General features: G+C 37.7%; 2 protein-coding genes, 7 non-coding genes and 1 pseudogene across 12 annotated transcripts; 1 reads left to right on the top strand and 9 right to left on the bottom strand.

Annotated features, from left to right (window-relative positions):
• Positions 1 to 634: 634 nt before the first annotated feature.
• On the bottom strand, positions 635 to 3,405 carry LOC121300479 (annotated as a pseudogene).
• A 25,429-nt stretch (positions 3,406 to 28,834) lies between these two features.
• LOC121300794 (guanine nucleotide-binding protein G(I)/G(S)/G(O) subunit gamma-13-like) lies at positions 28,835 to 33,676 on the bottom strand. The gene is made up of 3 exons (XM_041229670.1): positions 33,356 to 33,676; positions 29,391 to 29,531; positions 28,835 to 29,174 (listed from the first exon to the last, which is right to left on the bottom strand). Exons 2-3 carry the CDS (start codon positions 29,486 to 29,488, stop codon positions 29,069 to 29,071), a joined length of 204 nt encoding a protein of 67 aa, XP_041085604.1. The 5' UTR covers positions 29,489 to 29,531; positions 33,356 to 33,676; the 3' UTR covers positions 28,835 to 29,068.
• A 10,730-nt stretch (positions 33,677 to 44,406) lies between these two features.
• LOC121301110 lies at positions 44,407 to 44,491 on the bottom strand. The gene has a single exon (XR_005947595.1). It is a non-coding gene; the product is annotated as a small nucleolar RNA SNORD60 (small nucleolar RNA).
• A 673-nt stretch (positions 44,492 to 45,164) lies between these two features.
• LOC121301111 lies at positions 45,165 to 45,249 on the bottom strand. Its single transcript, XR_005947596.1, has one exon. It is a non-coding gene; the product is annotated as a small nucleolar RNA SNORD60 (small nucleolar RNA).
• A 280-nt stretch (positions 45,250 to 45,529) lies between these two features.
• Positions 45,530 to 45,609, bottom strand: LOC121301104. Its single transcript, XR_005947589.1, has one exon. It is a non-coding gene; the product is annotated as a small nucleolar RNA SNORD60 (small nucleolar RNA).
• Positions 45,610 to 45,791: 182 nt separating this feature from the next.
• LOC121301112 lies at positions 45,792 to 45,876 on the bottom strand. The gene has a single exon (XR_005947597.1). It is a non-coding gene; the product is annotated as a small nucleolar RNA SNORD60 (small nucleolar RNA).
• A 501-nt stretch (positions 45,877 to 46,377) lies between these two features.
• On the bottom strand, positions 46,378 to 46,456 carry LOC121301109. The gene has a single exon (XR_005947594.1). It is a non-coding gene; the product is annotated as a small nucleolar RNA SNORD34 (small nucleolar RNA).
• A 313-nt stretch (positions 46,457 to 46,769) lies between these two features.
• Positions 46,770 to 46,836, bottom strand: LOC121301105. Its single transcript, XR_005947590.1, has one exon. It is a non-coding gene; the product is annotated as a small nucleolar RNA SNORD50 (small nucleolar RNA).
• Positions 46,837 to 47,103: 267 nt separating this feature from the next.
• Positions 47,104 to 47,184, bottom strand: LOC121301103. The gene has a single exon (XR_005947588.1). It is a non-coding gene; the product is annotated as a small nucleolar RNA Z195/SNORD33/SNORD32 family (small nucleolar RNA).
• A 979-nt stretch (positions 47,185 to 48,163) lies between these two features.
• On the top strand, positions 48,164 to 70,696 carry LOC121300781 (E3 ubiquitin-protein ligase TRAF7). 4 transcript variants are annotated; one of them, XM_041229645.1, is made up of 21 exons: positions 48,164 to 48,270; positions 53,887 to 54,015; positions 55,078 to 55,135; positions 55,399 to 55,490; positions 58,870 to 58,986; positions 59,455 to 59,547; positions 60,783 to 60,816; positions 61,148 to 61,331; positions 61,599 to 61,733; positions 62,421 to 62,638; positions 62,946 to 63,019; positions 63,625 to 63,673; positions 64,041 to 64,168; positions 64,488 to 64,570; positions 64,934 to 64,973; positions 65,066 to 65,182; positions 66,485 to 66,607; positions 67,316 to 67,435; positions 67,902 to 68,033; positions 68,128 to 68,247; positions 68,412 to 70,696. In XM_041229645.1, exons 2-21 carry the CDS (start codon positions 53,926 to 53,928, stop codon positions 68,424 to 68,426), a joined length of 2,022 nt encoding a protein of 673 aa, XP_041085579.1. In that variant the 5' UTR covers positions 48,164 to 48,270; positions 53,887 to 53,925; the 3' UTR covers positions 68,427 to 70,696. The 4 variants fall into 4 exon arrangements, with proteins under 4 accessions (XP_041085579.1, XP_041085577.1, XP_041085578.1 ...); XM_041229643.1 differs by having other exon boundaries at positions 55,075 to 55,135; XM_041229644.1 differs by lacking the exon at positions 48,164 to 48,270 and adding an exon at positions 49,800 to 49,933 and having other exon boundaries at positions 55,075 to 55,135.
• The last annotated feature ends 1,393 nt before the right edge of the window (positions 70,697 to 72,089 follow it).

The following is a 72,089-nucleotide window of genomic DNA, read 5'->3' as shown; positions in this document are numbered from 1 at the left end:
CCTGTAGAAGCCACAGGTCATTTTGCTCTGTGAATATCAAACAATGCTTATGGTTGGCCCAAAACCAAAACCTACAAAAAGTCAGTAAAATATAGAAAGGTGTATGCAAAGTTTGGGTTAAATCTGAATTTGTAATGAAGATTCCTTAAAGACCTTAAAGAGTGGGGTCCTGAAAATGTTACACTCCCCCATGTGTTGCTACAACTGTTTAAACAACATAAAAACTTTCAAACTTTCTAAGTGGTTCTTAAAGCAGTTACTCAAATATTGTGTTTACAATGCATTTATTTTTGTACTTTTTTGCTGGTATGTTTCTATTGAAAGTTGTATATAACTGCTCATGGTCTTTTAAATATGGGTTTTTGGCTGTGGGAAAGTGTCTTTCTCCATTGCTTTCAGATCTTATTTTAACCTCCTGTAGGAAGAGAATACCTTATTGCATTGGTTTATGAAAAAATAAATAATAAATAAATAACCAAGAGACTCTAAGCAACAGGGTTACAAACCTTTTTTTTTTAATTTTAATTTAAAACAAATTACATGTATTGTGGGTGTCAATACAATTTACACTGAATTACTTGAAAAATAAAATAATTGATAAAATGTGGGTTGAAGCACTTTCTTCCACATTATTAAGGCATAAATAGAAAGTCTGAAAATATTAAATTGCCACATTAAAAAAAAAAATAGCTGCAAGGATTTATCAGTCAAAAGGACTGATAAATCTCCTGGACGAGTCTCCCCAGCTCCAGGACCCACTTGGGGTCGATGGAGGTCATAAAGGGGTCACCGGCCATGACCTCAATTGGCTCCGCCTCCATGGGGATGTGCAGGAAGTAGGTGTGCAGTATCATGTGGTATGGCGCACAGTCTTACTTCAGGCTGTAGGTGAAGTCATCCACAATGGGATGCCTGATGGAATTGCAATGCACTCTCAGCTGGTGGGTTCTGCCTATTATAAGGTCAAACCTTTAAGAAACTAAAGCCAAGTAGCCAATGGTTTCAGCTAGTGCCTTCATCAATACAATACAACCTACATATTTATCCTCTACATAATTTCCTTGACCCTGAATGATGTACCACTAGAGGGCAGCAAGGACTAATGCAGAGGGAAGAATGCAGAATTCTGCAGCATGTTTTGCTGAACTGCTCATGCTGACTGCGAACAGACAATTATAACATGAGAATGACATCAACACCAAAACAACCATTTGAAGAAATCGAATTTCACATCTACTGCAGTCTACAGGAGTAAACAATGAGGAATTGTGAATATACTCAATGTGAAAGGTTCATTTAAGCTTTGTCGTGTTTGTGCACCTTTCAGTACTGTATTACAGGGATCTTGTTTTTAAATCTTTTTTTTTTATTGGACCAACATGGTTGTTACAATGTGTATTGTGGGAAATCCTGCCATGCTCATACTTTGTACCTGTTAAGGGCTTCAGCAGAATTTTCGTCACTGGGTTTCCGTTGTAAGTTCCGTATTCCAAGACGATCAGCTCAGTTTGACATGGCTTGGGATTCTCACAACCTGGTCAAGCACAAGAAAGAATACAGGTTTGACTGTTGTGAAGCCTCAAGATGCATAACAATAATAAATAATAAAGGGAAGGCGGCTCACCGTGTGTTCCTTCAATACATATCATGTGTGTCATTCCCTCTGCAGTTCTTTTACCAATCTCATAATCAACAGTCATCCTGCTGCTTTTCACATGCCCCCTCACCTGTTCCAAAGACACGGAACAAAATGGCAGCAAGTTGGGCCTTACTTCTAAATACTTTATTATCAAAGAACTTTGTGTTTTTTTTTTTTAATTTATTTTAAACGACTATAGCTTTTGTAAAACCCAGTATAAATGATTATTGGACATTTTCTGTTCGTGTACAAATAATAGGGCGTTGTTACATACATGGGTCTTCACCGAATAACTTTCGCTCAGCACCCGTCTGCATGGCTATGGCCGTGCAGTAGCCTCGGACATTGGCACTGCTGCCTTCTTAAATAGGCGTAAGCTCTCCGGGCACGCCCCCCCCCCCCCCCCCCCCCCCCCCCCCCCCCCCCCCCCCCCCCCCCCAGCCAATCAAGATCATCAGCACTGGGCAAGCCTTTTTGTTTACCAAAGCAGCAGCGCAGCTGAACAAGCGACAGGGTCCTCCTTGTCACAGTGCGATATAAAGGATATGTAACTCACAGCATTTAGGGCTAATTATGTGTTGTGTTTCATTCCCTTCGGTTTTATTTGTGAATGCTAAAAAGCCAATTAAACCATGGCCATGTACCATCACCGAGAGCAACTGAGACCGTCATAACTCCCGAAGGTAATGGCAGAGTTAGGAATTGCTTTATCAATAGTGAGGTTTGTATTAAATGTTGTTGCTTGCCAGAGCAAGGTAGGCCTTGGTGACCAACTGTTCTTTAAAGCACCTGTAGGCCTTCCCAGCAGCGCTCTTATTCAGAGCATCACACAGTGCACCACTGATGGAGAAGTCCAGACGGTGGCAACATCTGGGGGAAGAATAAAGACATGAATAAATATGAAAGGTTTAGAAATACATCAGCAAGGACACTTGTGAATCTTACCAGAAAACATGTTTGTTTCTGGAACAGTTATGAACTAATATACGTGTAGCAACATATTCAGCTATGGCCAAACACTTTGCATCGCCTAGAATTTTAGGATTGAGACATTTGAAAATAATAATAAAAAAACTATATGAACATAATTTAGATATTGTATTTAACATCATGTAATTAAAAAATAAATAAATAAATAAAAATAAACCTTCAAAATTATATTGGAATAGTAGTACAGTACTTTATATTAAATTTCAAAATGTCACATTTTTCAACTTTTGTCAGTTTTTAATTAAGTATATGGCAAACTACAACGTGATATGTAATTCAATAGGTTCAAATAACATTATTCCGCAAGTTTCATTCACCTTTATGAAGCAAAATGAGTTAATTATATATACATACATGAAATGTAAATTCTGGTATTTGTTTATAACAAGCAAATGTGATTGGCATGGCTTATTTTATGTTATTCAAAGCTGCCCATATAATGGTATTTTGTACAAATATTACATACATTGGCAAATGATGGCATTGTTCCTTCACAAAGACAGGCCAATTTTATTGTTTTTATTGCACAGAAGTAAGAGGAAAGAAATGAGTAAAATCTACACGCAAAACCATCACCCACACTCAATAACACGTGTGTTACATTACAGTCACACACAGTGACAGACAGATGTTTTGCAGCATTACAGTTGCATGAATGTAGTCACCTGAACCAGTAGCACGTTGGCTCTGGACAGTCTGCTTCTCTTACCACATCTTGCTGTCGATGCAGAGCTCTGGTACAGAATACATAGGTTATCTATGTTGGCCGGTTCCATCAAATATCAATACGATTTTTTAGGACGTAAGGCAACTGCATATACAAAATCAAGAAATCATCATCGGAATACGTCTGCACAACACCAGTATTGTTTGGCTGAACTTCGGTTCCTCACACCATTTTCATTTTTAATGCAAACGCTATGACGTCTGAAAACAACCCAGACAATCCCCTTAACTAACATGACCATAGAGTCTCACCAAGTTATTGCTAAAACCAAAGATACAATGTACAGTCAGCACATATGTATTTAATTTCTAAATTTTTCATGCCAGCCGTATGTTGTCACTTAATTATTAATATTCTGCGGGTACTGTGTGCAGATAGTTTAATTTCGCCTTTAATAAATTATCTAAAACATATCGTTAGTAACGTAAAAATCTAAAAGTAAAATTGGTATAAATGTATTTATATTTATATTATTAAAGTGATATTTTCATGGGTATGTTGTTTTTAAAATGCTGTTTGTTTCTCTTTAGATTGGACCCCTGTTTTAGGAAGACCTCTAAATGCAGAGGCAGACTTTTGAAGAAGCTATTGAGGAGGGGGACTCCACTGGTAGAAACTCAAACCAAACCAGCTTCTCAGAAGAAAGACTCCTCTGGAAAAGCAAGGGATTATGATCCACCAAAAGAGGCAGAAGATGCACTTCCTCTGTCAGAGGATTAGGAGCTCCCTGGACAGCTACAGGATTATGAGCCTCCTCTGAGTATGTACATTTGCTTCATAAGTGCTTTTGTGGACAAATATTTCCTAACCAGTTTGCACAACTGCAGCGCAACACTCACAAAGTGTTGCTAGTGATTCTTGACAAAACAGAACCCATTTTAACTTATTAGCAGGACTTGTAATCAGTGATGTAGTCAAGACCAAACGTACCGAGACCAAGACCAAGACCAAACCTACCGAGACCGAGACCGAACGTACCGAGACCGAGACCGAGACCAAACGTACCGAGACCAAGACCAAATGTACCGAGACCGAGACCAAATGTACCAAGACCGAGACCACACGTACCGAGACTGAGACCAAACGTACCGAGACCGAGACCAAGACCAAGACCAAAAATGTACCGAGACCGAGACCAAATGTACCAAGACCGAGACCAAATGTACCGAGACAAAGACCAAATGGACCGAGACCAAGACCAAACGTACTGAGACCAAGACCAAACGTACCGAGACCGAGACCAAACCTACCGAGACCGAGACCAAACGTACCGAGACCGAGACCAAACCTACCGAGACCGAGACCAAACGTACCGAGACCGAGACCAAACCTACCGAGACTGAGACCAAACCTACCGAGACCAAGACCAAACGTACCGAGACCAAGACCAAACGTACCGAGACCGAGACCAAACCTACCGAGACTGAAACCGAGACCAAACGTACCGAGACCAAGACCAAGACCAAGACCAATATATTTTTGCTGTTACCAACCTTATAAACTAAATTAATTTTTGCCAGATGAACAACAACAGTGATAATAATAATAATTTCTTTTTTTAAAGCTATTTTTCTTTTAATAAACAAAATAATCACAACAAATGTAACAACTGAAAAACGTGTTCTGTTGACTTTTTCCAGTTCCAATCAATTCACTTAGGAATACACACCCTGAAAAGGTGTATAAAAACATTTAATGCAACAGATGGCTGTGACCTGGGATCAGAAGCTGCACTTAGCTTCGGAAACTTCCTATACTCAGCATGACTAGAAGGATGTTTTCACTTTAAATGCCTAGAAAACAAACAAAAAAAATGAATATGGAATTATCATAACAAATGTGGTCCTGTATTTACTGATCATTCTCATGTCAGTAAAACCATTTGGGGCATTAACATTAATGACCGTCACAATTAACATTTTATTACAACAATTAATTTTTTTGGCTACAAACTTAAAATTATGTTCCAAACATATATAATATATATATATATATATATATATGATATATTATATATATATATATGTTATTTCTATTTCTACAAATGATGTGATTTCTACACTGTAATGGAAACAATGTAAATGGTTGGTTTTCATCTACTTGCAATCTACATAGAAACTTAAGTAATATTCAATGTCTCATAGACCTCACAATTCTTCTAATTTTGTATTGCACATATATGCATATGCGCTTCTAAAATTCATCTTTCACATGAAACTTTTAGAAAGAAATTAAATTGTCTTAGCAAAACTTATTCTTCTTCTTAATTCTATAATAATAATAATAATAATAAATAATAATAATAATAATAATAATAATAATAATAAGCTGCCAAAGTTGGCCGGAATCTCCCGGGCTCCATATTTAAAGTGTGATGGTAGCTCCTTTTGTAATAGTACAACAATCTTCTTACACCTTCTGTATCTTGATCTTTGATTTATATAACATGACACACAGACTTTGGTTGTAATAGTAACTGACTTTTATTCATAAAAGAATAAACATAGAACTACATGGAACAGCTATACACACGTTAAAAAAATGGCTTACCTAGAAAAAGAAATTCCCCGCACTTCTGTCACCTTAGTGTTACAATGCTTGCACTTTGCCGTCCATTTATTATTATGTTCTTCAATTTAAAAATTGATGTAGGCAAAGTGAATGACGGCGGCTGCTGCGATGCCATTTCAGCTAGAGAACAGAAATTTAGGAGGTCTGAATTTGTTATGGAAACTGTCAGTAGCTATGTTTCCTTCCAATAAAAATAAAAATAAAAATGTGCTAAAACGTATGGGGAAAAAGCACGACGATAGAAACTGTAAAATTCGGTTATATATATATATATATATATATAGACAGACACACACACACACACACACACACACACACACTCGCAAACGCAAACATAAAATCACGTGGAAATAAGATCAAGTACATTATTCCTTGAATATACCAGCTGGTAGCTTAGTCATTTAAAATATACCTGTAATTTCATACGTTATTGCAGTGGGGGGTGGGGGCGATAATAATAATAATAATAATAATAATAATAATAATAATAATAATAATAATAATAATAAACAACTGTTACTTTATGTGGAGCCTAAATGCAAAGCATCTCAAAGCGCTGTGCAGTTTCAAACACCGCAGCAAAAAACGTAGCAAAACGCAAAATGCAGGTGCGCAGACATATTTCCTTTTAACAGTGATACGTAATTCCAAAATTATAAAACCCAAGCGTGCCAATAAATCAAGATGCGTTTTTGGTTGTTATATGTTATATAAATAAATAAGAGAAAAATAATATACTTAGCCTAATATACAAACCAGAAAATTCCTAGATTAAACGGGTCCCAGGAAGGGAGACTGTTTCTGACCAGGAGGGTCCTTATCAAGACTTGACAGATATGTACAGATAATACTATTTCTAGGCATTTGTGTTGCTGACACAATTTTGTTAAAGTAACTAATATATTACAGGAAATTTATTTGGTGGCAGGAGTAAAGTTTGCTTCATGGGAGAGGCTGAGAGACGCTGTAGCAGCATGAAGTCTGATGCCTTAAATTTAGTAATTTTGAATGCTGCTCTCTAGACTCGAGTATAATGGCTGCATTATTTTGTATTTAATTGCTGTCAATGTATAAAAGTGAGTGCGTTTTGAAGGATAAAAAAAGGATATATGATAATCGAGAAAATAAAATAAACTTGAGAATGTTTATGAATGAGACCAATCTACGTGCGGAGACCGAGACCCAGACCAACACCCGACGTGCCGACGAGACCCAGATCAAGAGCAGACTGCCCGAAACCAAGACCAAGACCTTAAAATGTGGTCTCGAGATTGATCTGGAGACCGAGACCGGGTCTCGAGATTCTATCTCTGCTTGTAATCACACAAAGGTAACAGATTGAATTGTGAACATTTTGGTTATAAATTGTTGAAATATTTTTAGAATCTGTTCAATTGGCTTAACTAGCATCCTAGAAAACCAAAGAGCCAGAGGCTTGAAGCCGTTAAGAAGCTTGACTTTGGATTGGTTAACATCATCTCACCCTGAGGACTTCTCAAGAAGGTCACAGATCAGGTTTCCTTATCTGAGTGTGAAAGGTGTCTTAAAGTGAGAAGTGCAGTACTTCGTTTCAGCATATTGCCCTTGACCATTGCCATTTACAACTTCATTTGTATTTCAGAAGTTCATAGGTAGTATGCCAAAACGGTATAATCATTTATGACAAGGTTGTTTCCTAAGCAGTATGAGAATATTTAGCCAAAATGCTCAATACACAAAAAAAACTGTTTTCTTGTCAGGAGTAAAAACGTCCCAGTCCAGAGAGTTTTTGATGGTGGTGAAATGGCCCTGCTACAAAACCCCACTGAAAGTTGGGCAGAAACGTGTCCTTAAGAGACCGCCGATCCTCAAGGACTACATCAATGTGACCTCCACTTACAGCTTCCATGTCTCTTGGTAATGAAGGATGACTGCACCGGGACAGGGGTGGAGGTGAGCACAGGAGCTTTTATAAGAGACAAGTGGCGTGCTTATGACTTTTACAAGGGAATTTTACATAGCAATTTTTCCCTTTGTATTGCCGCAGCTGTCATTTGGGATGCATTCCTAAATTCCCTGGTCCCTGGTTGCGGTCATTCCCACTTTTCAGCCTGGCTAGAGGAGCAAGGGCTGTTAGAATATTTCCATTTAGCAGCTGCTAACATCGATAAAACAGTGATTAAAAAAGTGCTACTGCAGCTACGAAATGGCCACCCAGATGAAATCTGTCTTGGGAGCCAATGAGAAACCCAACTGCCTGATCATTCACGATACTAATGGAGCTCTCACTGTGAGTCTGCAAATAGAACATCAAGTAGCACTGAAGCAAATTAATCAGCTGCTCCCACACATGCTGCTCAGTGCTTACAAAAAAACTGTTGGAAAACTCCCACCAGACCCACAGACTGAGCAACTAACTACATCGTGCTTTTGATTGCCTGCCTTATCCAATTTAGAAAAAAAAAACAACAACTTTAAAATATCAGCATGTCACTTGTGTTAAACCTTTTGAATGCTTACTGTAATGCATGAATGTACATTGTGTATTAGTAAATATGGACTGGAGCAGAGGGCTATAGTGGAAAATTATTGGCCCTCGGGAAGGCTGTTGTTACTGACCGGGCTATAATGCCCGAAGCCGCAGGCTGAGGTAACAGTAGTCTTCTCGAGGGGCATTTAATTTTCCACTACGAGCTGAGTCTGCAGTATGTATTTAATGTATGAATCAGTCAAAATAATAATGAGGCAAGGTTGGATAGTAAATATGACTATATTTATTTTGTTTAAATGTAGCTGATGCAGCATAAGTAAATAAAATAAATAACGTAAATAAATAACAAAATGTTTGTGAAATTCATACCGCATAATTATCAAAGTTTTTTTGGCATACAGCTCTTCATCTGCCTTGCTGACTGCTGTATAATACAATTTAGATCCTGGCCGTCATATTTGTTTAACTTCAGAAAGTCAGAAAACAGTGACATTTTAATCACCATTTTAGTGTTTGGAGCATCTTTCTTTTGTAGTATGTTTTATAATTAATTTTCTATTAAGTCACAGAATCGCTGATCAGCAGTTTTTTCATTAAGCCATTTTTTCTTGTTGCTTGGAGTGGAAGTGAGGGCTCTAGGCAGACTGTTCCCCCAAGTACTGATCTAAGATCAGTGAGAGAAACAAAAAACAAAAAATACCTTGTCTTTAAGTCCAGATAGCGGGAAGGCAAACTGTACCTAACCCTACCCTAACCCTAACTTTAACCCTAGCCATAACCTTGTACTATTATATTCTGAAAAATGTTTTCTATATTTTTCTCTCACTGATCCTGGATCAGTACTCGCTGCATCCCCTTTCAAAATGTTCACCTTTTGTTGCCTTATAGCATGGAATTTGCAATAAAATTGTTTTATTTTTCATTTACCCCACACCTTCCAAGTGAAAAAAAGGGACAAGTTGTTGAAAGGCACAAATCAGGGGATGAATATAAAAAAAATATCAAAGGCCTTGAATATCCCTTGGAGCACGGTCAAGAAGATTATTAAGAAGTGGAAGGTGTATGGCACCACCAAGACCCTGTCTAGATCAGGCCGTCCCTTCAAACTGGATGACTGAGCAAGAAGGAGACTGATCAGAGAGGCTACCAAGAGGCCAATGGCAACTTTACAAGAGTTACAGGTTTTTATGGCCAAGACTGGTCAAAGTGTGCATGTGACAACAATATCCCAAGCACTCCACAAATCTGGCCTGTATGGTAGGGTGGCAAGAAGGAAGCCATTACTCAAGAAAGCCCACCTTGAATCCCATTTGAAGTATGCAAAAAATACTCAGGAGATTGTGTAGCCATATGGCAAAAAGTTTTGTGGTCTGACGAAACTAAAACGGAATTTTTTGGGTTAGGGTTAGGTTAAATGCAAAGCATTATTTTTGGCGCAAACCCAACACAGCGTATCACCCAAAGAACACCATCCCTACTGTGAAGCATGGTAGTGGCAACATCATGTTATGGGGATGTTTTTCATTGGCAGGGACTGGGGCACTTTTCAGGTAGAAGGGAAAATGAATGGGAAAATGAAAGTACAGAGAAGTCCTGGAGGAAAACCTGCAGCCCTCTGCAAGAAAGCTGAAACTGGGATGGAAGTTCACCTTTTAGCATGACAATGACCCAAAGCACACAGCCAAAGCTACACTGGAGTGACTAAGGAACAAAAACGTAAATGTCCTTGAGTGGCCCAGTCAGAGCCTTGACCTAAATCCAAATGAAAATTTGTGGCATGACTTGAAGATTGCTGACCATCAACACTCCCCAAGGAACTTAACAGAGCTTGAACAGTTTTGTAAAGAATTGTCAAATATTGCCAAATCTAGGTGTGCAAAGTTGTAGACCTATCCCAACAGACTCACAGCTATAAAAAAGCTCAAGGGGGTGTAGACTTTCTATAGGCGCTGTATTTTACTCACATTCTCATCTCTTTCTTGTTAAAGGCAGCGATCAGCATTTTCCTGAGCATAATTAAATACAGTGATACTAAAGAGGTGGTCGAGAGGTAACACTTTGAAGAAAAAGAAGGAGAAATCTCTGTTCCTGCAGTGAATCATCTGCGTCTACAATGACTTGTAACCATGCATACTGTAGAAAATAGTATTTGTGCATTGGCAGGTCTAATCTGTATGTGTGTGTGTGTGTGTGTGTGTGTGTGTGTGTGTATTGTTGAATGTAATGTGTGTTATGATAGTCATTATCCAAGATGTTTGTCTACTTGACTTAACTTTTTAATAAGTTTTACCTTTCTATATAAACATTCCTATGTTGGGCAGTGATTGTGTAATACAGTGGTTCTTGCACAGGTCAATGGATCAGTTTATTTGCATGAGTATGTTGTCCAACGCCTTCATGTCCACGCTCTCGTAGTGTGTCACAGGGGCATTTCCAAGGAAAAGTAATTAAAGCATTACATCACAGCACCATCTGTATTAGCATTTTCTTAAATAAAGATTTAGCCCCAACTTCAGCATTTCATCTAAAATTAAAATCTAATCTCTAAGCTTTTATAAAGACATGATAGTTGCAGCAGGGCTCAGAGTTTGTCATCCTTCCATCTGTTAATGCTGTATAGGATATAATTATTCTACCAGGTTCATTAATGTACAGAATTACCAAATACCACAAAATGTATCTTGCTATTTGCCGATGTGTTCTGTATGACTGCATAATTATTTTGCTACAAAAAAGATGCACTATTTACAGTCGTAGACAAAAGTGTTTGGGCAGTTTTAAAAAAAAACACCACACACACAAAAAGTGGTTTCTGTAATTTTTGATAAATTAAAGTAGTGATTCAGCTTTATAATAAAAAAAATAAATGATTACATAATGTGCATAACATGAAACATAACATGTAAAAACTGGGCAGTTAAATGATACTGACAGTGAACTTGTTTTATTATTATTATACATCTAAATTAATATATGTCATGGATCCTTGGAGTATAGCAATCATTATCCTTCAGTGGATGTTGTCTGTTGGCATAACCACACAATCCAATACAAAACATGTCTCCAAGCAACATAGATTTATTTTTGTAGATGTTACCTGCTGTATAATTGTCCTTGCCTTTCTGTTATGTACCCTGGCCGTAGGCACCTTTTTAAAATCTATTAATACAAAATAAAAATAAATGCTGAACGAGAAAAGTGAGTTTGTGTTAAATGTTACAGAGAATGACATTCGATCTTGCATCAACACTACAGATAAATCAATTAAAAATATAAACTTTTCTTTAAGGGATATACTTTTTAACCATTGTATAAATAAACTACAGGGTTTTCTACAGTACAGTACTGTACCCCAATGTTCCAAAAGCATTCGACACAACTGAAACAATGAAAAGGGATATCACTGTCATATTGGGGTAGCATGCAAAAGGGTATGTAATTATGGTCCACCCTGTATATCCTGCTAGTGTATTTCACACAGTTGTTTTGTGTTCTGCTGTTTCTTCAGTTGAGGGCACCCCCCCCCCCCCCTTCAACCACTGTATTGTGCAGAAATGCGTTGCAGTGTAATTTGGGGCTGTGTTAGCCTTGTACAACGTCAACTCAGCCTTCTGCTTTGATAATACCTTGTGTGGTTTGAATTAATTTGGTTTCATAACATGGGATTTGAATCCCTGTGTGCGTGTTTTCTTTATGGATAGCCTTGAATTCATTTAAGCTGTTTATTTGGTTTGTATAAGAAGTTACACAATCACTGGTCTCTCTGTGTGTGTGCACAGGTACACACTTCTAAACTGAAATTAGTTTTACAAACCCCAGTATCTTGAAGAGTAAGTAGCAGTGTTCAGAAAAATATAGTGTTATACGTCTCTATGTGTTGCTACAGCTGTTTAAATAACATACCTGTAACATCTTGACAACTTCTTACACTTATAACTTTAAAGTCGGTTTCAAAGCTCTTTTCAAAATGTCCGCTCTAGTGCACTGGGGTTTGAGATCTGTTCTCATTCACTTTTCTGTTCTGTACCACATCATGGATCATTATTCCAGTGTTACCTGTTTGACAATGTGGGCATTAATCCTTACACTATCAGTGCACTAGAGCATTTTCATTATTAGTATACATATGAATAACCCCAGTGAATATGCCTGTACCAGTGTATATCATGCTTCTAATGAATCTTTGTTGCAGGGGCTGTATGATAACTTCCTGGACATGAAGTTCAAGGACCTGTATTTCAGTGTGGTGTGCCTTGCCCTGGAGTGGCTGGAAATCAGACATGCTGAATGAAACGATCATGCACGGCCAGAACTTCACACTCATGAGGTGCCTGTCCTTCCTGCCTGTCACTTTCCACCAGCTGTTTGCAGCTTCCAGCGTGCCCAGAATCGCCTATCCTGAGAGCAACTATGAGATGAGTGTGCAGAATCACCTATCCCAAGAGCAACTATGAGGTGAGTGTGCAGATTCGCCAATCACAAGAGCAACTATGAGGTGAGTGTGCAGAATCGCCTATAACAGCTACAGTATATGACTAGAATTGCTTATTTCCAATATACATGTTCAATATTAAGATGTGATGTTTCATATTCAAGTAACCCGTGTTGTTGTTGTCAAGGATTTTTCCTCTTTAACTTAACCCTGTCCAGTTGTGCACAGCAATTGACTGGACAGAGTTTACAAAGCATTAATGCACAAGCTTTACTATCTGCGGCATGTCCCTAAATGGATACAAAAGTTGTGATATAAAAGAAAATAATTTGTAGTTTATTACTAGCAAAACTTGGTCTTTTATGATCAAAGAATTATGGAGGTTAGATAATAACAGTGTGGTAATTTGGGATACCCATTCTGTACAGTAGTTGAAAATGGTCACCCCTCAAAACTATACTGAAAAAAAAAAAAAAAATTGCATCCATTGTGTGTGTTTGTGTGTGTGTGTGTGTGTGTGTGTGTGTGTGTGTGTGTGTGTGTGTGTGTGTGTGTATATAAAACCTTAAAATAACATAAAAAAGAGCACTATATAGCCACAGTATTGACTATAGTAACTATTTTTACACAGGGACAGAAACAGTATTTCACAATTGTATGTTGAATGCTTGTAAAGCATGCCTGTATATTTATATGTATGATCTTCCTCCAGGCCCAGACAAAGAGGTTCCAGATGCAGAACCTACTGAAGGCCATGGTCTCAGAGATACATCTTTCGATCTGCAGTCGTCTGGCAACGTAGTCTCTCTGCCTAGAGGTGCTGTGTCTGCTGCTGGAGAACATTTCCCCAAAGCACCGGTCGGTACAGCCAACATTACTGCCATACATGTTACAGCTACTGTGCTTTTATTTACGAGGCCCACTGACCTTATGAGGTAATAGTTACTGAGGTGGGGTGGGGGGTGGGGGGGTTATAACAAGATCTGTATTTAAACCCAGATTACAAATGCAAAAGGAGATCATCTTAATTTCATTAAGATTAGCCCACTTTTAGTAGTGTAGGCTTCACAGATTAATCAAGCAGGTCTGCTCAGCTTTACTGCATTCTGCCTGCTTATGAGCTTTTCCGATTCATCCAGATGATAACTTAAAAAATTATTCTGTTGCCTTGCTTTTAACCTAGGTCTCTACACCCCAGTCTTTGTTTTTTATTTTATTTTTTAATTACTTGCGTAGTAATTACAAAATGTATTTTTCCTTTAATTACAGTGTAACAGGGATGTTCATTCCTGCTTGAAGTAAGGTGAAGGGGCCTCTTAGGAATACAGATTATAGCGCTGATATTGTTTTAGAAACTTATTAACAATCATTTTCATAATTAAGTAGTTCAGAGTATTATATAAAGTTGTTTAATAGTTAGCATATATTACAAATTAACCTTCCAAATGACATCTTTATTCAAGTATTTTGAGAAATTTGTACATTTTGTTGGAAAGTTTTGCTGTCTGAGGTTATTCGATATTTTTGACGGACAGACTAACATGCTAAGACAGCTTGCTAATTGAAAAATCATTTGTCTGGATTAAAGTGTGAAATGATAGGGAATTTATTTTAAACCATGTGGCGTTTTATGGTACTTATTTGATAATAGTACTGGGACAAATATCCGAATATTCGAACAAATATGTATTTTGATTAAAAAATCAGATGTTTGAATTCTCTAGAAATGACAAAAATACTTTGCACTTATTTACCACGTCACCATAAAATGAAAAAGAGCTCCGTGTGATATGTAAGATTAATATAAAAAAAACAAAAACAAACAAACAAAAAAAACACAGGATCAACAAAGCCTCTATTTAAAAGTTTTAGACAGCAAAAAGTAAACAAACCAGACTATGTGCGCATGCTTTGTGATCTCTATGGAAAGCCACCTGAGTCAAAAAATCACTGCGCTGCTATAGAGCAAGTCAGAATCTCATGGGACAGAAAAAAAGCACGTCATTCTGAAATGCCTCACTTAAGCAGTGCCCAACTTGCTGGAAATATTGTGTAGTGATTTTTATATAGATTGTATAGATATAGATTGTTATATATGTGTGTGTGTATATATATATATATATATATATATATATATATATATATATATATATATATACACACACACACACACACACACACACACACACACACACACACACACACATATATATATATATATATATATATATATATATATATATATATATATATATATATATACACACATACAGTGCCTTGCAAAAGTATTCAGACCCCTGACCAATTCTCTCATATTACTGAATTACAAATGGTACATTGAAATTTCGTTCTGTTCGATATTTTATTTTAAAACACTGAAACTCAAAATCAATTATTGTAAGGTGACATTGGTTTTATGTTGGGAAATATTTTTAAGAAAAATAAAAAACTGAAATATCTTGCTTGCATAAGTATTCAACCCCCACACATTAATATTTGGTAGAGCCACCTTTCGCTGCAATAACAGCTTTAAGTCTTTTGGGGTAAGTATGTACCAGCTTTGCACACAGTGTCGGAGTGATTTTGGCCCATTCTTCTTGGCAGATTTGCTCCAGGTTGTTCAGGTTGGTTGGACGATGCTTGTGGACCGCAATTTTCAAATAGTGCCACAGATTCTCAATGGGATTGAGATCAGGACTTTGACTGGGCCACTGTAGGACATTCACCTTTTTGTTCTTGAGCCACTCCAATGTTGCTTTGGCCTTGTGCTTGGGATCATTGTCCTGCTGAAAGGTGAATTTCCTCCCAAGCTTCAGTTTTTTAGCAGACTGAAGCAGATTCTCTTGCAGTATTTTCCTGTATTTTGCTCCATCCATTCTTCCTTCAGTTGTAACAAGATGCCCAGTCCCTGCTGATGAGAAGCATCCCCACAGCATGATGCTGCCACCACCATACTTCACTGTAGGGATGGTGTGTCTTGAGGCATGGGCAGTGTTAGGTTTGTGCCACACATAGCGCTTTGAGTTTTGGCCAAAAAGCTCTATCTTGGTCTCATCTGACCACAACCTTTTCCCACATCGCAGCTGGGTCACTCTCATGCTTTCTGGCAAACTCCACACGTGCTTTCAGATGGTACTTTTTGAGTAACTGCTTCTTTCTTGCCACCCTCCCATACAGGCCAGTGTTATGCAGAGCTCTTGATATGGTTGACTGGTGCACTATTACTCCACTCCCAGCCACTGAACTCTCTAGCTCCTTCAAAGTAATTGTTGGCCTCTCTGTGGCTTCTCTCACAATTCTCCTTCTTGTTTGAGCGCTGAGTTTTGAGGGACGGCCTTTTCTTGGCAGTGCCTGGGTGGTGTGTTGCAGCTTCCACTTCCTGATTATTGATCCAACTGTGCTCACTGGGATATCCAAACACTTGGATATTATTTTGTACCCTTTCCCTAATCTATGCATTTGTATTACTTTTTCTCTAACTTCTGTAGAATGCTTTTTGGTCTTCATTTTCCTTCAGATTCACAGCCTTACCAATGATCCTTCAACAATGGGGTTTTTATCCAGAAAATGTGACAGCAACTTTAATGGTTCACAGGTGGAGGCCAATGGTAAGGTAATTGTGTCCTCGTTAGGGCAATTTCTTTCATCGGTGCAAACTGGGAGCTTCCACGGCACAGGGGTTGAATACTTATGCAAGCCAGATATTTCAGTTTTTTATTTTTTTCAAAAATATTTCCCAACATAAAACCAATGTCACCTTACAATAATTGATTCTGAGTTTCAGTGTTTTAAAAATAAAATATCAAACAGAATGAAATTTCAATGTACCATTTGTAATTCAGTAATATGAGAGAATTGGTCAGGGGTTGGGTATGAAAACGTTCACTGACATAATATATAATATATATATATATATATAAATATATATATAATATAGATATATATATATATAATTATGACGTTAAACTGCTCCCGCTCTGGCTCACAAGGGGCACTATCCAATCTGACACCACGTGTGACAGGGTAGTGGCTACTGGCAGGAAGTAGAACCAGAGACAGAAACCTGCAGTTTAAGTGCTGGTGCACACATTTATTTAATAAAAACAAACGCAAAAACAGGAACAAAATAAAATGTTTAAACCAATGAATAACTATGTGTAAACGGGGCATCCCATTGTCTAGTTGGGGAATGGCTACACCTGTGATTGCTAGCAGAGACAGATTTATCCATGCCAACTTTACATTCCCGCTCACACACATTATTTACAGCAGCAGGGCTTGTGCCCTGCCACAAGGACTATGTATTTTCTGTTGCGGAATAAAAACTAAAGACTAAAATAGATTCCAGATGCAACCCAAGGTTAAACACACAGGCTCTCAATAAAATCCTTCTAATCCTTTCCGATTTCCATAACTACCAGCCTGGCTACACATTTTAATATACCCAAATGTCTTCTCAGGGCACTCTGGGCTTGACGGCCTGGTTTATCTTCAAACAAAACTTAAAGGTGTGCTTGCTGGCAGAGGGAGGGGGGCGGTGGTCCCGCTCAACATTTAAAGGGTGTATTGAAAGATTGCATCAGTAATGCCAAGCTTGTGGTGAGTGTTGGGGATTCATTTAATTAGGCCTGGTATTATTTTTCAATGCTCCTACCATTGTAAAAAAAACAATTTTACATTTATTCCACATTTTTTTAAGGATACTTTCACTTGTCTCTTTGTCTGCCAACTGAATTTGGCATTTATCCTGAAAGATCCCATTGATGACAGACATGCCATCAAGGGACTTGTCTTGAATGCTAAATTAAATTTAAAAAATAACGTATAATGATCAACTGTAAGAAAAATACCAAACATATGACTTTACATTACATTGAATTTACACTAGGTTATATAACCAATGTTTGTGTAATTATCATAGTCTAATCTAACAAAAAAACTAATATTTCAGGATAGCTTAATGTTAACGAGAGTTTATGATATTTACTATGTCTGTCCTGGATTGTAGTATTAAGTAATCAAAAATTCTTGGGGATTTGTCATAGCGGTTGAATTCCACACAACAGGAAAGGGCCTTGACCTTGTACTTTCTGAAGATTAATTCAGGCGACTTTTAGCCGAGAGATGTGTTCAACCAGTATGAAGCTTAGTGACGCTTCCTAGATAAAGGATTTATACAAAGGAGGATCCATCTATTAAACATAACCTTTTCATAGATTTGAGCAGACTTCAGTATACAGAGGATGTGCTGTTTGTTTATGGGGAGTTGTTAAACACAATTGCCTGGCATTGTCCGAGTTTGAGTCTGAATATTATTATTATTATTTTTAACTACAATTTTCTTTCAATTCAGCTGATTTAATTAGATGGAGATCATGACATCCAGTGCATGCAGATAAACACAGACAGAGAGACGGATAACACGTTTGCTTTTAGTCAGTAGCACAGCACTGTGTTTTTTTACCTTTTTTGGAAAAGCCAGCATCAGGAGGCACCATGCAGCAGTCTATGTTCCAAGCGCGCTGTCAGGAGACGATATTAATCTCTGACTGGGGGGTCCCCCTAATCATTGCTTTACTTCTCCTGTGGCTGATCTATGCATTTATCTACCTGCCAGCGATGGTGCAGAAAGCTCTGATGGAGGAGGTATTGGGGAACGTAACTGACAATTATGTCCATGATGAGTCTACCAAGGAACGCTAAGATTCCCTTCAGGAACTGGAGGAAAAACTGTTCAACTGTACTGTCTATTACTGGGAAAGAAGCACCTGTGTGGATTAACTGGTCAACAAACAAACAGTTAACTGCCTGTATGGATGGAATAGAAACATTGGATCCCTTTGCCTGGCATCTTTGTCATGATATTGTGTGTTCTGCATCCAAGATAGGATGACACTTAATTCAAATCTCTTTAGACTTGTCATGGTCACTATTTGGATCATTATTATGTATGGGGATTCAGTCGTCTCGAAAATTTTAAGGTTAGTATATATATATATATATATATATATATATATATATATATATATATATATATATATATATATATATATATTTAAAATGCCTGTGCAACCTGGTGTACAGTTACAATGGTCAGAAGAAAATCTAGTTTTCAGTATTTTGTCGCGCTAATCCACGTCTGAAGGGGTTGGAAAGTTGAGAATATTTGCAAAATAAGTTTTTTAGATCTGACTTCTTCAATTTGTGTTTCCTATAGGATGTTAAAACATGTTTGTGCATCCATTATGTCCTCTGTTTTCAGCTAATAAGTACCGTCACCTTTAATTATTTGAACCCTTTCGGGGAAGATGATAAACAGGTTACCTCTACAACCCTTCACTGGCTCTCTGTTAATTTGGGAGCTCGTAAATCATGTGGATGGACCTACATTTCTTGCTGATGGTGTTACAGTTCCTTTCAGAAAAAAAAAAGTGTTGATGTTCCAAAAGATTAATAGGCCTGTCCCAATAAGGATATATAGGATACTTATTTTTATTTCCAAATGTATACACATTTCAGCTTTTTAATAAAGGAACTCCTTCTCCTTGTTTCTTGTCATGTCTCGATCTTTTCATCTGCTTTAACTCCCTTTAATCCTCCTTAGTCATTGCTTTGTGCACAAAACCTGCTAGGGAGACTTGGGTGAGTAGGGCTATTTCTGCCATCATAGTTGAATTAGGCATGTTGGCAGTGGAAGTTTGCAGAGTTGTGTTTTTCTCCTCGTAACTTCAAAATGCTGCGCTTTTATTTATTTATTTTTTTGCACTGCACACAACCAATTTGAGTTAATTCATCATGTGACTTCACTCACGTGTCTCTTCTGAAGCACCAACGAAGAAAAAGCAATGTTCCTGCTAAAACATTTTCTAATTATCTGTATGAGGATGATGGGGTACTATTCTGCAAATTCTACTGTCATTCTATTGATCAGATATTAGTCAATACCATTAAAAGATCATATTGCCAGGCATAAACACGTAGAGAAAGCAAAAAAGACATCTAACAGAAAATGACAGAGTATTGCATTCATTGACAGTATTGCAAAACGTAGAACCAAAGTACTGTGCTCAAGGCAGGGCTTTCCCAAAGTAAGCATGCTAAATTAATTGTGTATGTCATTATTGTTCTTCTTTCACCTCTACCTGCATTTAATAAAGCTTTAAATTGCAATGTTAAACCATGACCATTTCTTAATTAAATTATATTATCTGACGATGAAGAAACAAGCTCAGTTATTTTTCTAGCTATACATTCCTTAAAGGAAATTGATCGCTTTACTGTGTAAAGGATGTAGTCACTACACTACACACTGTTTGTTTCAAGACATTCTGTCTTGAAACAAACACTCTTGTTACATTTTGCAAATAACAAGGCAGAATTAGCATAGAAGCAAGTGGGAGGATTATGCGTTTACATAAGGGCACTATTTAAGTTACACTTGGTCGATACACGACAGTCAACCTGTGTAGTCAGTCAACACACCTTTTTATCTAAGTATTTAATATTTTATCCTGGTTATTGTAATGTCAGTAAATTACTAAACTTCGTTGGTGGAGTACTGTACATAGGATTACTCTCACATGACACTGCTGGACTGTTATTAAACTGTTAAATATTTTTTGTTGTTATTGTAATGCCAGCAATGAGCTAAACAGGTATTTTCAAAACCCCTCAACTGCAGTGTTTGTGGAATACTGTAAATATGATTATGTCAACAGTTATTGTTGTTATTATAGTTTTGTGAAGTGGTTACAAAGGTACTCGTTTGTTCATTTTGTATTACATTTTTGTTAACCTTTTGTTTTGGCCCGCGCGCCCTTTTGTTTGTGTTTTGTGAAGTCGTTTATTTATTATTTAATACATATACGGCTGTGGCCTTTTCAAACTTGTAACCCTGGTTGTTTGTGTGCTGCTCCCTGAATGCTGACGTCACCACCCACGCCACTCAAAGCCATCTTGATCACAAGTGTCTTCAGGTGCTTAACTTGTTATTATAGCAACACGAGTCTGATTGAAAACCTTGGCTTTGATGAAAAAATAAAATGAAAAATAAATTGTGGTAGTGTTTAATTTACTAATTCTAACTGGCAACATTTTATTTTTGTTTCAATGGAGTTTGCTATTCCGCAGAATGAAAAATCAGTAGCCCAAAATGTGGTGGAATAGCAGCTCATATCACAAAGCCTTTGGCTTCGTAGACCATTAAAGCTGCACTGCCCCACATTTTAATGTAAAATATAATTTGTAAGACTGTTTACATATAGCTTTTCCTTTTTGCGCCATCTACTTCAGCAGATCTTGGCTTGTCACTTTGTTTGCATTCCCTGAAAGTAACATTTGTCACCATGAGCCATTACTATGTATGCCTTTTGTATAGCAGTTTAAAACAGTTACATCAAGATTTTAAAAATACATTTAAAAAATCCAACAGTCAGCTGCTCTCATCCCATCTTTTACAGGTCTTTTAAATGTAGAATTGGGGATATTAAAGTGCATCCATTATAAATCTTGAGACTGGATTTTACTCTATGTGTGTAGCGAAGGTCTCAAGCCCTTGCCTGCCCCAGATAAGACTGCCAAACATCTGTATGCCCTTGTGTGTGTGTGTGTGTGTGTGTGTGTGTGTGTGTGTGCGCGCGTGCACGCGCGCCTGTTCCATTTGTTTCGGTACAGCAGAGATTTTCTGTGGAGCTCACCTTAGATGACTGCTCTGATTTTTCTTTTAAATGTATTCTTGATTTGATTTTACTTGACTGGAGCTAGTTGGTTATGTTTTCCATCATGTTTCAGGAAAGTGACATTGAATTGTCTTTACTTCCCCGCACTTTTAATGCTAATACCGTGCAATTTTTTGACAGGTGAAGTTTAAATTTAGAACTAAATGTACAGTCTGTATTCAGCAGGGATTCAAATCTCTGGCTTTGTTTCAACTGTATTTGGGCCTTTTAATTGGACGAAGTGGAAATAGATTTTCAATTATACATCTTTATATATGAACATAGAAAATAGTCTTAATAAATTTACAAGAAGTCAGATTCAGCAATTTATCATTCCTTACTTGGAAATTAAGCTCTCCAGCTTCGTGTCAATGTTAACCATTTTCTTTTTTTCTTTTGTTATCATGTTTTGTTTATTCTACTGCAGGCCACTTTATTGTGTACAAATATAAAGTAAAGTAGCCACAATTTGTAGGCAAAATACTTGAGCTTGATTTACTAAAATTAAATTAGTTAACAGTCTGATATTGTATGTGTTGCAAATATCTATTTTTTTTATTTTTTTTTTATCATTTTATTATATGTAGAAAAAAATCCAATAATATGTGTTATCGCTGTCTAGTCTATTCAATTACATTCATATTGTTTTGTAGAATATTCATAAAGAACAAGCTTATTAAAAAAAATGAATAGGTTGGTGCAATTTGTAACAATAAACAGGTCAGATGATTAATTACACTGAGTCGTCTGTGACTGATAATATGAAGAATGTCATTGGAAAGTAAAGCGAGTATGCATAGGACTATTAAAGCAGCTGGGCAGCCATTTCACAAAATGTTAACAAACAGTGAAAAGCCTGCAAACAGAATCCTTCTCTTTCATAACTGCTTAACCGCTCAATCTCTCTTTCTTACTTTCACCTGAAGAAGAGACCTTTGAAGTCTTGAAAGCTTCTGCCAATTATTAACAAAGAATATATATATAGAATCTAATTGATTATTAACTATATATATATATATATATATATATATATATATATACACACACACACACACACACACACACACACACACACACACACACACACACACACAACATATATATATTATATATATATAATATATATATACTATATATTATATATATGTGTATGATATATATACATCACACAATAAGATTGAATACTGTACACATACATTTTTTATGAAAGCAAATAAATATTACCTAGTTTTTTTTTATGTAAAGCTAACAGACTGGAATAGCTTGCAGACTATTGTTGTATCTTTATGCTTCATTCCATGTAGAGTATAGAGAAGTGTGGGTTATTTCAGTAATGCCTGTTGGTTAATTCTCTGTCGGGCGTGGGGTTCTGCTTTGCTGCTTTTCTGCTTGTTAATTAGGCCAGCAGAGACTCGGAGACCGGGTGGCTGGCTTGCTTTGAGGTGCAAGTCACTCGGGGAGGAAGGAGGTTGGTCCCACAAGAGTGCTTATTTCTGCAGTGTTATGGATAAACAAGTTTGCGTAATGTTGCTGCCAAGTGTCACAAACAAGTAATTTAATGTTTAATGATTGTCAGTGGTGTGCAAAACGACTGAACTATGGCATCTGATCAGAACAGAGTTTGCTTTACAGTAGTTGATGTGAACAATAAGGATGTATTTATGAAATGATTTTGGATTACTACCGAGCACCATGGCTCCGACATCCATTTGTAACCCAGCAGAGAGTTGCAAAATTTCATAGTCAAATTATGTTGAAAAAGATTCAACGCAGTAATTAGGGTCCAGACTTTGAGATTATCATTAAATCTTCATCGCCATAGTTGCAATGGCATATCTTGGAGGCAGTTTCAGCTGTTCCAGGTGCTCCTGTAAGCCTTAATTGCAAGTTACATGTCTGAAAGATGCATGTCTAATTAAGCCCACACTGAAAGCTGGAAGGACTCAACTGCTGTGCAATGGGTCTTACATTTTACCCTGCTTATTGAGGTCTAAAGCAAGTCAAAAAATGTTGTTAATAGACTGTACTATGAAGGAAAATTCACCCATGAATGGCTGTTTTATCCTCAAAATCGGGTTAAGTGATGTTTAAAAATTAAACACTAATGCCAAGTTTATATTAAGCACACATTTATTAGATGATGTTTTCCCATATGATTTACCAGCTTCTCTATCACTTGTGGTGCTGTGTCCATCAATCAGCATGCGTGAGCCTTGGCACACTTTTGAATCTCAAGTTTGTTTTCTCATATCACATCCATCAAAGACAGTCACACATACTGTATGCAGGATTTTTAACCTGTACTTTTTTCCATTTTGGATTGGCTAAGTTGTTTTTCCCTGTATTAAAATTTGAAAGAAGTGGGAAAGCAATAATGACCTCTGCACAGCCTCTTGCAGCTTCCCAATACCCACATTTAATACTGATTCACGATGTCATGTATGCATTGCTTAGAGTGATCTTTAAAGTGACCAGTCAACTATCTTTGCATATAGATGGGAAGCATATTGGAAATTAACTTTTTTTTTACTTTCAAAAGTAAAGTGATGTTCTGTCAATGCGTGTGTTTGAATCTTCCAGAAAACAGGAGAAACAGCAGGTGGAGGAGAAGACAAGCAAAAAAACAAAAGCAAAAACTGACTGTGAGGAGCCATCAGCAGAGATCGGAGAACATGATGAAGCAGGCAGCTGTGGAGGAGGCAGTGTGTGTGTGTGTGTGTGTGTGTGTGCGGGGGGGATGGATTCCATGAGATGCTATCATGGACTGGCAGTGGTCCTTGGATCAGTCATTAATGTACAAGTCGAATGGAGGGTGCAGTGCAGTTCAACAGGTGTTGAATTACTGTTTTGACTAATTTAGGTTTTATACCTTAGCCATTTCTCAATAAAATACTGTGACCATAAGGGTTGATATATACATTAAAGATGTTTACATTAACTTCACTGCTATTTCCTTGGGGTGTATCAGTTGACAAACAGTAAATAAAGGATTATAGCTGATGTTTTAGGATTTTAATCAAAAGGGGATCTGTCTGCTTAATGACAGCTTAAAGCATTGCTCAGTGGGTGTGTGTTCTAAGAAGAAGTCAGTTTCTAAGACGATAGATGTTACAACAGCTATGTCCTAGGTGATATGGTATGGCGAAAGGGTGATCGGAATAGAAAACTGGTAATAAATAAGGTATTTATTATTTTTCCTTGGTCTCAGAATTATAAACAGATCTAATCAGTCATGCGATTTGTCCCTGTTCGTTGAATGCTTTCATTTGCATATCCAGCATTCATCGGAGCAGCACTTCGAGAGGACCATTACACCTGGGTTTGCTGCATCAAGCTTGCAATACCAATGAGTTGTGTCTTCGATTGTTTTGCAGCATATGGTCACGGTAAAATATTTGACTAACATTCCAAGGAAAAGCCAGGAACACAGCAAAATGCAGAAGTGCATGCTTCATGTGATACGAGTTCTGAAATTAAAAACAAACACACTGCAGCAGCAATTTCTGCAATCTACTTTATTTCATATTAGGTCACCACTGTCTTTATAATTTATGCTTGACATAACTGGGACTCCTGTCAGCACCAATCCTCTTTACTACCACTTTCAGGAGTTGTATTTGGAGTTTGTGACTTGACCTGCATGTGCAGAGCTTGAAAGCCAGTTGATGAGACCAAGAGTGAGGTAGAGCCTCAGGCCCATGCTTGAACTGGGCCACATATACTGTGTGAAAGTACAATAACCTCACTGTGACCCACTGCAGTCTAGAGGTGATTTTTAACTACTTCAAACTAAGATACATTGTGCTACTTTTTAGTTTTTCAGTATTTGTCTGTGACTCCCTTTTTTACTCAATATCTATTCTTGTAGCTGTAAATAAGATGCAATCCACTGGATATTGTGAGGCTTGCATGCAGACAGGCTGTAGTTTTAAACTATGGGCTTTGGTAATGCAGCAGGATTTTGGAACCTGATCCAGGCGTATGGGGAAATCAGGTTAATGGAAGATACTTGGCTTTAGCTCTGTGGTGGGGACCACATCTGCTCTGAAGCCTTTAGCACTGGTACTCAGGGAAACAACTGTGCTTTAAAATGCCTGCATTAAACATCTATTGATTTGTTTAGAAGTTAATATTGGTAATGGAAATATAATATTTGAGCCAAGATGATTTAGAAGTCACTGAAAAATAGGTTGCATACATTGAGAGAGAGAGAGAGAGAGAGAGAGAGAGAGAGAGAGAGAGAGAGAGAGAGAGAGAGAGAGAGAGAGAGAGAGAGCTGTGCCATAATCATTTACATCATTTTTATTAAACAAATGTAACATTTTATCTTTTCTGTGCTGCTTTTTATGATGTGAGCTACACCATATCCATGCACAGTTTTGGTGTCCAAAATTTACAAGAACATTCATTGCTGGGAATTGTGTAAATCCCAAATAAGACAACAATAAAAAATGAAAGTGCTGAATAAGAGGAGTCAGTTTCATAGAAAGTCTTTCAGTGGATGATATTTTAATTGAATCACGATCATGATTATTCTACTTTCGCACTGTTAATGAAACAACGACATGATTTCCCTAAAGACGTCAAATTAATTGAGTTTGGTCCTTAGTGGGAGATGCTTGAGTGACCTCCGGTTTTAAATGATGCTTTTACAAGACGCCAAGGTTTGCATTTAATTCTTGTTTTATTTAGTATTTTCAGCCAAAAGTTAATTTCTTCGGGCGGGTGATTTTAGCAAAAACAAGTTCCTTTGTGTACTACTGCAGGAGGTAACAAAGATTTTTCACTGCTTTCTTGAACAATTGTTTTCCCGCGGTCCCTCAACAGAACTCTTGGCTGTTAAAGCTCTTCAAAGCAGGACTATTTTTAGAAAATTACAAAAATCTATTAGAAATACTGTGTTATAAATCTCTTGGTCCCCACACACAGTGGCACTTATCTTCAGCCATAAGGGTGCAAATACTTGGAAGCAGGCTCATGAGTGCACAAGAAACCAAAAGAATTAACAGCATTTTCAAAAAAAAAAACTACATAAATCTAAATATAATCCCAGACAGCTGTTTATACAAAATTACACTGACAATAGCAAGGTCCTATTTCTAAGGAACATTTTGTATTTTTATTTGAAAAGTCCCTTAATTACTTCGATCCTTTAGATCCAATTTGAGAAAGTTCTGAGCTCAACCAGCTACTAGGAACCAGACAAAGATTAAATGGGCTGAATGGATGCCTCTTCATAAATTTTCTTATATAACGTTGACTTGTGCACAAATCAAAACTTATTATTTTGGTGTATAGTTTTTGTTTTGTTTTTTTCCAGAACTGAAATGAAAAATATGAATAACACGCATAGCTGCACACACCAGGACCAAGACAGAAAGACAGGTCCTCTTTTGAGGAACGTGGCCAGAAAATAATTTGAGGCCCTGATGAGCCATTCAAAAACAGCATTGAAGCAAACCTCCATATTTCTCTCTGATGGCCAAATGCAGGCATTGTGTCAGTGTTGTCTCAGCAAAGCTCTTTATCCCAGAGATATACATACTTATCAGCAGTATAGCAAATACATTATTTATACCTACTAAAGAACACTAAATCAGTGGATTATTTTGAGTAGATTATGTTACATCAGGAACTGCTTTCCAGGAATGCAGAAAGCAGCTGCAGTAGTGGTATAAATGGAACAGCCAATCCTACTGAGTCATGGATTAGGACTAATCCACTCGTGAATGGTGGCACTCAACACGTTTTGACCGAGTGAATGCAGCCATTAAGAGTGTTAATTTTTCCCAATCCACTTATTAGGGTTGTGTGCTATCCCTGTATTAATACAACATGGGTAACCCAATGTTTCTTACATAACACGATCTGTACTACAATGTTTAAACAAAAGAATGGAAGTCACACACTTTTTAATTATTATTTTTTTAACCAAAGCATGTTATTATAAAATGCTTTACGTATGTAAAATCAATACGTTTTGAAAAAAAACCACATGCTGTCGGACATCCTCATAGTATATTCCTATAGAGGCACGTTTGTATATATATATATATATATATATATATATATATATATATATATATTTTTTTTTTTTTATTATTACTGGGTTCCACTGTAGTTTAGAATATAAACTTTTGTTACAGCGAGAGTCTACAAACAATAAGTACAGAATGATGATGTTTTCAGTGTGTTTAAAAGCTTGGCATAGCGTTAACTGACTGGCCTTTTTAGAACTTTATGTGGTATTGTTAACAATGCTTGTTGGATCAGACTAATAGAGCAACTAGGAGTTATAAACGTGACATTTTTAAATTGCTAGTCTAAGCAATGTAAACGAGAAATGTAATCACATATATTACACTGTATTCTATGGAACTGATTTAATAAGTATATATACCTCTCTCTCTCTTTCTCCCTATAGCAGAACCAGACAAGGAGTGCATAGAATAACAGATTGGAAAAACGGTGAGGAACAGCAATGTTTGGTTCAGGCTTAACAAGGGGGTTTTAAACGCAGTGAGGCGCAATGTTTATATTAAAGCTTTGTTAATGGAAAACAACAGTAGTTCATTATGACGTCAGACACAAAAAAAAAAATCAACGTTCAAGCTGTCTAAAAATGTTCTACTTTATTTAATATGACAAACTTTTGTAAAACATTCAATAAAAAAATTCTGTCTTTTATTTATTGCTGTTTTATCATTAAACTAGTAATTGTTCTTATGCATAAGTCCCCACAGTATGTTTCTCTTGAAAGTATTATAAAAAAAAAATCAAAAAAGAGTAATTGATTTTCTTTACGAATGTTTCAGCAATAAACAGATAGAGTATGACGGCTCCATAATCATAGCCGGAAACTCAACTAGGTCTCTGACGATCACTAAAAGGCGTCTAGTTGTTCTGCACTTATGAAGTTGAGCTAGAATGACATACACTATGAATACATTCCCTTTAAGTAAACTGTGTACAAGGCAGTTGTTGAATGTGAAATGGTATGAGGTATTATTCCTCAAAGCTGACAATGTCCATAAATAAATAAATAAATAATATAGTGGAAATATCAGATGAGCCAGTAGAGAATAAAAAGCAAAAATTGATTTCACAGTTGTTAACAATCACATATTGCCATTCTTGGTTAGTATATGTGACACGGTAAGACGCACGATACATTCCTTGTGTGTGTTTGTGTATATATTATGATATATATAGTATATATAGATATATATAATATATATATATATATATATATATATGATATATATATATTAGCCTAAAACGTCAGCCTAAAACGTTTACATGCAAAAAAAGAAAATGAAACCTATTGTATGGATTTAAAAAAAAATAAAATAAAGTTGCATCAAGAGCATTTTAACTTTTGCAATGATTACCTTTTTTTTGTTTTAATAAGCTATTTTACATTCACTGTGAGTAGCTAAGTAGAGATCTTCCTTAACAGTCTCTGTTGTGCTGTACAGTGCCTATGTGCGTGCTGTGCTTGGTGTGCACACTTGCTCTGCTGTTAAAGAATGGTACACTTCCCCTTTTCCACCCACGGGTTGGCCTTCATGAGCTCCGGGTTAAGGAAGGGGTCATTGGGAACTCCCTCCTCAATCCACTTCACCAGGCTGAGAAGACAGAGTAGAGACATTATTATTACGTTTATTCAGAAAAGGCACTATGGCTTTGCAGTCCCATGATTTTTGCTAGTAGCCAGGAATGGAATGCCTTTTCAGTCTTTGCATGGCTGGTTTGCAGCTGTTTCATATAGCTCTTGTCTACTTACATTATTGAGGCAGGTGAGCTATCTGATCCAGATGTTAGCCAATGGCAATACTACTCACTCTGGTACGGTCTTGGAAGACTTCTCCCTGTTGAAGGCTAGCTGGTATTTGAGGCTTTCCACCTCTTTCTTCATCTGGGGAAGGTCCATTTCATCCATGGCTGCAGGGTTAGAGGGAGCGCCTTGCTACAGCAGAGAAAAACTGTAAAAGAAGTGAAGGAAAGCCCTTTTAAGAAGATGAGATGACCTTTAGTAACTGAAATGTAAATGCAATCTCAAACACTGGGCCACATGCTGGAAGTGTAAGTTACTTGCAAATACATTGCTTTGTCCCATAAGAAATTAACCTGAATCACAATATTATGATAAATGTGAATATGACTGCTGAACATGCACACATTATTACATGACATGCACACAATGAAAAATAACATGCAAAAACTAATTTCATACTTTGACAAAAGTATTTGGGCAATCAACATATTTTGTATGAAACCCATTTGTTGCTAATTATTGACAATTATCATGATTGAAAACCAACACCTGGTGATGATTATAGAATAAATAAATACACAATCATCAACTGGAAAAATAAATTGGAAATTTGTGATTTAAAAAAGCAACAAAAATAGTTAAATCTAAGGAGTACAGCAACAACCTCAAAATGTCAGTGATACAACTAAACAAAGAGGAGAAACAACCTGTGATAAAGAGAGAAAGAATTGGAGCTGTAATCTCCCCCCTGACTAGAAAGGGCGCTGTGTACGGTTGGTAGTACACTTCCCCACAGACGGGTCAACTCGGCAGTGGGCGGAAACTGGAAGTCGGTCATCTTGGAGAAAGTGTGTAGCTGCACGTATGCGAAACGATTCCCATTACTGTATAGAGCATCCCAAGCCACGAGCACAAGTCAGATTGTAACACAATTAATCAATTCTCCGTCTTTTCGACATGAGCTCATGTGGTTGGCATGTCCCATGTTTGGGCCATTTAGGTAGCGAGAAGACTCGGGAACGAATATTGTCTTAGTTTTATTGGATGGGAGTTTTTAGTGAGGTGACAAAATATGTAGCAGAATGCCCGGAATGTCAGTAAGTAACGCTGGGGTGGGTTTGCCCGGCACCACTGGTCCCACTGCTCCTGATCTCAGATCCCTTTGAACGCATTGCTATGGATATAGTGGGTCCATTAAACCAGTCTGACTCTGGATACACACACATTTTGGATGTGGTGGACTAGTACCACAGCAATTGCTCAAGAGTTAGTACAGATTGTAGGGAGATTGTTAGTGAGAGTAGGGAATCCCAAATAAATTCTAACTGATCATGGAACAAACTTTATGTCACAAAGTTTAAAGGTGTTTGTGTGGATTTTAGAAAGGTTAATGCCATCTCTATTTGGATGAGCTCCTCGACCTACTGGCAAAGGCATAGTTAATCTCAACCTTGGCTCTGACAAAGGGATACTGGCAAAGGGATACTGGCAAAGGGATACTGGCAAATTCCACTCACTCAGAGTTCGAGAGAGAAAACTGCTTTCTTTACCCCAGATAGCTTGTTCCATTTCAGTACCATACTCCTCAGGTTGCATGGAGCCCCCACCACCTGCCACATACATTGATTATTTGGTGATTTTTAACTCCACTTGGAAGGAGCATATTATTAGACTTTCAGCTGTCCTAGTATCTTAGGGAGGCAGGGCTAACAGCTAAACTGGGCAAGTTTGCATTTGGTTAACAAGAGACCCAATATCTTGGCTACATTATGAGTAATAGCTGGGTGAAGCTGATCGCCTCAAAAGTCCAGGCACTGGTGGAGATGGCGATCCTGAGAACCAAGTCACAGGTGAGATCATTACTGGGGTTAGTCGATTATTATCGCCATTTTATCCCTGAGCACGCCACCATAGTCAACCCCCAGGTAGATCTCACCTGGAAGACTGCACCAAAAAAATTATTTTTTTAACTTAATTTTTTTTTCTGTCTGCGACTGACTGAATATCACTTTTCTTCCAACAGAGATGACTGCTACAAGACAAAGAGACTGTGTTGGGTGATCACTGGTCATGTGTGTGCACTGTTGGTCTACATTGACTATTGGCTATTTACCTTATTTCAAACTACTGCCCACAAATTCCACATGGACACAGAGAATTTTCAAATACACAAAAAGCAACAAAGAAAATTGGTTTCATTGTTAATATGTTTTCAGGGTTGCGAATGGTGATGGGCAGCAAACATAATCTGTAAAATGTGAAAGGCTAACAATACAGCATTATTTTGTATTAACAAAAAGTCTAATTGTTAGTTGTTTTTTTTACTTTGTAATGTAAATGTAACATGAATAAATCTTGTTGAGACAGATTCCACTGTTTAATGATCCTACGTGAAACCAAGCCTGTTGTCAATACTACCAAACCTCATAACAATAGAATTAACTGTGCAATAAGCCTTCAGTTCCACTTACTTATCTTTTGGTTAAACTGTTTTAAAACATTTGGTGCAGGTGGTTCTTGCCCTGGGCTCATGCCTCTTAATTAAGCAGCTTGGTCTGGTAGTTTGTTGAGAGCGCTCCAGTGAATAGGCAATAGTTTACACTTGCTTGGTTTAAAACTGCAGTTTAATGGTTCGCTTTTGTTGTGCCACTTTGCATATGATCTTCTAGGGAAATTAACAATCAAATAGAAACCTGATCTGTGAGCTTCACACTGACCTGTTTGCCCTAATTATTTGAAATTCACAGAAATCCCTCTTGCCCTTTCCATACATTGTGTTATTTAGTTTAAACCTGGGATGTTGATTTTATCACTTAACAATTAAAAACCTGTGCTCATCTCAGCAGATAAAGCATATCTAATGGTAATGACTTTTCCTGGTTGAATTGTTGTTTCTTTTGCTCCTTTATTCATCTCCTAAGCCAAGCTATTAATTTATTAGGTATAAGGAGTATGTTATTCTCTTTTAATCCCAGCGCTGTCCCTACACTTTTACAGCAGAATGGAAGGGACTGTGAGGTGCCCCACAATTCCTCTAAACACGAGAGCAGTAAAGGCCAACTGACTTTAGATGGTCACTGCAAGATCTTGTAAACATAACAAATTCAACTTAACCAATTTGTTTGTTTGCTTATAATCTGCACAAAAAGGACAAAAGGTGAGTGCAGTTTTATTGGCGCCAATCTTTGCAGTGATGCGAGTGTGAAATGTCTGAATGATATATATATATATATATATATATATATATATATATATATATATATATATATATATATATATTTTTTTTTTTTTTTTAAAGAGACAACAATACAGCCCCCTCTACCTTTTGGCACATGGATTAGTAATGGTAAATGAGTAATGCTGTGATGTTGGGAGAAGAGAAACATAAAGCTAGATGATTTTTTTATTGATTTTGAGGGGGGAAAAAAATCAAAGCATCCTTATTGTATTATGTATTTACTTAAACAGCCATTGTAAACACATTACAAAAGCATCCCCTATAGCAACCATTGTTAGGGGACGGTATGTAGGCTATGCTGGGGTGGTAAAATTTTGTTAAATTTAGGCGAAATAACAAAAACAAACCTTTTTAATTTTTTGTTTTGTTTAAACATTTGCACGGATATTTTATCCGTTTATATTTACAACAAAGCATTTCTTTCAGGGCTCTGTAAACGGGAGCGCAGAGGTGTAGCCTATATCAACTGCAATCTGGCTCAAAGTTTATGTAACATGATATTAAATTGTTAAGGTGCTGACCATTGCCAGAGCAGTAGGCTACTCTGACAAATACATAGGCCTATCTATATTCATTAAAAAAAACAAAAAACAATAACAACAACAAAAAAAAAAAACGTTTTAAATGTATTTTATCTTATTTATTTATTTATATATTTATTTATTTACAAATTCAGTTTATATAAACAAGGATTATATACAGTATAAACGACGACAGATTAAAAATGCATATAAAATGTCACTAAATGGAAAAACTGAAACAAATAAATATATAACAATAAAACAGAGGTTTACCTTAGCAGGATTAAGTAGCGGGTTCTCGTACTATCCGTTTTTGAAGGATGTGTTCTTGCTTTATTGTTTTCTTTCAAATGAATACTAAAGGAGCAAACTGTCGCCGTTTCAATAGGAGCGGCACGGTTTTTGAGCAGAATTGTATCCAGCGACACTTATCTGCACTCTCTTTTAGAAAAGAAAAAGAAAAAATCTCAAATATTCGATGCAATCTATTAATGCAGCGGCAACCCAGATACACTATGCAGCAACACTGGCCGCCGTTGTAGTAGGCTAGTCGTAGTAGGGAAGGGTGGTAATTATAATGATTCTCATTCTCTCTCTCTCTCTCTCTCTCTCTCTCTCTCTCTCTCTCTCTCTCTCTCTCTCTCTCTCTCTCTCTCTCGGCGGATTGTAGACTATCCCAGGGAGGCTGTACGGCACAGAGGGGGTGGAGGGTAGACTAGGTGAGATGATCTATTTAACCTGATTCGATCTGATATCTCTCCGAATTACCTTTTTCTCTACCTGCAGCAGCTGCGCAGGTAGAGAATAGAGAGCTAGTAGGACGGTTCCTTTTCGGGGAAGGTGGCTGCCTGCTTACTGGTGCCATAGATACTTCTCCTTTCCTCCCTCCCCCCAGAGGTGAAGAAAGAGAGCTGTCCCTTTAATTGCATCCCTCAGGTATCGCCTTTACTGCCTATACCAGAACAGATCATTAAGAGAGCACTACCTGACAGAATTCTTCATTTGTAAGAAAAAGGGGGAAAAGAGACTGCTGCTCATTATTTTTGCTTTATACCTCATTCCATGGTTCAATACTAGGAAAAGTCAAAATGTACTATAGACTTAGTTCAATTATTTTATTGTATTACATTTGCAGGGTATGTAAATACAGTACTTGCATTTGTCTAATTTCTACATTTACTTTGTTTATACAGAAGGCACGTATATCTTTGAGGTGATAGAATTTAACCTGTTTTATGTAGGCCACTTCAATTTGTGTCAACTGCTTTTTTTTATACTTGGCTGTGTTTTTATACACATTGCATATTGGTGTGTTTAATGTGTAGCTTGGCATATTTTAAACATTTAAACTGCACAATACAGGCTACTTTTTATTGCATAACATTCCCAGTCTACTCTGATTTAATATCATCATGAACTCTCACTGGGACACAGTCGTTCATTTCCGTCTTTGGTTTCCAGTGTAAGCTCTTATAAAGAGTTTTGTCTCCCAATAGTCTTGTAAATAAGACATGACCTGTCAAAGAGGGGTTTCCTGGAAAAATGAATGCATACACTTTCTTCATGGAAATTGACCAGTGGTGATCTATAATTTAATATTGGTCCACTGTAATCAGGGGTTCATTTGTGTTGGATAGCATCCCAGATCCGGTACCTTTTTATTAAATTTGAGAATTAAACAGTTCCCTTTCAAGTATGGGTATTTACCTCCAAAAGACCCGAAAACCTGAATTGATATTCCAAAGCTGCTCAACGAACCTGTGATGCAGTCATGCCCCACCCTCAATGGTACGTAAGGACTGAGCACACAGATCTCAGTGCCATTTTACCTTTCAAGACTAATCTGACCAGAGAACCTAGTTCAGATAAGTACTGTGGCTTCTGACTGTATAATTATTGTGTTTTACACTTAATTTATGTGACATTACATAATAGTTTTTCTAATTACATGTATATTGCACACTACAGCCTGTTGCTTGTTACGTTCCACTGCAGCCTTGTGCCCAGCATGAAGCCAGTGGCTTTTGTTGCTCCTTTCTAGGGATTCAGCAACGTAAGTCAGCTGACTTTGTGCTCTTCCCCCAGGCTGCTCCGGTTGTAGTTATTTTATTTCTTGTTTTGGTTTAGCTAAAACACAAGATGTTTTATAATATTTATGTAATTGTTATAATACTGTGTTTTGTGGAGAGATTTCTCTCTTGTGTGTTTTTCTGTTTTTTATAGAGACTGTGCACAGGCCTGTCTGCAATGTGGTGCTACAGCACACATGCAACGAGAGCAGCTGCTGTGCTCAGCAACACTGCACAAGACCAAGATACTTGCTTCAGTTGTTTTTGCTTGTAATCTCTTCCACAGTGTCTTGATGCCATTTTGGTGACAACCTTAGCATCACCATTATGAAGGCTGTTAGTAACATTCTAACATACAGGCTTCCCTCAGTCTCATGTGTGGTACTGACTGAGTGGTCTTGCCAGTGGCTTGTACAGGTGGGCATCCCTGTTCATTACCACCTGCGGTGACTGAACTGGTGAACCGGTACCGAGGTCACCAATCTGCTCTGTTTCTGACCCGGACTGTACCGGGACCGAGGTTACCGCACCATTGACTTTCTTGTACCGACCCGGTGCTGAAGTCACCACACCAATTCCAAATCGACACTGTATCATATCAATCTGGTGCTAAAATCACTGAACCGGTACCAAACAGACCCGGTTTCTACCCGGTCCTAAACAAGTCGGTATCGACCGGTGCTCGGGTTCACCGGTCCTATACAAAAGCAGCCAGCTCGAGTCTTGACCCACTCAGTCGATCTCTATATTGAAGCAGCAACTGTACAACTGTATACTGTACACTGCATTGCTTGCTTCTTGAATCATGCCCGGGTTCTATCCCTGTGCGACATGCAAGGCCAGTCTACCTATGGAAGACAAGTGCAGCAGATGCTCTTCCTGCCTGGGGCCAGAGCACGCCAAGCAGGTACTAGCGAATCGCAGTTTATATAGGGTGCATCTGCCCAACAAGCAGTGCCGGGTCTTTGAGGTGATCCTCTTCAGCTAGGGTTAGGTGAGCCTATTCAGACGCAATGGTAATAGGTGAGTGCATTCAACGCAAGGATAGGCAACTATAACAGCATGTTGGTAGCCTACCAGTGCCATTTGCTGAGGTCCCTTTCTGAAAGCCACAGGCTCTCACCACAACAGCTGGATGACCTGCGCCTGGTTAACAAGAATCTGCTCCATGTGTCTGAGCTCAATGGGTAGGCTGTGGGTAGGAACCTGGCTAAACATAGGCATCTTTGGCTTTCCCAGGCACATGTGCCTGATGGGGACAAATGACCTTTGTTGGACGCCCTGATTACACAAGGGCATATGTTTGGTCCCATGGTGGACGAGATGCTGCAGCACTCTCACCATTGCAGGAATCCACAAAGGAGTTGGTTCACCTGCTTCCCAAGCGACCACCTCTGGTGCGTCAACCAGCAGCAAAATGGCACCCTAGGCCCCAGCAGCCTCAAAGACTGGCACAGCTGGCTGCGGCCGCTGTCAGAGGTGATGTTCGGCACTGACCCATGGTTGCTCGCAGTGGAGGCTTTAATAAGTTCCGCCACCCTGCACAGAGACAGAGGCCGCAGGCCAGGCCACATGCCGAGCAGCAGCCCTAGGAGTTTGCTGCCAATGACCCAGGACTCCTTTTCAGGGAGCCATCTGTATTGGCATCAATTCACCATGGACATCTGGGTGCTTACTACCGTTCTGCAGTTAAAGCATTGTCCCCCTCACTTTCAGGGCGTGACAGTCACAGTCCCGCAAGATGCCACTGCGCTGTGCAAAACAGGATATTCACATGACAGACCCCCTCCAGTGGGAAGAGTGGTTGTACTCCAGGTACTTCCTAGTGCCAAAGCGGGTCAGTCTCCAGCACAAGCAGAGGCCCACATGGAACTTGTCACCGCCACCTTCAATGGTAAGGCCTTACAGTGAATCGTGTGAAGAGCCAGCTCACACCTTCCTAGACAGCTTTCTATCTATGAGTTTGCTTGGACTTCAGGGCCATGCTGTCCACTCTGTGGGACGGCAAAGTGCAGAGAATATCTGCCTGATTGGAACTCTTTCAGCTCAGCAGAAAGGTAATGTTGTTCCAGAAACTTCTGGGCCTGATGGCAGCAGCTTCTCAGACCCTTCCATTGGGTCTCCTGCACATGTACCCTCTGCGGGTCTGGTTGAACAGCAGGATTATTCAGCCCATGTTGAACCACAGCCGTCTATTGTCAGTGTCTCATCACTGTCTAAGGCACTCTCTTGGGGGAAACAGCCTGCCCATCTAAGCCTAGGCGTATAGCTGGGCAGTGTCACCAGAAGAGAGGTTGTGACTACAGACACGTCCAGCATGGGCTGGAGCACTGTGTGGAATGGCCGGGGTGTGCAAGGTGTGTGGATCCCCCCTTGCAGGGTCATCACATCAATGTTTTAGAGCTGCAGGCAGTTGGCCTTGCAAATTTTTTTGCAAGTGGTTCGAGGGAGACATGTGCTTGTCCATACACACAACACAACAGTGGTGGCTTACATCAACTACCAGGGTGGCAGTTCCAGTCGTTCTGCAATCTTGCCCTTGCGATGGCTTTGGTACACTCACCCATAATGGTAATGGTTACGTTTCGTACTTGAAAGGGATTATCATAACCCTAGTTCCCTGAAATAGAAATGCAACCATTAACCTTTAAAGTTGCTGCATCCATGATTGCTGCAGGCTTGAAGAAAAAACAACGCTGAGATCCTTGGGGGTGGGGCATGACTGCATCACAGGCTTATTGAGCAGCTTTGGAATATCAATATTCAGGTTCCAGGTCTTTGGGAGGTAAATACCCAAATGGTAATGGTTACATTTCTATTTCAGGGAACCAGGGTTATGATAATAACATAACGATTTCAAATGATGAACCGTGTGAAAAAATACCTGAAGATTATATTACAACATGGCTAGACAAAGATCAGCAAGCAGCTACCGACTCCAGCAATAAGACAAGAAACCCGATCCACAAGCAGATGAGAACTCAAAGCATAAATAGAAACTTATGTAAATCAAAGTCAGTACATTAGGTCTAGAACAAACAAATGCTATACCTCTTCCTTAAGTGCCTTTGTGTTCAGAAATTACCCCTTGACTGTAGTCATAATAAACCTGAAGCTTTGTTATTTAACACAGCACTACACCTTTTATCCCCACTCACTTCTGTAATATCATTGAATATCTGGTTCCTAAAATACTGTATATATATATATAGATTGAAAAGTCATTAAAATCCTCCTTCAGTACGGATTCTGTTCATTCTCCAGGCTTAACCCATATTTATACTGATCTCTGGAAACTACCCTTTTTTCCAGCCTGTCCACTACAACCCAATGAGGATGCACACATTATATGGGGAGTGTCTTGCTAATTTTAACAGCACCTTGTATGCTTGTAGTATTTCTGCATTTTGGGAGGCAATTTATTGCAAGATCCCCCTTGTATTTAACAAACCTGTACATAACGACCCATTATTCTGTATATAGGGTGTAATAGGGTGTAATGCCTGTGTGCTTAACTTAGGAGTAACCCAAAACCTTCTCATGCCTTTTTATCCTTTCATGAAGGAACGCATTTTTGAGACACAGGGATACACCAATGGAATACCATTATGTTATAAATCTTCTTATGAAAATATTATTTAAAAATTCAATGATGTTCCATCATCATTACAGATTCTGCTCATTGCTTCCCTGAATGCATGCTTGCTCTGAATCAAACCGACAGGCTCTATGGAAATGTGAATAAAACTAAAAGCAAGCCTTTCAGAACATTAAAGAAGTCAAACCTTTTGGTCGACTGGTCTTAGCTGTCAAACTGGAAACAAGGTGACACACTGGAAAGAACACTCTCGCTGGAAATATGTGACAAAGAAACGTATTATTTACAGTACATTTCAAGTATAAGTTTTTGAAGGATACAACACACCACATGTGGAACTATGATAATGTCCACTGGAAGTAGAGTGGAATTATGAATAACTCCTCAGTTATGTAGCCCCCCAGTGGCCTGTACTTTACTAATCCTAGACCAGCTCTTTGATCCTATTTATGGAACAATATGAATTTCCTCAAAATCCCACTGAGTGAACAACTGTTCAGAACTGGGGCAGGGTTTGTGTATCCTCTCATCCTGGGAGCCTCGTCATCATGCAGTGCAATATATACTTCTCAACTATCACTGCTTTTTGTATTTGCACGTTCCATTTTACAAAGACCACCAAACTCGTTCAATCTGTGACCTACTTTCAGACCCCCAAATCTCATTTTCATTTGCGTTTTCAAGAGTTTTTTTTTTTCTTTTTTGTGGGAGAGGGACAAGATGATGAAGAAGAGCAAGTGGATGGTCTTCGACTGGCAATGCCCTTAGCTGAAATTTCAAGTTCAAGTAAATTAGTAAACTCTGCCAGAAACCCCACGCAGTACCATCTGCAGAACCTGTTTAAGTTGGAAAACCTGTTACTGTGTCTACATGCTGTACAGGAGAGGCTCATTTTCCAGAGATGGCAGATTGTGAGTGGGGATTTATCTCTACCTGTGGCCTTTCATTTGAAGGGAACCACAATCCCTTGTGTTTCGTCAATAATAATGATTAAAGGCCATCTGTTCATTCTGGCAAAACGCGACCACATCTGCTGGCCTTTTTCAGTCTAAAATTGGACACATTTCATATGTGACATCTTAACTTGTAGTTTTTTTTTCTCTGTTGATAGGCTCCTTTCCTGAGACCTGGATTGTGTACGCAGCCCCAACACAAAATGCTACAAATGGAAGCTCTCATGGCGCCTGTTGGTGGCGTGCTTGGATTTGCCAGTGTGCTTTTTCATAGCAAATTAACAAGAACCAAAAACGTACAAGTCACAGGTTAACTTGTGACCTGAGATTTGAATAGATAATTCAGTAGTACTAAAACCTAATTATAAAAATTGTCTTTAGAAGACAAGTCTAAACATTTTTATTTAACACAAAAAGATATGGGAGGTTATTAAATTAATCTAAACAGCAAAGAATACTTAAGAAATATTTCTTGATGTTGTCACATAAACAAATACACTAAAGAAACTCATATGTACTGTTGTTATAATTTTTTTCAGTGATGACAGTTTTAAGATTTTAAACTGTTAAGATCAATCGATTGCACCCTATTGTCTCTTGGTTGAATTTTATTTATAAACACATAATTGCATTTTTAAAAATTGCATTAAACACTATGATTAAATAAAATATCTCTATGGTGCCACAATGTCTGTAGCTGTGCTTTAATGCTATAAATACCATGATAACGCTATGCTTTGCAATGCTATACCCTAGTACTATTGTAAAGGCGAGCTCATGTTTTTGATTCCAGGTGCTTCAGGAGTTCCTTTCTGTGGATCAGGATTTCAGACAGCATGGAAATGTTGTGTTTGCATAAGATATGCAAACCTGCGAGCTAGAGAGCTCATCTGATTTACTGCACGCTGCAACAATATATACCCCTGGCCATGCAGTTCAAACAAGAGCTGCAAACATATCACTTCACCTGCTGTAAAGACTGAATGGTGTGGGAGGACTCCTCGACACCAAGAAATCACCTTCCTTTCCAGCTAGCACAGTGCACAGCATTTCAATAAATACTTTTATAGGTTTTTAGGAATAGAGTAAGGTTGTAACCTAATGACTTTCTTCAAACAAAGCTTTCAATCTAAAAGGTTTAAATATTTATCAGTGGATTCAATGGGAGAAGCAAGGGATCAATAAGATGAAGAATGTATTGTATCCATCTACATAACAGGAAAGGTATACATACATAACTTTAATGAGCATCAATACAGTGCCCAGTATAGTGGAGTTAGACGAGGCTGGTTTAAGTGATCGTGGGTCGATTTTCTTTTTTTCCCCATTGTTTTTTTTTTTCTGAAACTTGCAATAAGGGATTTGTTATTACTTAATTTAGGTGCCAATAAAATGATGCGACAACAATCCTCAGCTAATAATTCATATAAAAAGTGCTGGGGTCTTTTTTAAATGACCTACTGGTGGCGGATACTGCCACTCATATCAACTCAGATGGGGTTTCCTCATTATGGCATACAATAAAAATAAGGGAAACTGAGGTCTGTGAAAAATCTGGCTTAACCCTCCTAGGTTTCGGGTCTATTTGACCCGACTCTACTTTCCAATTAACTTAAATGCTGTTTTTCTTTTCATTCTCTACATAATATTTTATTACTTTTTCTAAGTTGGGGTAATAAACTTATACACAGAAAACAGAACCTTTGAGATGTTTTTTTTTTTTTTTTAGAACGGGTCATGTGTACAAATAACATGTTTCGGGCCACCGTGGCATTTATCTATGTAGATTTTTGTTCAGGAATAAAACAAACTTCTTTAATTTGTTACATTATTATTATTATTATTATTATTATTATTATTATTATATTTGTATTATTATCTCTGGAAATGGCTGCACTTGCCTGGAACAAAACCAAACAATATATATCTACAAGGCAGGAGCTCCCAGGTTGGCAGTCAAACAAGTGTTATCACAGCTTCTGGACTAAAGAGCATAAAAGAGTAACACCTTTGCAATTAAAAAAAAAAAAAAAAAACATTAAATCAACTTAAGGCTGTTTAAATTAGTTTGAAATTGCATAGGGTTAATATGACCCAAAACATAACAGATGTACCTAAATTCTGAACATAATAGGAGGGTTAATAAGACCCCACTCTCCCTCATTACAGTAAACTTACTAGGTTATAATATTGGTGAAATACTATGTTAGAGACTGATAATATTTATTTTATTGGACAAATATGCAGAAATCAAGCCCAATTATTTTTTTTTTTCACACACACACACACATATATATATATATATATATATATATGAGATATGACCTTGTTTAATGAGGTCACTGTTAAATCAGGTGGTGAGGCTTTATGTAAAATGGAAGCAACTCATGCAAATTAGTAAATACATGGAAGTAAGGTTGCTCAAATACTTTTAAAAAATGTAAAGTCATTAAAAGTCTTCCGACTTGTGTTACTAGTTGATTGGTCGATCTAGAGAATGCTTTTTACATAAAAAAAATGCACAGGTATTGGTTGTTGAAACAACAAACATCCTTAAATAAAAGTCCAGTCATTTGCAGGGTCAGTGGGGGATTAATTGCACAGACTTTGTGATCACTCTATATAGGTGAAAACTTTGGTTCCTTAAGCAGTTTTGACCGTTATTACTGGATCTTTCTGGGCTGCTATAGGATTCTGTAAATCCTTGCATTAATATACATTATACATGATGTAATGCTATGAAGTATGGTATAGTGTTTGTTAACCTTTAAAAAAAGGCATGGCCCTTTAGTTAATGGATTAGTGCAAAACATTCAGATAGTACACAGCACTACCTTGGTTTGCAGCCATCAACAATAGTTAATAGAAGCACTGAAAGAATGAACCACTGCACACTGCTCAGGACCTGTTTAAACAGACAACACTTGCTTTTTGTCTTTAGAATTTAAAATGTCGTGTTGAGTGCAATCAGCAGCCTTGGTTAATGGATGCCACAACTGAGTGAACACAGAACTGAGGATAGTCTTGGAAGAAAGCCTTTTTCTTTAAACACGCTTTAGAATTTGTTTTTGTTCTCAGCCTTAGGACCAGATAATGGAGACTGCCTGAATGCATAGACAGATGTAACTATGTCACAGAATGGAAGAGAACACAAATTAATGTCACAACAGGCACACTGGGTTATGGATTACTGTGCAAACAAAAAATAAAAAATTGAACAGCCAGATGAAGTCACTTAAATAGTGCAGAAAAACAACTTGGCAGTACGCCTCATTTCAAAATGGGGAATATTAATCTTATTTTAAGACACAGCATACCTTTATACTGGTCTAGGTAAGAGAACCACTCAAACCCACAGACCATAAACCAATAGAATTTACTAATATGTATGGCCATTTATTTCCAGTTTAAGCATTGAAACAATTCTATCAAACAGGGCCATACAGAAAAAAAAAGTTTATTTCTAAATACAAAGCCAATCTCTATTTGCTGTGCCAATTTGCACTTGAAGTGATAGGGAGAAGGTGCCTGTGCATTACTATGGCTGTAAGAGATCCAGATTAAGATAAATAAATTTGTAATGACATTTACTTAGCAAATAATACATATATATATACACACATATTTGTTTTACCCAGAAGCCTTTCAAAGACTAGCACATCAAATAAAAGTACATATTGCCCACAAAACAGCACCAACATTCAGAGCTACAGAATATTAAACATTATGTTTTTTCCTGTGTTCATTTTATACTTTGTAACACTCAATGAAATAGGATAGAATATTTCACATTGCAGGAGGTTGCATTTACAAATCCAGCCTAAAATTATAATGGTCATATACTGCAAGCTAGTCTAGATGACAAACACTAAAACTATTACTGTACAAATACAGAATCCTTTCTGAAAGCTTACTTTAAATCTATACTTTACTACAAATTGTTTCAGTGAGACTGTTTGAAAGGTACAAGCATAATCTTAAAATAAATTAGATTTATGGCACCTACAGTGGACAACCCTAAAACTGGATCACATGAAAAGTGTGTCCTTGGATTAAAGTGACGCACAGTACACGAGATGTTTGTTTAAATGCAATTGAGAGCATTGAACCAGCAAACTGCAGTTGCAAAGAAGACAAACCCCATCAAATAAGTGTAACAAGGTAATACCACCTTCTACTGGTGCTAAAGTAGTACTGCAATATTTGGTGTTTAAAGAACTGCACTGTGCCTTCAGATTAATAAATATATAAAATTATTTTAATCTATGATATGCCCCAGATGAGTTATGTAGTTAGGACAAAATTAAATTATACCTTAATTTCAACACATTTCTGACCTTCAGATATTTAAATGAGTGTACAGCTGAAGATCTTGCTTAATGTTAAATTTACTTAATTAGAACAGCCCTAGATTTCAGTAATAATTGAACACATGCTTATCATCCAAGCTTAAATGAAGAGAAAATGGACACCTCATGGTTATTCTATTTATTAAACTGTGTGCACATGAACATTTGAATCATTCAACTGGTCCAAGTGCTACTCTGGGCAGAGGGTTCCAGGAAGGTCCAGGGCACAGGAGGTAGTTTATAGTCCAGATGCACAGCTTCCCTGCAATGGAGATGCAATTTAATCGGAAATTCTACTTTAGATGCAGCTTCAGCAACTCAAACAAGTTATAAAACATATTTTAAAACCAACATCAAGCCTCAGATTAAAAGTGTAATCAAGTACTGCATTAGCAGCACTCATACGAGGTGTCAGAAGTGTTAAACCATCATCACAGGCTCATGGGTCTACAACAGACTAATCTGCATTACAGCTATGACAGGACCAATTACTTAAAATTGGTAAATCATTTAAAAAAATAAATAAAAAGTACACACCATTGATGGAAAGTTGATTAAGTGCTCTTACCAAATTTGGGTGAAGAAAGCAAAATCTCACTGCTTTTGAGCCATCCTAGCAAAAAGAAATAGAAGTGAATAGAAGCTGGATGAAGACTTTCAAGCCTAACAGGCTATCAGACCAACGTAGTTCTAGTCTGCACCACTTTAAATCCAGGATGCCTCAGGAGAAGAATCTCCTGAATAAGGCAGCTGTCCCAATTAAAACAAGGCAGTTGAGGCTACCTTAAGTCACTTTTTAATGAAAAGAAAATCATTGGATTAAATGTTACACTTATTACAAGTCAACTTGTATTCTTTTTTTTTTATTTCTACAGGAATGAATGAAATCACATCTTATCACAAAGCACCTGCAATGCTCAGTCTACTTTCTGCAACTGTAGCCTGAAAAACATTCTAGGGGCAAGGAGGTGCTTATTAAGAGTTATCTAAAGAAAAAGGTACTGTGTAGTAACTTGTGCTAGATAAAGGGCTGCATTACAGTAGGGCCATTTAGCATGTGCAAATTTGATAGGACAGGTTATAAAATGTGTACATTTACCAATGGTATAATAGGTGCCTCAGATTAAAAGTGCAAATCAACTACTGCATTAGCAGCACTCATACGAGGTGTCAGAAATACGTTAAATCATCACCGGCACAGGTCATCTAGAAAGAGCAACGTCTTATCTTTGACTACTGTAACTTGGTGCAAGAACTGCACGCAAATGTTTTACCCGTTATCAAAAAGATATCTATGCAATAAGCAAGTAACACACCACAATTTTAATCTTAAGCCAAATTAAAAACTCCACTTACCCAACTTATTCGTACCAGCCAAGGAGAGACGTGGGTTTAACTCCTCTGCTATTAAAACAAAAAAAATTACAGGATTAGCCATCGAATTTGTGCAGGTGTACCTTTACAACTAAAGGTAAGCACTGCCTCAGAGCTAAAACGTAATCAAGTACTGCTTTTGCAGCACTCATACAAGGTGTCAGAACTACGTTAGACACAGGCTACTCATCGGAGTATACATACTACATGGGCAAGTACATAAATAGCTAAGTGGACACTGGTGTGATGCTTTCAAAAGGTAAATCAACCATCTAAAATGGAAAGACATTAGAAAATCAAGGCTAAAGTAGACACAGTAGCTTCCTTGTATACATCTCAAATCAGTAGAAATGTGTTGATCGAATGGAGCCTCAGATATCACTTCTAATCAAGTATTGCTATACCAATACTCGTACGAGGTGTCAGAAATATAATGAATTCACCACAGGCTTAAACATTAACACTACAGTACAAACTGCACCCATTAGTATGCAGATCAGTGGTTCCCAACCCTGGTCCTGGGTGTCCCATGCATCTTCTGGTTCATTAAAAACTGATCAATTAATTTAAACTAGACATAACTAATTTGGCTACCTTCAATGCTCAGCTCCTAAAAAAGCTGCAGATTAAGCTACTTCTAAAATGTATAGCTAACTTGAAATCTGCTATGTTTAAAGCAAAAATGGCCAAATTAAAAACTGCATTCAATTAAGGGTCTAGTTAAGTAATAGACAGCTTAGTCTGAAAGGAAGCCAGGGGTCTCCAGTACCAGGGTTGGGTAGCCCTGGTGTAGACAAGTCTATTGAATTTAAAAACTGGGATGTGCCTAGAAGCAATTAATTACCTGGTGTGAGGGCTTCATGAGTAGCAAGGACCACATGCTTCCTCTGCAAGAAAGATTCTGGAATTAGGGTACTGAAGAAGACCACAAGAGAAGTCAAATGAAAATATGTATAGTCTCAGATTTGTAGAATATTCTCATTTAGAATAAACTCAAACAATGTAGGTAGAAAGATGACATCACAGACAAACTGCAAACCAATGTTATTCCACATCATTTCACCTTACTTTGAGAGGTCCAAGCCCGCAGATCTTTCCCTGGTGGAGCTTGCTTTGTCCTATAAGAACACATCTGTAAAAGAGCAGCTAAAACTCAGGGGACAGTCGTATACAATCAAAATGTGAGCAAGGCTATTGTATATACAATTGTTCTGTCCAAAAGCATTTATATTTAAGACCAGTGGGTCTTTGCCAGGACCCCCTTGTATACAAGATGATTATCTGGGTTCTATCCTGGTTAAGTAAACCAAGTTGAACTCTGCACAATATTTACTGCTCTGTACAAACTCAGCAGTCAGATCCATATATGTCTCATCAAGAGATCAGGTTCGGGATAGACTCATCACAGTTCACTTAAATGCACAACAAAAACAATTAAGTGCCACGTGCCATTCTGCTCTCACCTCTGTCCTGCAAGCTTCAAGCATATCCTGTTGGGGGCGCTGAAGTGATCCGATCCTTTGGTATGGTTGGCACCGCGGCTAAAACAAGTAACACAAGTCAAACCACAACTTAAACATTGAACCAATAACACTCGAGACGAAAGCAAGGTCAACTCCACAAACTAAACGCCCCCGTGCATAAGGTACATAAATCATGACCTAATCTTTATAGCGCTGCCGTCTCAGATGGTAGTGCATGTGAAGTATTCGCATGGTCGTGAGACTCGAACATACAACTGTGGAACATCACTGACACGCAGCACAACACTAAACGCGTGGATCGGAGGCCTCGAGCTGGCATTTACATGGAGCACCGAAACACCAGCTTCAATATAGATATTCAACAATCTGATAACTTAATATCTCACCGAAGCGCGTCAGGTCCACCTGCATCTCAAGGGTCTGGAGCCACGTTGATCCAGTTCTGTCTGTATGGTCAATAGGCCCTTACTCACACTAGACCACATTTTGAGGTGGCAAGCACGAGGGCCAATGTCTCCACGAAACTGAAAATAGAAAAATAGCAACACATTTAATTGGTTAAAAGAACAAAATTAAAAAATAAATAAATAAATAAATAGTTCTATTCTGAACATTTGGGAGAATCGTTGTTACAAAATGTGCATCTACAACCCACATTTGTACAGGCCACCGTACCCACGTGGATACACACAAGTCCTCGTTGCTCAAGCACGGTATTAGGAATCGGTTATTACAAAATGTAAAAATCTTCCGATTGCATGCAGTGTTTCAGCTACACTGTTTCGAGAACGGTGCGACCAAATAATTAATCCATTCAAGGAAATGTCAGTTTTGTAAAAGTTTAAAAAAAAAAAAAAAAAAATCTTAGGTTTAATATTTTTAATACAGGACGAATATTACTGCATGTGATATCCTACTGTTGCAAAAAGGTTGCAAAACTAATGCAGAGTTTAAAACTTTAAAACCACTTACCTCCCACAAGACACCAAGCCTAAAAGAAAGGATAAAGTCCGATGGAGGGCTTTTGAGTAACCCGATGGGTGACGCGTCATGCAGAGACACAGTTAGTATTGGATACCAGCAGCGATTAACAGTGACGATTTACACATGAACCAATCAATGCCTGATGGTCATGACTATGGACGAATTATAGTTGAAATTTCAAAATAGACTGACCCAGTTGATGCCGACGCTTATGGAGCAGAAACATCATGGGATTTGTAGTCTCTGGAAAATTACCACCCAATACACTACAGTTCCCATAAGTCACAACGCGGGTCTTTCTCTTCCTGGAAAGCTGTCTGCTGTCAGAAGAGGAAGATGTGATTTCTAACATCAGGGTGCCAGATTTTGGATAGCTGGTAAGAACTTTAACTATAAAAGATATACATTTAAACTTTTCACCTTCCGTAGTTAAAAAGGTCTCTTTTGATTCTGGTTAAATATCCCCATCCGACCGAGTTCTTCTGTATCAAGCAACGTACACATCATAACACAATGTTGTACCATGTGCCAAAATACACATTAAAAACGTACGCATTTTTGCCCAGTGAAAATTACATTCTTTTGAAATGTAGTATTTATGAATACATTTGTCGCTTCAGCTGTCTTTTTTTACTAGCCTTGGTAGTCATCGTCGAATTTATTTTTCATAATATACTGGCAAATAAAAGGTAGTGATATCAAAATATAAATATCAAATTAAATACTAGACGAGCAACTTCTGCTGCCAATTATTCAACTAAACACCGAATGGATATTGTATACGGTAGTTTAAATGTATATACACACTAAGTTCCATGGGTCTCAGGTCGTGTTTTATTTAATGAAACTTGACAGTACCATTTTCTGAACGTAGGCGATGGAATCTGTGTGTCTTGGTTAATTCCAATAAGGAATATCCAAAAAAAAAAAAACTTTCACATGTCTGTACGCTGAATGAGAAATAAGGAGAAGCATTGGCATTGATATATAAGGCTCTTACTACGGCTATGACCACACGTTTTGCATTACCCTAGAATTAGCTAATATGGCTTCATAAGTGACTTGAAACCTGCATACATTATGTTAAATAAAATATCTAAATTATGTTAATATAGTTTTTCTTTTTAAATGGTGTCTCAGTCATACAATTCCAGGTATGAAAAACGTTTGCCCATAGCTGTAGAACACAAGACATGGCTGTAAACTAACGACAGATTCAAACACCATTGGACAGTGTTCTTAAGCCCAGTACCTCTAACTTACAGTGCATAGTTGAAGTGCCAGTTTTATATAGCATTTAAGATTGTACTCTCAGCTAGCCTGGCCTAAGGCTTTAATTAGTTTCGGAGGATGGATGGCTGTGCTTGACCTACTGTAACATGGAGTAGAACTAGAGCTTAAAGAAATTGGAAGCATTTGGCTCGCCTTAATTCACTGTGTGTTATGCACCAATAAACAACAGCAACCAACCGCACATTGTATTCCATTTGCTGCTCAACCTGCAAAACTTAACCGGCCGTTTTAGAAGAATGTTAATAAACCGTACAAACACTATCACATTAGCAGGTGTTTAATAATTACAATCAAAAAACGTTTTTACTGGACAATTTTTAAACTTAACTATAACCAGAATTGTTGTAATATTTAAGGAAGATAATATTAAAGGAAGAAAATATTGTCGACTGCGCTAAAATCCATAGGTAATATAGGCTATATTATATATTTTTAGCAGCATATTCGAACTCTAAAAGTTTGGTAGAGGAAGTCGATTGTTGTTTTTTTTTGTGACGTCAGCGCCCGGTGTTCTGTTATTTCATTGGCTGAAATGCGAGCTCCCTGCCCCCCATGCATGCCTTTCTGTTTACATCACTTTGTAGCGAGATCGCAGAAACAGTTTTTCTTTCAAACCACGGGGCCGTTGCTGTACAGTATTGACTTAAGCTTTTCGATTCCATGTGGCCTGAGATAAAATCGAGATAGCTATTTTCGAAAACCTGTTTTTTTTTTTTTTCACTTCAGTGAATTCATCTGTAGTTTGCGGTGAGTAGTTGGGATCACTTATTTGTAGCAGGTAAACATGCTTTAAAATAACTGTTTGTGATTGATGGCTTAAGTTATACATGCTATCTATATATATTAATATATATATATATATATATATATATATATATATATATATATATATATATATATATATATATATATATATATATATATACAGCTCTGGAAAAAATTGAGACCACTGCAAAATTATCAGTTTCTCTGGTTTTACTATTTATAGGTATGTGTTTGGGTAAAATAAACATTTTTGTTTTATTCTATAAACTACTGACAACATTTCTCCCAAATTCCAAATAAAAATATTGTCATTTAGAGCATTTGTTTGCAGAAAATGACAACTGGTCAAAATAACAAAAAAGATGCAGTGTTGTCAGACCTCGAATAATGCAAAGAAAATAAGCAAAAATTCAAGCAGCTCGGCTTTGTTTGATGGAAAAACCAATCCTCAGAGTTGGGGAACATTGTCAGAGCAGAAGGAAGCAAGTTTTCTTCCAGGACAACCTTGTACTTGGCTTGATTCATGCGCCCTTCACAAAGACAAATCTGCCTGATTCCAGCCTTGCTGAAGCACCCCCAGATGAGTCCAGTTTTCAGCTGGTCGTCTGATGGTTAGACGGAGACCTGGAGAGGCCTACAAGCCACAGTGTCTCGCACCCACTGTGAAATGTGGTGGAGGATCGGTGATGATCTGGGGGTGCTTCAGCAAGGCTGGAATCGGGCAACTTTGGCATGAATCAAGCCAAGTACAAGGTTGTCCTGGAAGAAAACTTGCTTCCTTCTGCTCTGACAATGTTCCCCAACTCTGAGGATTGGTTTTTCCAGCAGGACAATGCTCCATGCCACACAGCCAGGTCAATCAAGGTGTGGATGGAGGACCACCAGATCAAGACCCTGTCATGGCCAGCCCAATCTCCAGACCTGAACCCCATTGAAAACCTCAGGAATGTGATCAAGAGGAAGATGGATGGTCACAAGCCATCAAACAAAGCCGAGCTGCTTGAATTTTTGCGCCAAGAGTGGCATAAAGTCACCCAAAATCAATGTGAAAGACTGGTGGAGAGCATGCCAAGACGCATGAAATCTGTGTTTGAAAATCAGGGTTATTCCACCAAATATTGATTTCTGAACTCTTCCTAAGTTAAAACATTAGTATTGTGTTGTTTAAAAATGAATATGAACTTATTTTCTTTGCATTATTCGAGGTCTGACAACACTGCATCTTTTTTGTTATTTTGACCAGTTGTCATTTTCTGCAAACAAATGCTCTAAATGACAATATTTTTATTTGGAATTTGGGAGAAATGTTGTCAGTAGTTTATAGAATAAAACAAAAATGTTCATTTTACCCAAACACTATACCTAGAAGTAGTAAAACCAGAGAAACTGATAATTTTGCAGTGGTCTCTTAATTTTTTCCAGAGCTATATATATATATATATATATATACAGTATATATATTGTAATCGTAGTTGTTTAACTATACAATGAGTATAAAAATAAAAAAAGACAGTGCCTCTCAGAGTTATTGTCTGTTTTGCAAGAATATTTTTGGGGCAGTTACGTTTTTCACAAGGCTTGTCTGTCTGGTCATTTGTTTGTCAACGTCACGAGTATCGTGTTTTTGGTTACCGCCTCAGATCAAGGTGAAACAGTTTTTATTTCCCCATTCTTTTTAAATGTAAACATACAGCGTTTAAAAGTATGACGTTTTACCAAGAGTTTTTATTCAGTATTCCTGAACAAATGTGTGTTCTACTATGTTGTCCTTGATATTTTATTTTTTATAATATTGATTTATATGTCTGTTATTGATGCCACATAACTGCGCGCACTACTGCAAATCACTGTAAACAAGTTAGTGTAGCTTGAATTTACTGTATTGTGATTTATGTCGGTGATACAGGAACATCAAATTGCCTTGCAAAAATCTAGACTGGATTTAGTGGTCAATATGCTCTCAAAACAGTAGTTTGATCGATTTCCTTCTGTTAGTATTTAATACGTTTAGTAAGACACACCTGCGCTTGTTACCTCCACACTGTGTCCAGTCGTTATCGTGGTAAAACCTGGAATGGGTAAAACTGCTATGTAATAGGACTCTTATTCCCATCCATGAAATGGTATTGTTAATGGTAATGTTTAGCGTTTTCTGGACCCCAAAACACTAATTTCAGGGAATTTTGCTAATTGTGCAACTACTATGAAATAATTTGCACTGGCGGAAACTGCAACAAATGTTATTGGCCATCCCGTTATTTATAATGCAATGCAACGAGTGGAGGCTTTAGTTTATTACTTCATGTAGATCTCTACGAGAATTAGTTTAAAACACACACTTTTTTGTATGCTTGTTAGAATTCTAATATTAGATGATGCTCCTTTTTGTTTTTGTTAGCTCAGAATTGATTGGCTGTGATGAAAAGCAGGGCTGCTTTTGTGAACTGTTCCATGTTAATGTGTCTCTGGGGATATGACATTATAATGTGGGAAGTCTCATTTTTCACTGCAAACTTAATTTTAAATCTGGTTTATGCTGTAATTGAGGGGGATGTTTTGAAATAGGATGCCTAATGTTATTTGTTAGGCTGATGTATATATGTGTGTGTGGGTAGAGTATATCATTTATAATTTTGGATTCTTATGAATTGGCGCCAAACATCAACAAAAAGTGGGTCTCTCAGCCGTCTTTCTGTTCTGCAAAGAATGTATTTATCTTTTAGAGCCACCTTTAGCTGCATTTTCAAGGAAATGGGATATGTTTGCATAAGTAGTTTTTAAACTGATTTAAAAATGAGAAGCTAACCAAACATTGCTGTGGAACAAGATAGAACACGTGTGAAATTTCAGACAGGAGAGGAATAGACATTAATCACACTTTAAAACACAGAAATGTTGACATTTCCAAATATAAAGCCTTTCCATATTTCTGTACTGATTGTAACTTAGTGGGAGACATTGACCAGTTTCTCAATACTAAATGACCATTTAACACATGGTAATTTCACCAACATTTCACCTACTTCTTGTGCTGTAACTTGCATAGAGACGTGACTAAGGATTACAAGGTTGTAGGTTATAGTTTACAAACAGCATCCCAAAATGTTATTAAAAAGGAGCTGGGACTTCTCTGCATTCGAAACGTGATATTGCTGTGTCTTCTTACCCCAAAAAGCATCAGATCCTATTGCACTCACTGGTGAAAAAGTCACATCACAGTATCTGTAATTATTCCAATATCATTGAGTTCAATTTGATTTCAGTGTTTGCAGTGATTTTGCTATTTGAAAGGGAGGTGATGCTGCTCTTGCAGTGTTTTGCTCTTGGAAGATCTATTAACACAGTCTTTTGCTCTTGGAAGATCTATTAACACAGCGTTTTTCTCTTGTCCTCATTATGTTCCATTCTGCTTGTTTAGATCTGATGTTTGCTGTCCATGTGATCAGCGTCAGAGGTTTTCAATGGGAAACTTGAGCAAGATCTGGTTTTCTTTCTGTCGGTTTTTACTTGGAATGACTTGTAATCCTGTATGAGATTCTTTTGAGGCCTGTGATGGCTTACAGTCTGTTCTACTTGCAGTGCCACATTTATTCTAACGGAGGGTAAAAATTTCTTTCATAAAGGCGTACGGTCTGAAAATCGGGAAAATAAGTTTTTAAGTGAAGTACTGTTAGAATAGTTTACTTTGCCCCATAAATATTTAAAGTTCCTGTAATCTGTTTACAAAAAAATAATACTGTCATTTATATTGTACAGTATTTAGACTCAGTTAAACATTTGTGCTTTTAAACCTATCAAGTTTTTTCCGTGTAACATACTTTACTTTTTCCGTGATTTAATGTATTGGTTGGAATAATACACATTGCTACATTGGGTTTTGTTGTGAAGGGGCAGTAGGCATTGCAGTATAAATACAGTGTATTTAACTTTTGCAGGGTACAGCTTGCAGTTCCTTGTAAATGCTGGACTAGATTATGAGCTCAAGTAAGATCCCTCGCTACAACAGGTACTCTGGAGGAGCAACAGCAGGGGTCAGTGTCCCTGACACAGAAAACGCCAACGAGGTAAGAAGCTAAACTGGGAGGGTTCAAAATAATACTGAGATACCAGTTTGAGCCATTGCAGTTAAATGAGTTACTATGTACAGTTGACCTTGTCTCTTACAGTATTCTGTGTGTCTTTTGGTGAACAAAGAGGACCTCAAAGCTGGACGGTTCTGTAATCTTAAATTGGTGCTTAACTTTTTTATAATATTGCACAAGATCAAAAAGAAAACTTTCAGGAGTTAAAATGAAACTGGTAGCCGATCCAATTAGCATATAAACGAATGAGAGGAACATTCTGCAGTAGAAAGTTTTATTTATTTCAGGTGCCGTTTTTATACGTGTTTTTCGTACATTTTTTTTATGGTATGTCATGTTCATAATTTTTGTTGGAATATTTTTCAACACAATCCATATTTTGTTAAGTTTGTGTATTTCGACTGGTTTCTGTAGAATCTGTAGTCCGTTCATTGTTTTTTTCTTTTTGGTGGGAGAGTTTGGCACAAATAAAAAGGTAACCTTTGTCTATCGGCCATGGTTTCTAATACAGGTCTTACTTGCATGAGAAAGATAGTATGGTAGGCTCAAGTGGGCTTGGGTATATTTTTGAAGGTCATGTTATATCCATTAATAGATCAAACTCGATGCACTAAGTACTTGTCTATGCTCCATACAGTTTCACTGCGCATTTTATGCAGGAGTTTCGTGATCTCAACCTTGTGTCTCCATTTAATCTCTTTATTAAATTGTTCCTTTTCCTGTGCTGCAAGATCTATTTCTAAATGCATCACTACAAGAGTAGAATAGCATTCTAGAAAATAAGATGGAGAGTTTCTTTTTTATTTTTTTGGCTTATTTATTTTTCTCTAGAATAGCATTGTTGTCTCTTTAGAAAACAAACTTTCATGTTTTGTAAGGCTTTGCAAATGACATTTACTAAAAACATCGCAGTTAACTAAACATTCTTCATTGATTGCTTCTTGGAAAGTTGAAAAAAAAACAAAAAAAACCTTGAAATATTAAGAGTTGTTATTTTGGTACACAAACTACATGTATTAAAAATCCCTTTTCTCTCAAAAGCAGACTAGAATGGAGACTGCTTTTGGACCTGCATTTTCAGCAGTTACCACTGTTGCTAAAGGTGAGAATGTTTGTGTGGGATGTTTCCTGTTGCTACTATTTTGATATCGTTGTAAAGTATTTCCCAATAAAAAAGGTTTTACTTGATGGTGAATTTCAAGATTCAAAATGTTATTAACTGCACAGTGCAGAGCTCTATAGAGTGCCAACCCATTTTGCTGTGAAGTTTTTTAGTTCTGAAGTGTCTAAAACTAGAGAAACGAATGACTAGAGAACTAGACTTTTTTGGTTTTTTTTTTTACTCTTTTGCTCTCTCTTTCTCAGCTGAAGGAACAAACACTTTCAAACAGCATCGCAGAACGCCTTCTTCCTCAAGCACCATGACCTTCTCTCCCAGGGACGAGGATGATGTCATGGTAAATATCCTCTTAGAAACCAGTCATACATTGCAATACAAACACATTTATTATACTGATGTTCAATGTTTACTTATGCGTTGAGAGCTGTAACTGATAAGAGAACTGGAACCATACCCTAAAACACTTTGGGTCTCTTTATGAATCATTTTTTTGTTTTGTTTTGTTTTGTGTAATAATCTTATACTGCTGCTGGAAATGAGGCACTGTGGCAAAGTGGTTGGTAAGGGGAACAGATGTCGCGGTGATGCGGTGCAGGAGTGATGAACAGACAACAGTGATTCAGTGAATAAGTGCTTTATTGCTTTTTTCCAGGTCTGGCGACCGTCAAAAATAATAAATCCCCGGCAATACACAACAATGTGTAAAGCACGGGGATAATGAAAACAAGGGCACAGTCCTGAACAAAAACAGCGGTACGGTCACCAGTCCTGGGTGATCGAAAATGTGCAGGTGCTCAGTGCAGTGGTGCTCCGGATAGTGCTCTCCTTTCGACAGCTCCGGAGATGTGCGTTAACTGTCTAGTGCTGAATACAAAAACAGACAGTTACACGGACAGACACAACAATACAAAACACTAACACAATCCACTCTGAGAGCTCCTCTCTCAGTCCTTCTCTCTCTCCACTCGTTTAACCCAAACGAAGGAGAAGATCAGCGTTACCCTGGCCCCTATATGTAATCCCGCATGATATCGAGATAAACGGTTGCAGCTGCCTTATTACTTGCAGCTGCCTCTCGTTTACCTTTCAAATCAATACGGTCTTACAACAGAGTCGCGCTTCCCTCCAGGCTGACCCACTTCCCTGACCCGGAAACGAACTGTCAGGCCAGCCCTTCCAGATGCTTCTCCTCTCGTTCTTTAGCGCCCTCACAGGTTGGGAGGAAGATTCATCACCAGAACTCATCTTTCCGTCACAGGCACCCATAGTCTCAAAGGTTTTCTTTTTGGTAAAGTAAAGGTTAAAAGTAAAATAAATAATAATTTGAATTTTTCCCTGTTGCTTGGTTACAGGTAAACAGGAACTGTAAGGGTTTGAGAAACAACAAACGTAGCATCTGCGTTTTCATGACATAAATAAACAACATTGAAATTAGGATTTAAATACCGATGTAAATAGGATAGCTGATTCCAGTCTGTTATGTATAATATTTAATAACTAACTTGCACCGTCATTGCTGGCATGTCCCCACTTCATACTTCAAAGGTAGTGTGGATATAATGGGTTTTTAGTTCCTATCTGGTATTGAATCATGATAATAGGCAGTGCAGTTGAGGAACAAAAGCCAGTCCAGTGATGCCTGCAGCTGTCTGAGCCAGCACATGGGGCCCTGTTTGGAAACAATGTTGGTATTGCTTGAGAAGTCCTTAGTAGGTTTATCTACAGCTAAGGCCAACATTTGTGCAATTTTAGGATTGAGACCCAGTTAAAAATAAATAAATAAAAATAAACCAAATCTATATGAACAAAGAAACTACAAAGTGATATTGCAGAAGTGTACCGGAAGCCATAACAAGAGTTCAGATTTCATGTTAGATTTCGAAATGTTAGATTTGTCAGTTTTTCATTAAGTGTATGGAAAACTACAAAGCGATATGTAATTCAATGTTAACGTAACATTATTCCGTAGCTTTCATTTGACTTTATGAAGCACAATCTTTTAATTCTACAGGGTGATGCAAACTTTTATGCTTATGGTTATGGTTATGCTTAGTATATCCATAAAGTGTTCAGTACTTGTAAAAAAAAAACAACCAAAAAACAGCAGTAATGCTGGCGATGTTTTACCAGCCTAGGTGATATGCTTGACTAGTGTTTGTGATATCAACCGACGATTGCTTTATGAAAAAGAAACACTCCTTGGATCCCTCAAACAAGTTTTATAATTTCACTGAAAAGGTGTTGCCTGAAAAAGACACTAGTGCAGGAGAGACGTTTGCCCACCTGGCATTTCTTTGTGTTTACCCAGATTATAGGATGAGTGTGTGGTTAGGTTATGGAAGGTCTTGTAGAAAGCAATCCAACCTTAGAGCTAATTCTGTAGGGTGATGCAAAACCTTTGGCCATAGCTGCATATCCTTAAACTATTTATCTATCTTTATGAAACTTATTATTCATTTCCTTTAGGTGTGAAACAACTGGAGATTATCAATTTATAGATAATTTCAGATTGAACACTTTTTTTTTTTTTAAATAAAGTTATGCAACATTAAAAAAAAGAGGAAAACCTCCAAGCACCTTTCAGTATAGCTGATATTTTTGCTGATTTATCATAATCACTAAGCTTCCTCAAAATATCGCTGAGACTTGCGGATACAGTACATTAGGAGGTAAACTAGAATTTTTTTTTTTTTTTTTTAACGTTTCCCAGGATTCAGCGAGCTGCTAACAGCTTGTCTATTGGTGATCCTTGATTGTCCTTCAGTTAGACCCCCTCAGAGGAAGCTGTGCTGAAGTGCTTGCTTTTAATTGAATAGCAGGAAGTCTCCCGGTTTACACAGTAAAGTTGGCACTAGGAATACAAAGTGAGTAAAACAACAAGGGCTGCTGTACTTCCACAAAGACTTCACTGAAGCGGCAGTGCAAGCCGGACTCTGGCACGACAGGGCGGCTGAATGTTTTCTTCAAGGCAAAAAATAAAAGACAACGAAATGCTTTAAAGACAGAAGAGGTTTAACTGTATCAGGACAGGGAATGCTGTAAATAATGTAAGTTTGTAATTTAAAAGATACAATATATGTATTTGTTCCAAAATAGCTTGTATACAAAAGGTTTCATCTTATGCAATATTATGTTTAATCATGTGCACAGTTATTGCAATGAACACCAACCTATACTGTTTGTGAGCTGAAAAAGTGAATTTTTTATTTTTTTTTAAGCTGGTGAAATTTGCTTTGTTAATGTTGCAGTTATTGTGAAATTGTCGATTGCAGTATTGAGGATCGTGGTTAGAAATATTTCTGAAATGGTTCCTTTTTTGGTACCATAAATGATGTCTAATGGTTATCTTAAGTTTCAACTCATTGATACATTTTCTGTGAAATGAAGTGTTTAGATGTCAAAAATGGGAAGGGAAGTAATTATGGCTTGTAAAGTGAACCTTTAAAGGGCTGCGATTTTCCTTCAAACTGCTTTTCTACTAGGAGCAGAAGACGTTTCCTAGAAATAAAAACACAGGCTAAATAAAATTGCAGCTGAATTGGAACTTTCACAAAAATAGTGTTAGCTGTGAGTGACTTAATCATTGTAACGGCAGACTAAGCAAATAGTCAGTACGTGTGTTGGCATTGGAGCAAGTTAACATACAGTATGAGCTCACCACAAGTCCACAACTTTTTCATGTTGTGTTTTTTTTTTTTTCATTTCTTCTCTCCTAGCCTCCCATCGGCACACCCCACAGATCTGACTCTGCAGTCTCAGTCCGTTCCTTGCACTCTGAGTCCAACATGTCTCTGCGCTCCACTTTTTCTTTGCATGAAGAGGAGGAGGAGGCGGTAGGTGTTTTATAATGTGCTTTTATATTCACGCTTTCTCAGTGTTTGTTGCTTATAAAAATGCCCTCACTTCAGAATGTCATCAGTGTTGATTGTTAGAACCTTATTGATTGGAGCCGTGATGGCTCAGCTAGCAACCATGACCTGCACCTTATGCAGTATGAAAGGTGTCAACATACAATATGTTAAAGAGTTCGTACATGGATTTGCTGTGTCCTATTTTTATTTTCTGAAATGCATGCTCTTCATTTCATTTTCTAATTCTCTAACTACAAGATTCATTTCTAAAATGCTTTTCCAGCGTGTGAGGCTGATGGTTAACACCTTATATGTGTGTTCTTTATAAATCTCTATATTTTAATACTAAGAATGGTATTTTTCTAGGAATCTGTCTACAGACTAGTCCAACATGATTAAAAGGTGGTCTGCACTGTATGTATGATGGGAATTATTTTCTGCTTGCTGTAGGAGCCTGTAGTTTTTGCTGAACAGCCCTCGGTGAAACTGTGCTGTCAGCTCTGCTGTGTTGTTTTCAAGGATCCTGTTATAACAACCTGTGGGGTGAGTAACAAACTCTTCCTGTTCTCATCCCCCGAGTTGTATCGTGTGCATTAAAAACCTGATTCTGTGTTTTTAGTCGTTGACCATCACTCTTACACACCTACTCTAAAATGCACTCCCTGTTTCCAGTGGGATTACCATCCTACAGTTCATGGAATCTTATATATAATATCAATAATCAAGGCTATTTCAGGAATATTCTTTGCAAGAGGAGAATATTAATACAGACATTTCCTGAAGCACATTGTTTGTTTGTTTGTGGGGTAATACAAAGCACCAAGATGGACAGTAGCTACGCACAATGCGCTACAGTGACTGCAGGTAAGAAAGGGTCAGAAGTGGCCTTTCTCCCCTATGTATAGTAATTTGAGCTGCTGTGATAGGGTGTGAAATCTAGGGCATCTTCTCTTCAGGAAAGTGTGAGATTATGTGGGTAGCATGGAACATTCCCCAGCACAGGAAGCAAGGTTAGCTGCGTTAGCTGAGTGTGCTGTAGCTGTTTGGCAGTGCTGTCGAGAGCAGTCTTGCAGCTGGACAGAACAGGAAGAAGGAGTTGATTTCAGACCATTGTACACATTGTTCAGTGCTGGGAACAGCTAATTACCTTGGAGTTCATAAACCCCCTTTTAGTGCTTTAAAACAATTCCAAGATTACAACGTTTTAGTGATCATTTTGGACTGTTTGATCTTAGTAGTGCAGTACACCAATTACGTTTTTTGATTATTTTTTCTTATAATGCATATTCTTTTTTGAGAACTCTCTCACTAATTTCCTCATTCCACTTTAACTTCTACATTGTTTTAATATTTGAATTCTCTAGCTACACAATAAAAGTGACACTGGTACTGTATATTGTTAAATAACCATTATACTATTTCACAACTCCGTAATGTCCCCTACAAGTACTTTTGTAAAATAGAAATAGACTACAAAGCCTTGAAATACCAACTGCAAGCTTAACCAGTAAGTAGATTTACTCATATTTTAGCCAAAAGCTGTCTTCGGATGGCTGGGTAAGTCTGTATGCTGTGCACTCCTTTCCCACGTGTCACTATATTTAGGGTAGCCCTTGTTTACTGCAGCCCTGTAGTTTCATTTGTCAGGGCAGGAAGGAGGCGTGGTGTATCAGTGGTGCTGTTCAACGTAGGGACTAGTCTGAGCCAGTTTAAACCGTACAGAAAACCGGAAGTGATCACACAGTGTAACTAAAATCCATTTTCTTTTCTTTCTATAGCACACCTTCTGTAGAAGATGTGCCTTAACTTCTGGTAGGTTCTTTTTTCACATGTCATATTATTAATGGTAAATGGGTTCTTTCATATCAGGAGGTGTATAGCATAAGATGAATAGCTTCTTATAGCGTACAGAAGTGACATCTTACAGTTCTGTCTCACACTTAACAATCCTGTAAAAAAAATGAATAAATACGGACCTCTTTCTACCTGTGCATAGTATTCAGAGCTGCTTTGATACAGTGATACAATTATTTTTCACTGCCACAAACAAACTTTTCGCAGTATACAAATTACAAAGCCCCTGTGAATGTAAAGTCTACATGTACTTGATGCTTGTGTGTTGATTTGTTTTCTTTTCTTGCAGAGAAGTGCCCCGTGGACAATGCAAAGCTCACTGTGGTGGTGAATAACATCGCTGTGGCTGAGCAGATTGGGGAGCTCTTCATTCACTGTAAATGCGGCTGCCGACCTGCGTCCAATGGCAAGCCGGGGACCTTTGAGGTGGACCCGCGTGGCTGCCCCTTCACCATCAAACTCAGTGCCAGGAAGTGAGGGCAGTTTCACATTCTTCTGTCTCACAGTCACGTCTTTGGCATACATAGCCTCTGTAGCAGTGGTAGTCAACTCCGGTCCTGCAGTGCCATTCCGCTCCAGGTTTAATTATTTAAATGATTAAGGGGTTTAAGACCTGGTCACAGTATTAATTGGTTCACTTTATTAATTAAGGATATGGTTGGTGCAACTGGAAGTGCCTGCACTTGACAACAACATTAACATGTAGATTGAGCCCATTTAATGTTTGTCTGTTCGTACAGAGACCATGAAGCAAGCTGTGACTATAGGCCAGTTCGCTGTCCCAATAACCCCAACTGCCCACCCCTCCTGAAGATGAACCTGGAGGCCCACCTCAAAGAGTGTGAACACATCAAGTGCCCCCACTCCAAATATGGGTAGGTTGCATTTCCCTCTTCAACTGGTATTCAAGAAAGAAAAAAAGCATGCTTTGGGGCATAACATTTCAGAATGTTTTAATACAAATCACTATAATACCTTAGTGTAAATCCAGGACATGTTGGGGAACAGTTTGAATGAAGGCATGAAGGTTTAACAACAAAGAATGCAAGGAAAAAAAATACTGTTGCTATAAAGTGCACAAAAATGTTGGCAAATTAGATTCTGCTGCCTAAGCATTGTTGTATATAATATGTTGGTATAAGTGCTGGTAAAATGCAGATTATAAGTATTTTAAAATATTGGCAACTTGACACTGTACAGTTAAACTCCTTAGGTCTGATTCAAGGTAATTATATGACCCATTCTGTGGGATCAAGGTTGCTGGCTGTAGGCTGTGGGCGAGGCAGCACACTGTGCTAGAAAAGGAAATGAGAACTGGCCAGCATTGTGATCAAATTAAGTGCTGAACTTCAAAATGTAGATCTGGTGTAAAGTGTTTGGACAGACACAGGACTTTGACACCCTTAATAAACAGGTCCCTGCTTAATTTTTATAGAACAATGAGTAGTCCTTGTTGGTAAATTTATCCCTAACAATACTGAGGTCAAATGATCACATACAACAACTCTTCAAGCTGTTTAAACTTGCAATGCTCATTCAGGTGTTTATCCCCCCCCCAAAAGGTGTACATTTATAGGTAACCAGGACACTTATGAGACACACCTGGAGGTGTGCAAGTTTGAGGGGCTGAAGGAGTTCCTCCAGCAGACGGACGATCGTTTCCACGAGATGCAGTTGGCGCTGGCACAGAAGGACCAGGATATCGCCTTCCTGCGCTCCATGCTGGGCAAACTGTCAGAGAAACTGGACCAGCTGGAGAAGAACCTGGAGCTCAAGTTCGGTAAGTGCAATCAAATCTGTGAAAGATTATTTGTACTAGATCTGGCCTCTTCATCACCCCTAATTTACATTCTGCTGTAAATAGTTTTCTGGAACATCTAGATCCATGAACAGAAATTAAATAAGTTAAGTGTAGGAAAGTGTGTTACAATAAGTAATTTTTCAGATCTTGTTAGAAATTACAAGCAAGACATCTATTATCGTACCCCTCACACTGAGCATGTCTACACCCTCCCGGGACTAATTTACAATACGTGTTGCCATTTAATTTTGAGGGGCTTGACGTTGTTTTTGCTCCATTGTTTCAGATGTGTTGGACGAGAACCAAAGCAAACTGAGTGAGGACCTCATGGAGTTCAGGAGGGATGCATCAATGCTCAATGTGAGTGAGCGCTTCAAAAAAGACATTTAACACATCACAGCCTCTGCATCTGCTTATGGAAGCACACATGCTGCTATCGGACACTGTATTGTAGAACGATTGAAGGGCTTGTGAGGTCCACTAGGAGAGATATCTCATAAAATAGTGTTAGCAATTCTAAATATTGCTTTGCCATGCAGTGCAAGTCTCAAAAACGAAATAAATATTTAGTAAAAGTTTGCCCTGCATTCGGATGCACAGGAAGACCCTCGTTTATTTTAGTTTTGCTTTTGATACAGAACTTAAAGAGAAGCGAATGAAGGACACATCCAGGCGCACCAGCCTAGACCACCAAAAGTAAATGTGTCTATTTGTCTTTGTCGATGGGTCCCTGTCGGCAGGTCAGTGTGAACCGGCATTCGCTACTATAGAAATCACTTTGTGTTAGTGAAACCTGACACATCATGTTTCCTGGCAGCTTGGAACATCTCCGCTCTGTATGAAACTCTGCCATGTCATGACCTCCCCAGCTGCTGCTCCAGTGGAGAGAAGTCCTGCAGTGCACACACTGTCAGCAGTGGGATCTGAACTCTCTGAAATGTGTCTCTTTCTTTCTTTTTGTGTAGGATGAGCTTTCCCACATCAATGCTAGGTTGAATATGGGAATCCTTGGATGTGAGTCCCTCGTTTTTGTTTCACATCAGTTCACATTCTTTATTCAGGCGATACTGGTCTGTTTGCTTATTTACTGTAGACCATGTTGTTTAGCTAAGGGAAAGTTGTAGTTATTGAAAATGCTATGAATATAAGTTGACCAATCTTTTTATACCTGATTGGTCACGGGGACTGATGAAAGAGTACAGTGATATTTAACGTAGGTTTTTGTTACCAATTATAAGTCATTGCTGCAACCTAAGAAACTAGTAAATAAAGTTTTAGACATGTTCATTTATCATAGGAGATGTGTAGCTTAAAATCTTAACATACATTTTTATGCAGCTGGTCTTCAGTAGCTCACAGATACTGTACTTGTGTTTTACAGCCTATGATCCTCAGCAGATCTTTAAGTGTAAGGGTACCTTTGTCGGTCACCAGGGTCCTGTTTGGTGCCTTTGTGTTTACTCAACCGGGGACCTGTTATTCAGCGGCTCCTCAGATAAAACTATTAAGGTACAAGGTTTCTACATATCTAGCCCATATGCAAATTCTTCTGCCTTGTTGACCCCTCCTCTGGAACTATACAGGGAATTCACAAAGTAATTTACTCCAGTTTCATCAAGATTTTTTGTAAGTTACTTTAATTACAGAACTTGAGATTTTAAATAATGGTGAGGTTTATTAAGGTGCTCTTAAATAGTTTATTTCTAGCTTTGCAAGAGCTTTGAAGTGTAAGGCCTTGTGCATTTTTAGCAATCCCTGGTTTGTGCAGTCTTGACACCTCTATACCTGTTGTTGTTGTTGTTAATTAAAGTCTTTGTTACCGTGTTAGGTGTGGGACACCTGCACTACATACAAGTGCCAGAAGACCCTAGAGGGACACGATGGGATCGTGCTGGCTCTCTGTATTCAAGGGTGAGTGGATACTGGACACAGCTCGTGAAATGTGTTTGTTAAACACAAACGCTGTTAATTTTGAGAGAAACACAAAGTTACTTTGAAACTTATTTATCCATAACTATTAACACTAAATTGTAAATGGTAAGGTAGAACTTCTGAGAAGTCAAGTAGACATTATAGCTAGTACCTTCATCAGTGTAATTCATTGTTTTTATGTAAAATTTAATTACACTAAAGAAGGCGTTTTTCAAATTTGAGTTGGTTACCCAGATTAATTTAATCACAAGCTCACAAGCTTTTTTCAGTACCACAACAATAGTGACATTATTGTACTATTTCTGACTCTTTAAAACAGTTTTTTGTTTTTACTTCTTTTAGGAACAAGTTGTATAGTGGATCTGCAGACTGTACTATAATTGTAAGTGTTTAACAATCTCTTAAAAGTTATCCAGACTTTGGAAAAACACGGGTATCTTACATTAAATTCCACACTGTTTCTTTTTCTTGAAGGTTTGGGATATACAGACTCTACAGAAAGTAAACACTATTCGAGCACATGACAATCCTGTGTGCACGCTGGTTTCATCAAACAACATGCTCTTCAGTGGATCTCTCAAAGCGATCAAGGTAGGGAGCTTTAAATAGCAGAACATCATGGAGGTGCCATAGGTAGACTTTATACTGGCTGCCAAAGATTACTCCATTTGCTAAGCAACTATGGATTTGTTATCAGTAGTTTATTTGACAAAGGAACAGCTTTCTATCTACTGAGTAATGGAAAACATCACCTGGAAGAGAAAAGGCTAACGTCAGAAATGTTTTGATAGTGGTTGTGGAGTTTCAAGTTTCATTTTATCTCCCACAAGCAGTAAGAGTGCTGTAATGAAAATATCTACAGCTGCAACTTTTCACTTCAGTATGTGCTGCGAAATATTTTCTAAATGAAATAGAGAAAAGCAGGTTGGTATTATTGCTGTGCTCTGCTGTAGTCACTAGATAATGCAGCCCTCAAATCTGTCATGCAGACTATTTCCTCGGCGGATTTTTGGTGTTGCCTGTGTATGGAGTGTAAATTCACAAGTCTGGATTCCCAACATTGTCTAGAGCTCCGAAGAAACTCAAGGGGCTGAAATGATAAAGACCTGAGAGCTGAAATCACTTTGCATGTTTGTTTTTCTTTCCTTTTACGCAATACAGCACAATTTTGTACAATAATGATCTTCTGATCAGGAGTTCCCCACTATGTATTGCCAGACATTAACATCATAGGGTTTATACTAAGGTTAATGGCTTTTTTTTTTCTTTTTGATTTTAAGCTATACAAATATTTGGAACAGATTCATGATAGCTGTGTTCAATAAATGTAAAGTGTTGGCTTCTATAAGGTTCATTCCTGTGCAGAGAATAGTAGATAGTGATCTTTGCCTTGCAATCAATCAGGAAGGTAACTGTTGCTGTGGAAACCATGTTCTCTCATGGGTTTTCTTATTTTTTCATACCACTTAAATGTGGTTTTCATTATACAGTGTATGGGAGAAAAAAAGAACTGATGAAATCAACCAGCGCCAGCAGTTGGGACATATAATGCCAGATATCTATGCATCTGTATCCAGCAGGCACGCTACAGTCCAAGTCTAACAACTCACTGTGGGATTTAGAAAGTCAGTTTGGCAAGAACTTGAATATCAAACTGGTTACACAGCAAGACCAATACAGGTCAACTTTCAGCCTGACTTACTTAACAAACACTTTACCTTCCCACCTTCCACCAGAAACAGGATGAGTTTGATTGGATCAGTCAGTCTTGTGGATAATGTCAAATTTAAACACTAGAAAATAAAGACAAAAGTGTGCTACCCCAAGTTGGAAACAGTTCCGCGAGTGCCTGTCTGCCAGTGTGATGGTGTAAGTCTGTGTGTTTGTTTCCAGGTGTGGGATATCCTGGGCACTGATCTGAAGCTTAAGAAGGAATTGACCGGTCTCAACCACTGGGTCCGGGCACTGGTCGCCTCTCAAAACTACCTGTACAGTGGGTCATATCAGACAATCAAGGTTAGTGGTGTTCTGCATAGATTAAGAATTAAACCGTATTAAAATACGGTTTCTTGATGGATTTATTCCTCACTGGGCATAGTTTTGAGGAGTACTGTGTACTTGCCCTCAATGTTCATTTAAACAGCTGATTACAGCTGGATGTTTTAAAATCGTATAATTTCAACTGAAGTTAATTGTTTCTCTAGTTTTACAAAGCAATCTGAGATTGCGTTATACCAACATCAACAACAACTTTAAGTTTGTTCTGACTAAAGCAGCATGCTGTTTTAGTGCACAGTCCGGCTGCACTGTTAATCTGCCAATGCCCAGTTCCAGATGTCTTGTAAACACTCCTCCTGTTGCCTTGGAAACACTTGTGTAATGCTTCACAGATGCTGCTATTCAGATTTTCCACTAACAGTCATGATGATAAGAGGGGCTCATTCAAGGTTGCGTGGAGCGGCCTCTTTCGGGTCCTCACTGTTTTTTTGTGGCCCCAGTGTGGTCTTATTTAGGAATACCATGGTCTATTTGTTTTAGCATGATTTTCAGTTGGAAACCTCCCCCTTGATTTTACTTGGTTTAGAGCCATATCATTTAGATCTTTTTTTGTTTTTGTGGTAGGTTTGTACACCTAACAAATGTATTTCAATTCTGTTGTTAGATACTGTAATTACAAATTCACGCTGCACATTTAAAGGTTTGTGAAATGTATTGCCCCCTCAGATCTGGGATATCCGCACTCTGGAGTGTGTCCACGTGCTGCAGACCTCGGGTGGGAGTGTCTATTCCATTGCAGTAACCAATCACCACATCGTCTGTGGCACCTATGAAAATCTCATCCACGTAAGGCGGCTTTGAATTGCTTGATCAGGCTGGCTGGTCCTGGGTAAAGGCAAATCAGTCGAGTCGTTATGCTCAAAGTTTCTGTGGTGATGATAGCATTGGGCTTTTATGATTTTCAGTCACCTAACAGTCAGTGTCATGATTCAAGCAGATTAGAATGCTAATAGTTAAAATAGTGTTTGAGCAAAATAACTTTGATATGGTGACACTTGAATACTTCCAGATTTCCACATAAAGTAATTTATATTTACAGAAATGTGCTATTTTTTTCCCCAGAACAGTTCTTGTAATAATTATTTAAGATATTGACCACTGGGACAATCAAAAATAGTTTTTAATGAGATCCTCAGTTTATCCTCTAATTCTTCATTGAATTTTCACTGTCTGTAAAACTGATGAACTGCTGATCTCTGTATTCAGATGTAATGTGACTCACGCCTCTTGTTTATCATCTTGTCACTGGCAGGTGTGGGATATTGAATCGAAGGAGCAGGTACGGACTCTGACTGGCCATGTGGGCACGGTGTATGCGCTGGCCGTGATCTCCACACCAGATCAAACCAAAGTGTTCAGTGCGTCCTACGACAGATCTCTCAGGGTGAGCACAGGGTGACATTTGTAAACCGGAATGCATCTCTTTTCTTTGTGTATATGCACTTTTAATGTGGTTGCTTATGTATCCTGTGCTTTAGGTGTGGAGTATGGACAATATGATCTGCACACAGACTCTGCTGAGGCACCAGGGCAGTGTGACTGCTCTCGCCGTGTCCAGAGGACGCCTGTTCTCGGGGGCTGTTGACAGCACCGTCAAGGTGGGTTTTAACTTGTTATAGAGTAAGACTTGTCAGGTAGTTCTAGAATAGACATTTTTATCTGAAAAACACCCGCAACCGTGTTTTCCATAATTTTTAGCTATTGTAAGAAAATGGTGTCTAAGAAGTTTCCTTAATGTTTTTTCTTTTAATTTCTCCGCCAGGTGTGGACCTGTTAATTCTAATGGCTGAAATTAGTTCTGTATGAAAAACCGGGGGGAGCCTTCAACTACCAGATTACCAGATGGCTTTTAATCGGATTTATCCTGCCAGGCTGTGCAGACGACAATGCCACTATCATATGGTTGCCACTATTTTTAATACTGTTTATTTGATCAGTAGATTTTGAGTTAGTGCCACAACAAAAGAGAATCGAGAAGGAACGTCTTCAGATCAAGTCGTATAAAAAGGTGTAGCTACATAATGATTGATCAGAACTCGCCAGGCATCATGTAAATATATTAAGAGCCTATATGTACTGCATATGCACTGTATGTCAAAGCAGGTATGTACTTGAAAACACAGTCATCTGCTCACCAGTGTTTTCCTGCCAGTGGGAGTTTTTAGTTATTTTTTATGGCCTTCATACATTCTGCAGATACACTAGGGAAATGTGGCATTGGATGCTAAAACATCTCCCTTATATAACCAGGTTTGAAGCCATTGTGGCTCTGTTCACAGGCTTCCCAACGCACCATGCTTGTAATGATGCTTCAGTGTTTGTGCCAAGGTCTTGACATCACTTGAGCCTGCTTCTGGTGTCACTTTTTTTTTTTTTTCCCTGCCAAAACGTATTGGAAAGAATATTATGGAAGGAGTGGAAGGTACATCAGGATTTTTGTTTAAAAAACAAACTCCTGTATCTCTTGAAAAGGACATTTTTTGTGACTGCTAATTGTATTTGAAAAATCAGAAGAAAAAAAAAACTAGTTTCTTCCTTTTGAAACTAGCAGCACCCATTTAGGAATATAAGTCATGCTGATATTGTAGATGGCTTCTGTATGAATTGAATTGTATTGTCCTAATCAAGCTGTTTGCAAGTATTAATCACTATGTGGATTGGTTACCTGGCGTGACATTTTTGCATAATCTTAACTTGTATTTCCATGTGTAAAACTGGTTAAATCCCAGTACAGTAATATTATTTGATTATAGCAAAGTGCACACATTTTATATGCCATATTGTCAAAGCAACCGTATCACCCTTTCACGGTCATTTTAGACCTTAATATTCAAATTCAGTTAAGAATAGACGTTATATTACAATCATGTAGAAGTACGATTAGTGCAATACTCAAATTGGACCTCAGTGTAAAGGTGTCCATTGTCCACTTTGTATTATTCTATAAGATATCTAAATATGTAGTCAGTTGGGATAAAGTTGCTTTAACAAAATAAACAAAAACAATTGAAACAGTTCTAAACTAGTGCTTCTGTCTATTTTTGTAAGTAGGATGTTTTTTTTTTTTTTTAATACAGTAAAAGGATAAACTAGGGATAAACTAGGCCACATGTTTTTAACTTCAGTGTACCTTCTAAGGTAAAAAAAAAAAAAAAAAAAAATCAATTTTTAAAAGGTTCTGCTTAGTTGCACAATACATTTTGCTTAAAAGATGAACCGTGGTTAATATTACTGAACACTTATTCCAGATACTTGCATTGGAATCAATCCAATGCTTTTTTAATTTTATTATTCTAATTTGTATACTGGTTTTACAGCACATTTGATCATTTTTTCTGATGTACGTGTGCAGAAGTACAAAGTATAGATCGGATGGCATCCATTGGTGGAAATATTTTGGTGTGAAGAACAGACTGGTAAGAGTATTTTAAGAACAATTAGGCCTTATACATAATCTTTAATATGTGAGTATTTAATTAAAGTCCTTTTATGAACGAGATACCACATTCTTAAACTCCTGAACAAAAGTAATTGAGCCATAATAGTTTCAGTTTGAAATTGCCAAAGCCAGCGGACTATAAAGCAAAGTAGGGTCCATCATAACAAAACTGTATCTATAGTACTTGCATTAATGGAACTTCTTCAGAAAAATGTAAAGACTGTTTTTAAGAAATGCTGAGGAATGTGTTTATTAACATTCTCTTAGACCTACTGTATGTATAGGTTTTGTTAAACTGCTTTTAAAATACCTTATTTAAAGTCACATTATAATTCATTGAGTGGAATGGACTAAAACCTTTTAAAAGGGGGCTCTGCAGACTACAGTGTGTTTTATTTGCAGTGCCAATATGTGACCGGTAAATAATTAAAATAAAAAACAAACATGTACCTACTTCGTAAAGCTTTCAACTAGTTCCATTTAGAAAGTAAGTAACACGGTACGATATTTTTTTCAGAATTGTATTTTCCACAGTGAATCATGTAAATGCTCATATATTTACATCATGTTCAATTGATTTGACCATTAAAACCATATCACATTTGTTAGCAATGGAGTACTTTTTTATTTGGTTAAACATGGATTTTGGGGAACCAATATTATTAGAACGTATGTTTGGTAATGAGAAAAGGCCATTTGGCCCACCAAGGCTCATTCCTTGTTAACACACCATTTCACCTACTGGGGTAACTCATTTTAAAGAACAGAATCTAGTCTTTTTTTAATATGTTCCCAGTGTTTTAAATGCTTCTACTTCAAGGCTATTCCATGCATTTAAAACTGCAAAAAAAGCAGTTCCTACCTTCTAAATTTACTTTTACTCAGCTTCCACTTATGCCCTCTTGCTCTCTGCTAAATTTGAAGTAGTGTCTTGGGTTAACATAATTTAAGCACTGCTTTACCTCCAGTACGTTTTTAAATGGTTAAACCTTAAAACCAGAAACCCTACAGATAATAATATTCAACCCAGCACATGAAAAGCAGGTCAGATTTAAAAAGTACCACTAAAAAGTAATTTAAACCCACTCCTGCAGTCATTAACGCATTTCCTATTAATGCAAACAAAGTCCTTGCTAATCATTTTGAAGGAAAAGCCTTCCAGAAAGACTGCCTTTCCATTCTCAAATCCAATCACAAGTGCAACCAGTAAATAAACAAAACAACCTATTATTTTTCTATAACATTTATTTAGAGCAGATGGCTGTTTATGCAGTCACTGCAAGCACAGTGCTGCCACATGCCTGTCACAGCAGGTATGATACAAGTCAATGGTATTAAGTCAACTGGACACAATATACAGCCCGGCTAATGGAATTCTGAAAATGGCTTAAATTATTATTAGGTTTTTTTTTTGTACACGATAAAAATAAAACATTTTCTTTACAATAAATAAATCTTGCTTAATAAGATCTGTTTTTTTTTTTTTTTCATTTGCAAGACTACTTTTCAAAAAGAAGAAGAAAAAAAATAGGACAAAACTCTCTTTAAGTCACCACAAAACATCCAGTTAGTATACACAGAAACTATAGAACACAGTTCAGCATGGAAGGAAACCGGGATGCATAGCTTACACAAGATGGAAATGTATTTAACACAATTTCGGTAACTTTAAACCTTCATGGTATAGTTTTGTTTGGGTGTGTGTGTAATATTTTTGAATGGTGAAGTTCTGCATGGGGTAATATTCTCCACCTCTTACGTTTCCATCACTGTATACAATATAAGTAGACCACACTGTTGAAATGCCAATAGAATTACAGGAGACACTTCGTTTTGCAACCACAAGCACAGGCATTCATCATTACTCGGGCAGCAGTAGACCAGACTTTTATACACATTTTATACATTATTATTACATGGGTACATTTGTAGAATGCGCACACATGAAAAAATAAAAATTAATTTTGTTTCATAATTAAAGAAGACATCCAAAAACTTAAA

The sequence above is a fragment of the Polyodon spathula genome, chromosome 26 (genome assembly GCF_017654505.1).
Source record: "Polyodon spathula isolate WHYD16114869_AA chromosome 26, ASM1765450v1, whole genome shotgun sequence".
Lineage (NCBI taxonomy): Eukaryota > Metazoa > Chordata > Actinopteri > Acipenseriformes > Polyodontidae > Polyodon > Polyodon spathula.
The sequence above is the reverse complement of the archived record's forward strand: the minus strand, read 5'-3'. Positions and strand labels throughout refer to the sequence as shown.

Bases quoted from the DNA above. Each gene is read 5' to 3' on its own strand.
- LOC121300794 (XM_041229670.1), bottom strand. From the start codon at position 29,488: ATGGATGAAATGGACCTTCCCCAGATGAAGAAAGAGGTGGAAAGCCTC. The intron at 29,175-29,390 runs GTGAGTAGTATT...CTGTCTTCTCAG, and splicing joins TCTTCCAAGACCGTACCAGA to CCTGGTGAAGTGGATTGAGG.
- LOC121300781 (XM_041229643.1), top strand. From the start codon at position 53,926: ATGAGCTCAAGTAAGATCCCTCGCTACAACAGGTACTCTGGAGGAGCA. The intron at 58,987-59,454 runs GTAGGTGTTTTA...TGCTTGCTGTAG, and splicing joins ATGAAGAGGAGGAGGAGGCG to GAGCCTGTAGTTTTTGCTGA. The intron at 59,548-60,782 runs GTGAGTAACAAA...TTCTTTCTATAG, and splicing joins CTGTTATAACAACCTGTGGG to CACACCTTCTGTAGAAGATG.